This window comes from Poecilia mexicana, unplaced genomic scaffold (genome assembly GCF_051168715.1).
Source record: "Poecilia mexicana isolate PSO_F unplaced genomic scaffold, ASM5116871v1 scaffold_10, whole genome shotgun sequence".
Taxonomy (NCBI): domain Eukaryota; kingdom Metazoa; phylum Chordata; class Actinopteri; order Cyprinodontiformes; family Poeciliidae; genus Poecilia; species Poecilia mexicana.
Genome location: NW_028263379.1, coordinates 12,034,072 through 12,106,160, shown reverse-complemented (window position 1 = coordinate 12,106,160; position 72,089 = coordinate 12,034,072). Strand labels below are relative to the sequence as shown.

The 72,089-nt window shown below is 38.1% G+C and overlaps 1 protein-coding gene across 2 annotated transcripts; it reads left to right on the top strand.

The window, feature by feature from the left end:
* Positions 1-47,630: 47,630 nt before the first annotated feature.
* xpnpep2 (X-prolyl aminopeptidase (aminopeptidase P) 2, membrane-bound) lies at positions 47,631-69,701 on the top strand. Of its 2 annotated transcripts, XM_014982768.2 has the most exons (21): positions 47,631-47,749; positions 48,590-48,651; positions 48,861-48,971; positions 49,075-49,138; positions 52,836-52,940; positions 54,541-54,627; positions 54,792-54,935; positions 56,349-56,450; positions 56,546-56,627; positions 57,427-57,628; positions 57,708-57,797; positions 57,885-57,994; positions 59,242-59,319; positions 60,680-60,751; positions 60,833-60,893; positions 61,795-61,864; positions 62,027-62,131; positions 63,784-63,843; positions 64,802-64,878; positions 64,959-65,048; positions 69,187-69,701. In XM_014982768.2, exons 1-21 carry the CDS (start codon positions 47,701-47,703, stop codon positions 69,382-69,384), a joined length of 2,019 nt encoding a protein of 672 aa, XP_014838254.1. In that variant the 5' UTR covers positions 47,631-47,700; the 3' UTR covers positions 69,385-69,701. The 2 variants fall into 2 exon arrangements, with proteins under 2 accessions (XP_014838254.1, XP_014838255.1); XM_014982769.2 differs by lacking the exons at positions 47,631-47,749; positions 48,590-48,651; positions 48,861-48,971; positions 49,075-49,138 and adding an exon at positions 51,475-51,672.
* The last annotated feature ends 2,388 nt before the right edge of the window (positions 69,702-72,089 follow it).

Sequence of the window (72,089 nt, the reverse complement as noted above, 5' to 3'; positions counted from 1 at the left end):
ATCAACATTTCCTAATCAAGATTGAGTAAAAATGCAAATTTATACAGTAATTCTTATGAATATATTTTTTAACATGGTCTTCCCTCTCTCTTTATAAATGTACACAGTTTAATTGTTGGTTGCTTTGAAATGCAACTGCTTTTCTGCAACAAAACATTAAGTTATTTTTTATCAGTGTTGCCAGTGATTGTATTTGATTTCTCAAAATAAACTAAAGAAAATTCGTGTCATTCATTTTTTTAAGTTCTGAGCTGTTTGGTCATTTCTACAGTGAAAGCTCTTACTAGCCTCAAAAAGCTAATTTCTTAGATATATTCATATTAAATTAAATACAACAGAAGACAATGTTGCTTCTATGTGCAAAAAGTTAATAGTTTGGTATTTTTCAGTTTGCAGCAACTGGATCAGAGAAACAACAGCTGATAAAAGTTTCAGGGTCGATTTATTTATGATTTTATAATTTAGAGTAAATTTAAGCTAGACAACAGAAAATGGTTAATTTAACAGAAGTAGACTCACAGAGTCGATCTTTAGAGGCAGTGCCATTAACCTTCTTACTGCAGCTCCCGCTGCAGTTTCAGTGTTGGTTTTCCATTTGTCCTGCTGACAAAACGGACTAAAAATATACCTGCAGATAGAATATATAAATGCTAAGCAGGCTGAGCTAACCCGCAGAGACCAGAGGGTTTAAGAAACCTGAAAACTGGGCTTAGTTTTATTATCAGGTCGTCTCATGTTCTCAATCAACAAAAAAAATCAGTCTGATGACCCAAAGTAGTTTTCCATTTGACATGTAAGTCCTGGGTGCAGGGAAGGTCGGCCTTGGTGGTCTGGTGACCCGGTCCTGTTCTGAACCGAACCAAAAGATTCTGCATAACTGGAGTTAGGAGGACACATTTGCCTAGTAGTTTTTAAAAAACTCAAGTTTTTATATTTAAAAAGATTTTTGCGTTTTGGCAAAACTGCAATGGAAAAACAGTTCTACACATCACACCAGTAATGTGATTAACAACCAGATGTTTCTGCTTTTCTTATTCAAAAGAAACGCTGCAATTACAAAACTGTTTTTTTTTTCTAAATTAGTGGGATATCAATATAAAGTTTAGCATACATTTGTAATGGAAACGCACAGAGCAGACTGAGCAGGCAGAGATGATCAGCAGCTCCTTCAGTTGGTTGAACAGAGTCTGTGCTGCTGGTCGGTCAGGAAGCTGGTGACCCACTGACAGATAAAAGCTGCTAATGTTCTCCAATAAACCTCTGAAGCTTTCACAGAACTGCTGAATTTCTACTGAGTTGTTTAGCTCACTTGAACAAATGTTGCCATTTTGGTCTCCAATTGAACCTGGAAAAAAGGTGTGAAAAAAATTATAAAGGTGGATTCTGAAACAAATGCATGCCGCACGTTTCAGATTTTCAACTCATGTATAATTTGCCATTTCCCTAATCTTTATGCAGAAATTTGTGTTGATCTGTCAACTAAAACCTCCTTATGTTAAATTTAGGTCTTAGTTGTAAGGTGTGAATACTTCGGTAAGTCACTGTATGTAACGTTGTTGACAGATGAGCCAAAACTGTTTTCTTTTGCACAGAAATGAGTCAAATGTTAGTTTTCATCAGGCTGTTTTAGCAACTGCAGGAAGTGAGTTTAACATTTCACTCATTGACTACGTGCAGATCTGTTCGTGAAGCGCTGCTGGGCCAAGAGTGAGGAGACTCAGATAATACAAGTCCTCATCTGTTTGCAACATGCAGCCCAGGAGTCAACATGTCGAGGTGAAGCATTAAACTCCAGCTGCGAAAAAGAAATATTTACCGCCTCTTCAAACAACGAGCTGCTCACTGTAAACAAAGATCAGGAGACTAGCATCATTTTGCCACTGAGCACATGGAAGAAGTCCCAGATAGTTATTCACTTATTTCTATACCTGTGCTGTTTTTATTGTGTGACTTTGGGTTTTCCTGGACGGACGATGTCTGAGCAGATGGACGTTAAACATGGAGGGATCAGAGAGGCAGCGCTGTGCGCTTCACGAGACAGAAACAGCAGCTGGCTGAATCATCTGTGTTTCAAACGTTAAACCTCCAGAGACGGATTGTTTCTGATGTTAATGCAATATCAGGCTAAAACTGAGGAAATGTACCAAACTGTTACAGCATCATCATATCTTAAAGATGTAAATCGTTTCTCCAGGGATTTAAATTATTCATTGTATTCTATAACCCTCGCTTAATTTTGAAACAGTGTCACCTTATATATATATATATATATATATATATATATATATATATATATATATATATATATATATATATATATATATATATATATATATATACATATATAAGAAAGTCGTAATAAAATTAGTTTCCTGTCTGAATTTATCTTGTAAAGAAAACAAAAGTTACACGAAAATGATTCAAATTGATTTTATAAATCAAATTACTTTTTCAATATCCATCCATCCATCCATCCATCCATCCATCCATCCATCCATCCATCCATCCATCCATCCATCCATCCATCCATCCATCCATCCATCCATCCATTTTTTTTGTTAATTTTTAAGTTGAAAGGTCGCTTTAGATTTTTTTGTTTTTTTAGTGGGGTTCACTCTGCAGGTTCTGAACAGTCAGTATCTTACCTGCAGTCTTTAGCTCTGTTTTTCATAGTGAGGTTTTTAGCAAATGGCTCATATACTGAATCTGTAATGCATTTATTACAAAGTTAAAATTCAATTTAAATTTGTCTACCTGACTGGATTTAACTGACTATTCATTTCTGTTCATTACGTTGATCCGTTTGCATCATAAAGTGCCTTGAAACTTCCTGAGTCAAATGAATTGAATGGATCTGAATTACAGAAAATTGTTGAACATTTTGGTTGCACTGATTACAAAAGTGTGGTTGATGTTTCAGGAGATATTTGTAGGAAAAAATAAACTGAATTTTATCAAAAAGTTCAAAAGGTTTTGGATTTGATCCCATTTTCCTTTCACATTGATGCAAAAACACAAAATCTTACCAAGTATTTTTGGTCCAGTTTCTAGTGCAAATATTGTAAAACACTTGAAATAAGAAAAAACTAACTTACAAGAAACTTTTCAGAAAGATATAAGAGTAAATAATTTCCGTGCTAAAAAAGTTATTTGTTCTACAGGCACATTTACAAAAAGACATTCATGTATAATTTATTTAAAACAAGATCCGATATCTTGCTAAAAAGTTAATTGTATATTATTTATGTTTTATTTCAAGATTTGAATAGAAACTAGAACAAAAGTGGTTGATAAGATTTTGTGTTTTTGCAGTGCAGTGATTTTCCATTTAATTTAGTGTTTTTTTTTTGTTACCCTATTGAAGATTGAGAGCAAATTTAGTGGATGAATTCAGGTAAATACCTGTGAAACTTGAATTAAAACTTCGGTGTTGGATGTTCGGTCACTGATTTGAGGCTCAGGGTAACCGACCTGCTGATAGTCGCTCTCCGTCTGTTATCAGCTCCTCTCTCAGGGGTGAAAACATCCTTTCGGCTCATCACGCATGGCCAACTCCATCACAACAAGACCATCTCTGCAGACATTATTCTCCACCTCTGTGCATGTGTGAAAGATGGCGAGGCTGACAAGGAAGTGATGGACTAGAAGTGACACGTGACCCCTGAAGCAGCGGAGGATTAATTGCCTCAATAGGCAGACCCTCTCTGGGAGGATGTGGATAGGTAATAAGGACTTCCACCAGCCAGCGCCTCCATCTATCTGGCCTTGCAGATCTCCAGATGTGAGGGGAAAATGAGACTTTGCTTTCCCGCTGCAGATGTAGATATGATTCCTTCTGAAAAGTAGCTCTTGACTTGATGCTCCCCTGGTGATTTGTGTACAAGGAAAAACATCTTTTCTGGGGAAGGGCGCCTTTGGTGGTCCGAGTAGGCTGTGATTTTCAGGTGAGAGCAGCAGCGCTCGATGGCGTGACGGTTTACACGCGGGGTCTCCGGTCAAGCTCCAGAGGAAGAGTGGAGCATGGAGAATGTCACTGGGGTATTCTGACATTTTGCCCCACAGGTGATTCTGAAAAGGTTCAAACGGCAGCGGAGAAGTGAAAGCGGCAGCTGTGAAAGCGAGTGGAGACATGTCAACCTGCTTCTAGCTGCTCAGAGGTGTTAATATATACAGAGGCGAGTCCACAAACCGGAATGCTACTGAGGTGGTTCAACTTTCAGCAAATTCAAAGGATCTGCTGTTTGTTTAAACTTGTTAAGTGTCAAACACAAGGCTAGAAATGAATAGTTTACACTTTCATCATTTCACAGGTTGAGATCTGCACATGTTTGCATTATTTTTATTTTTGTTTTAAATGTGACCTATTGTGCTTTCTTGAACAGGTTTGGATAATTGTATGGGTTATGCAAAAGATCTTCCGTACATTTTTTACACTAATTCATTCTTAGATACTGAGATTTTAGTCTTCTCAGTTCTGTCTGGTTTGAGTTCCTTTCAGGTTAAGATGTTTTAGGGGCACTGTCACTTTAAATCCAAATGAGCAGCTTCTGGCCACGCCCCCCAATTCAATGTTTACACTCTAATGTCAAACATATGCACAATTATACATCTTTGAAAAGCAGAAGCAGAGCCTTCTGCACAATCAATAAGAATGCAGTAAGTGGTTTCTGGATGGTAAACCAACAACAAAACATTTATCTTTTCCAGCAGCCATTGCGCAGCACATACAGTGGTAAAACTATCTGACCCAACGTTCTGGAGCTCAGTTTGGGTTGCTAGGTTACGGGAAGAGCTCTGCTGGAGTTGCTTGGTAACAGGGAGTATCTGTTACCAAGCATAACAAAGTGACATAACAAAATGTCCTGAAACTCAGTTTGTGTTGCTAGGTGATGAGCTGGGCTCCACTGTGGTTGCTAGGTAACGGTGGAGCTTGACTCAACAATTGGGAGACTTTTGAAATGGCTCATTTTCTAGATACTAAACATTAACTTATTCCCCCCCAAAAACATCTGTTTTTTTTTAAGCACTTGGGTTGTTTCTAGAAAAAGTTGAGACTCAAATGAACTTATAAAAACACACAAAAATGAATTTTCTCAAGACAGTGCTGTGACAGTTTTCTGTATATTTTTGATGGTTGGCGGCTTGGCAGCGGGAAGTCAAAGATCTCATGTAACACATGCCGTCAAGACAGTCAGATTTAAAGTAAATTCAACACAAAAGGGAGAAACAAAGACAGATTAAAATCACCCAGATCTATCAACAGTTGAGGCTGCTACTGTAATGCTTTAAACTTAATTTACAAAATATTTGGTCAGAGTCGACCATGGAAAAGTAGCTGTCACAGTAAGCCACTCTGAAAACAGAAGACAGTCTGATAAGATGGATTTAAGATTCTAGTTAAAGTTTTCTGTCTCTTGTTTGTTTGACTGTTTACTTTGTGTGTCAGTCAAGTCCTCCTGTTGGATAAAAAGTAATATATATACTGTCTATTTGAATTTGAGTTAAAGTTTCAAGGATACAGCAGGAGAAACATTAGAAAAATAATTTGAAAGACTTGAAAATGAGCTAACAGTTCAGCACAGCGAAGCTTGAAGGCTCCCATTTCAGAGTCCTTTACTTTGGAAATATAATTAAAAACATAAATCTGTGCTCAGGAAGAGATGTGTTTTATTTGTCTCTCTTGTGCTTAAAGTGCTCTAAAGTCAAGTTAAAACTTTTCTTTGCCTATCAATACACTTACAGCAGACAAATGATACAAACTAGAGTTCCAAGCAGGGCAATAAATCAATAATAATTAACAGACATGTGATCAATATCAGTAGATAATATGTCAGTTTGTTGAATTAAAAAGATTTTAGTCGCTCAGCCTTTCAAGCAAAGCAGGGTTGGTAGAATGAACTAACTGTCTCACTCTTTGGTTGCCTAGCAACTCTCTCACTCCTTGGTTGCTTGGCAACAGCTTGTTGAGTAACTGGCACAGCAACAGTTTAAGTTTGTGCCTCTTAATTGCTTAAAAATAAAAACAGCAGCGTAGAGTGAAAAGACAAAATGAGTAGATTGAGAATAAACTGCGGGTAAAACAGGAAAAGTCACACCACCGGTTTGGCAGTATTTCAGATATTTAAAACAAAAAAATAATTATAAGTATCAATATCGACTATTATGAAATCTTTATATCGTCCAGCAACACTATAGTTCCAAGCACTTCATTTTAAATCTGTATTACTATTGACAAAATATGTATATGATTAAATTTATTTCTGAAATTTTGATCAAAAATCCAACAATAAGTGTAATAATGTACATGATGTGTTAACATATATTTATATATCAAATACCAACAGATGCATTTTTTTGTTTAAGTGTTTGTTGTGGTATTTACATGTAAAGAAAATGTACTATATATTGTGAAACAGCGGCAGCCTCTCTTATTCCAGCTCATGCCTGTTTATATTCAGTTAAATAAAACTTTTATTTGTCTCAAAGGAGCGGTTTATGGGTACAGCTCAAACACGACACATTAAAAACATTATATTTAGGGGACTCTGCAGGATTTATGTTGTAAACCTTCCCATATTGTCTAAACTTTGTCTAACAGCTTGATTTTAATCTTCATTTACAAATGTGATTCTCATGTTGGTGTAAGAAGGCTTATTTAATTTCCTGAGTGGGTTCCCTTTTCTAATCTCTAATCTACAGAAATTCAGTGCTCTCTAATCCTTGGACCTCTTAGCCAGTTAATTGTCTAATTGTTTGAGTCCAGATCCGATGCCCGTCTTCCTCTGAAGCGCTCACATGAGGGCTGGCTCTCCGGTCATTAGCCCCATTGTCCTGAACCCAAAACAGGCCCAGCAAACAGACCCGCCCGCACCGCTACGGCAGCCTCCAGCAGACACACTTATTGTAAAATGGGAGCTTATGTTTGGCTAATGGGGTTCAGCTGTCCGGTCAGTTTCACTCATGTGCATCTCCTAATCTGGAGACAGGTCTGAGGATGAGGGGGATTTCAGATAGCAGCGGACTAGCCCAGGATGTCAGCGTTCAGGATGGGTGACAGTGTTATTCTCTGCCATCTGTTTCCCAGGCGGCGGTCCAGGAGTGCTGTGTTGAACGCACAGCGCTCCAGGCTACTCGACTGGCACTGCAGCATCACATTTACATAACCAGGGGTCAGCCGCTGAGGACTGGATATGCATATACAAAAACGACTGAAGTAACAGGCAAAAATCTGGTTCTCATTGTTCATCTAAAAGATTTAAAAATCTTTCAGAACAAAAGCTGAAATCTTATCTTCCTGCATCAGTCCAAGGATTTATTTTCTTTGATATTAAAGGTGACCTGTTATGCAAAATTCACATTTTGCATGTTTTGGTTTTTCCATTTGGGTCTCAGCTGCATCTAAAGACAACCCAAGCACTAAAAAACGTCTGTCTTTGTTTGGCAGTATGGTAATAATTTTTGGTGTCCAGAAAATGAGCCGTTTCCGGTTGTTAAGTCGCATTACTATTACCTAGCAACCCCAGCAAAGTCCAACCTGTTGCCTAGCAACGTCAGCAGAACGCAAGTACTAGTCATAAAACATGTCATAAAACATATGACATGTCTCATTTAGCTCAATAAACTTTTACAAAACTTTTAAGGGGCCCTATAATGCAAAGTCACATTTTACTCATTTTTATGCTTCCATTTGGGTCTGAACTGCTTCTGATAACAGTTAAATTTTTTGTTAATGTTTTTTGATGTGTGGAAAATAAAACATTTCAAAAACCTCCAATTATTAAGTCACACTCCAAATAACCCAACCTAACAACTCAAGTGGAGCTCCAGTACATTTGGTCAGCTGGTTTTACCGTATGGCTGCTGGAAAAGTCTGGTTTTTATTGTTGACTTACTATTCAGGAACCATTTGAGGTATTCTTGTTGATTGTGCAGGAGGCTCTACTTCTGCTTTTCAAGAATGTACAGTTGTATAATTGTGCATCTGTTTGTACCCATTTTCACATGTAAATGTGAAACTGGGGGAGCGTGGCCAGAAGCAGATTATTTGGATTCAAAGTGACAAGATGCCCTAAAACATCTCATTCTGAACTGATCAGACTAAAATCTCATTATCTAAGGATGAGTTTGTGAAAAAAATATAAAAACATGTTTTGTTCAGCCGATAGACCTATTCTAACCTTCTCAAGAAAGCAACAGGTCACCTTTAAGCTGAAAGTTTAATAACCCTCTCGATGCTTGGTGTCTGTTTGGTGACACTGCAGTGGCGTGCATGCTGTATCATTTTCTGTTTTAGTTTGTTAACCAAACAGCAGAGGAATGTTATGAGAGCAGCCGGAGTCTCATCGCTCAGGTCTTCCATGAGAAGACCCCACAAAAGCTCAAATCTGTCTTCCTGCTGTCTCTGCCGCTGCCCTCAGGAAAAGTGAGGTTGCCGTAAATCACGCTGGCAGCGCCGTGTTTCAGAGCGCCACAGCAGCGTCATTTTATAGCTTGTTGTTTCACCCTGAGCTGAGGGAGAAGAAAGAAAAAATCTTCTGAAATCATCCAGCTTTAAGTGTTGATGTTTTCTCCAAAGCGAGGATGAACGCAGAGGCAGCGCGGTTCAGAGTTCACTGAGGAACCTCAAACCAACCTTTGTCCAAAATCTGAACTTTAATTACTTCAGTTTGGTCTTTTACTACGTAAAGCTGAGGCTTTGCTGCGTTGTTTAGGGACCTGAACCTGACAACATGAGCTGAATGGACAGTGAACTGGTTTGTGTGGCGGGCTACAAAGTTTTAATGAGTTTTGGTTAAAACTAGAGAGAAATTTCTTATGTTCAATGAAAGCATTGGTGGCCTTATTTTATTTTATTTTTTCCTATTTTATTTGATCAAATGTTGATTTAATTTCAATCAAGAGGGAATTAGACTAAGCCAGGATGTGAGATCACAACTTAGCTGCAATTTTAACAAATATGTAAAAATATAACATATTTCTTAATAAAAGTGACATTTAGCAGCTTTAATAAAAGAAACAATTTGAAAACTGGATTTTGCATTTACTCGACTTAATTTGCTTGACAATCTTAAACATTTAAATGTAACAGCAGAAAAACAGAACAAATTTGTCAGAGTTTGTGAGGTGGCAAAACGTGGAAACATTTCACGGCGTATGAATACTTTTGCAAGGCGCTGTAAACGCATGACAAATCCCAGAACAGTCTGCTGGTGAACTGTGGGGGGAGAGCGCTGGATTATTCCTCCATGATGCTCTTTGTTTGAAGAGAAGGTGTTGACTGACAGCCGAGCTGCGAGGCCCTGCTCAGCCAGGGTTCAGCGCGGATGCCTGGCTAATGAGGTCGACTACAGGGATTATAATCAGGCTGGGAATATTAGAGTTCTCATGTGTCAGTCAAGATGTGAGCTGCGCTGCGGTGCCAGAGCGGGATTTTCAGCTTCATATTTATCATGCGTGGATGACTACAGGATGAACAGAGGAAGGATTTACTCTAAAATGTGCAATTTATCTGCTGGTGGCCATTTTAATTATCATTTTGCAGAAAGTAGATCCAAATGCTTTCAGCTGACAGCGGCTTTTAGATGAAATGTGTTAATTAGCATCGCATTTGACCTCATCAAGCCACTACGACAGACTATCAGGGCCACACCAACACAAAGTTTAAGAAAAAAAATAAAATTACAAGAATAAACTTGTAGGAGAATAAAGTTATAATATTATGAGAATAAAATTATAATATTATGAGAGTAATGTTTTAATATTTTGAGAATAAAGTGTAATTTTTCAAGGATAAAGTTGGAATATTATGAGAATAAAGCCGTAATGTTATGATTATTTTTCATGATTATTCATGTTTTCAAACGTGAAAACCAGAATATTTCGTCTTTAGAACCTCGTCCTCTTTCAAACTCTCCACCTCCAACACATCATCACAACAATGTTCAGTCATTATGCCACTTACAGCATCGTACTGAGAAGTAATTCTTGTTATAACCTCAGCAGACATGCACGTCCACCATGGCTGCTGCCACTAGTCTGGAGGAGCTGTGATGGGGATGGCATCTCAGGTTGAGGCAATTAGCTGCTCTACTGCGCATGTCGCCTTCAAAAACACATTAACTATTTCAACTATTCACAATTAAACTAGTAAAATAATTTACAACTTGCAGCCAGCGCAGATCATCTCTTTTCGCCCGGCTCAACTCCCATCTCCCATGTTTTATTTTTAGCACTTTGTCTCGAGTTTCCTCCCATTCATTCCTCTGTATTTTTTATGGTTTAAAGCTTAATTTATCACCTGCCTGGATGGATGCAGCTGCATCTTCATTTTCCCTCTAATCGATGCTATTTTATTTGTCCATTGCACGTTAAATATAAATTCTGCTTTTTGTTTTTTTAAATAAAAAATCTTAGAAAAAACCCTATTCTGGTGTCCTTATTGTTTATGTTTGTCTTATTTAGAGGGACATATCTAATGATCTCACCATGAGCGTTTAAAGGTGCACTGAAGTGTTTACAAAGAAATAATGGACTCTGTTTTCTAATTGATTACTGAAGGCAAATATTTGTACTGGATTTTATTTATGGGTGACGTTGAAAAGTGAGTTACATGTACTTGAAAAAGCAAAATGTTTTCTTCAACCTCACAATTATGTGCTGCTTTTTATTGCCTTTCACATAAGATCAATGGTTTATTGATAGAAGTTATTACAGTCTCTCCTTCCTTTGCTGTGAAGCTGAAACCGTTTGTGGTCTGAAGCAGATGTTTGCTTCCTCTCCTCGCCGCAGAGGAACAGCTCTGTGGATTGATTCCTGCGTGATTCCTGTTTGAATTAGAGCGACACGTTTTTGGCAAACTGTAGTAAAACCAAACGAGGGGCATAATTGGAAAAGGAAATTGGTCTCTCATCCTAATTTACATGTTTGCGTTGTTGGATTGGCCTAGAGGAACGAGTTTAAAGTGTGTTATTGTAAGCCTGGGCGCTGAATGGAGAGGTAATTTGGAAGCCTCCTGACCACATTCTTTCAGGCTTCATATCCTGGTTCACTGGCAATGCAATTAGCAAACTGAATGATGTTTGCTCCCCTAAGTCGTGTTCTATTTTTCTTCTTCTTCTCTAAATGGCAACACATACATGCAGTCAATCAAGGAGTGATAAGAATTCACACGACTGGAAAGATTTTGGCAGATAATGTTTAAAGGGAACCTATTATCAGCTACTAAAAACAACCCGACTTTAAAAAGAAAGCACCCAGCGGGTTTTGGGCAACATGTTAATGCTTTTTTGGTGTCTGGAAAACGAGCCGTTTCAAAAATCTCCCAGTAGTTGAGCCACAATCAACGGGTGTGCATCATTACCTGTCCATTACCTTCTTGCTCAATTTTGCTTGATACAAATCTCTCCATTTGCGCTTTTTCCCATCGAAGTGGATTTCTTTGTTAAAATTTCAACCAATCAACAAACAGAAAGAACGTCAATTTTCTGCGCTGTTTTAGAATTGTAGTCATAGAACAAGTGGCTAGTTGTTACCAGGCTACCGTTACCTAGCAACCACAGCTGAACCCACCCCCTTTGGTCACCTAGTAACCAAAGCAGAGCTCCAGCATGTTTGGTCAACCGGTTTTACTGCTGTACGCGCTGTACAAGTGTTTTGTTGTTGACTTCCCATTCAGAAACCACTTTGCTGCATTCTTGTTGGTTGTGCAGGACGCTCTACTTCTGCTTTTCAAAGATGTTCTGTTGTATTTGTGCATCAGTTTGCAGCCATTTACATGTCTGAACATAAACCTTGAGTTGGGAGGCCATGGCAGGCAGCAGCATTTTTGGATTTAAAGTGATAAGTGGCTCTAAAACAGGAGCTCAATTAGCAGAACTGACCAGACTAAAATATAGTTATTTTAGATTGATTTATGTAAACCAGATACCTAAGCTAACCTGTTCAAGGAAGCACAACCAGTCGTCTTTCATAAAGTGTCATCATTTTGACATTTTCAGATGTTAACAAGCCCATCCTCCTCCTTCCTACACCTCACTCTCCGGCTCAGTAGAAGTTTCTTTGTTGGTGAAAAATTTATTGTGAGCTTTAAATTTTTTATCAGCCCATTTCAGAGGACCCCTGCCGGTTGGCGGAGTAGCTGAATCAATTCGAACACCCCCAAAGCATCTTCCTGGCCAACACACTGAATTCAGTTATCTATGAAGAGCAGCAATCTTTATCAAGATACAACAGATGAAGAAAACAAAGTAAATGCAGAATACGATGGTGTGTGGCAGCGCGGTCGGGTCTCTGGGGTCGGATCAGCTCCGCCCCGAGGCCACAGAGGTCACGACCCTTCAGGTTTAACACCCCACTGACACCTGGGATTTATTAGGACGCCGCAGCCAGTGGGTTTTACATGCCGGTGCTCATCCATCTTCAGGGAGAAACGACTGAGTTATTTGAATCTTGATGTAGTTCAGATAGAGTGTGATGGTTCTGTCTGGACCCGTCCAGATCTGATAAATTCACAGAAATAGATAAACTTCATGGAGCATTTTTCCACCAATAGGCAGCTGATAAACTTCATGGAGCATTTTTCCACCAATAGGCAGCTTAGGTGCAGCGCAAACAGAGACGCCAATTTTTATTTGTTTCCCGAAGATGCTGATGTTTTTTACATGAAAATATTTATTTTTACCTGTTGGTACCACTTTAATTTAATCAATAAAAGAGAGAAATGTTGTTTACTCTATTTCGACTTGACAACTTTTTTCCAAGGTGTAATCTTTTTTACTTGAAGTGTAAGCCTTCCTTTCACATATGGAGGTGGCAGAGAACAGATTGTTTCTCTGGGGAGAAAAGATCAGAACTGGACTGTCCAGACTGCCGTGAAAAAGTTGAATATGGGTCACATTTGAGGAGAGAAAGTTGGATACGAGTCAGAAAGTTGGATACGAGTCATATTTAAGGAAAATAAAGTCAGATATGGGTAGAAAAAGTCACATTTGCGTAGAAAAGTTGGATATGGGTCGCCGTTTGGCCAAAAGAAGTCGGATGTGGTTAGAGAAATAACCATAACCAGATCTTCTGGTTCTGGTCTGCTCTGCATCCCCAGAACCAGAACCAAACGAGGAGAAGCAGCATTCAGTTTCTATGCACCACGGATTTGGAACAAACTTCCAGAAAACTGTAAAACAGCTGAAACACTGGGTGCCTTTAAATCTCAACTTAAAACCCACCTGTTTACAGTTGCTTATGGCAATTGATGCCTTCTATGTATTTGCGAGTGACTGGGAGTCATTGCGCGTATATAAAACCCTGTAAATTCTAGACTAACAGGTAACCAATTAATGCACAAAATCCGCGTAGGACAGCGAAAGTCCTAGCGCAAAATTTTTGCGAAACAGGCGGACGGAGCCTGGTGCTGCAAGGCTGGAGGCCTTGTCCTGTTAGGCTGTGATTTTATTATCTTTTTATTACTTTCTTTTTCTTTCTCACTGTTTAACCCTGTAAATTCTAGACTAACAGGTAACCAATTAATGCACAAAATCCGCGTAGGACAGCGAAAGTCCTAGCGCAAAATTTTCGCGAAACAGGCGGACGGAGCCTGGTGCTGCAAGGCTGGAGGCCTTGTCCTGTTAGGCTGTGATTTTATCTTTTCTTTTTATCTTTTTATTACTTTCTTTTTCTTTCTCACTGTTTAAAATTATGTAAAGCACTTTGAAATGCCTTGCTGCTGAAATGTGCTATACAAATAAAATTTGATTGATTGATGATAACCGGATATGGGTCACATTTTCCTGGAGTGTGAACGCAGCCCGGGTCGTACCTCGATGGTTCAGTCGAACTGGCTGCTGCGGTCTGGTTCCTGAAGACGGAGCATCTCTCTCCGTCAGAGGATGTTGGACTGTTATCGCTGTCGCCAACGTGGCTTCCCTTATCTGCTGGATGCTCGCTCTAATCAAGCTCGTTCCCTGCTTACAGGAAGTTTTTCTCCTAGAGATATGTTTTGTTTAGTTGTTTTCCCGTCATATTAGTCTCCGTTAGTCCGTGTGGTGAAACAACATCCTCTGATAGGGAGCAGAGTCTGCTGGCTCAGGGAGCCGCTGGAGGTGACGCAGCACGCTGTGGTACAGTAATGGAGCCATCCATCAACAAGACCCATTAAAGCATCATGACAAGCCAGCTGGGGCCACTCCACAGTTTAAAGCCTGATGTTTGTTCCTACGGTGCAGCTATAAAAGAAATCTGCTAATTTGTTTAGTCTCTTTACTGTTTCATATTATTTTTAGACAGATTATACTGATCAGAGAATAAATGTCTTTTATCTTTTTGCTGTTTTCAGAAACTGTCGTGAAAAGTTGTTTTCAGTGTCTGTGTTGTAGGTCTCAGGTGGAGGGACAGACTAACAGATGCAAATAACCTGTTTTAACAGGAAAAGAACAAATGAGCCACAGGAGACGGTGTTGCTGTGCTGGTAGCTCTCATCCGAATTTATTCCAGATTATAACAATAAAGTCATCATACAACCCCGAAAATTGTGACTATACATTCACACTTCCACTAGTTCCTCTATAACACAACACCAGCTTATTACTATATCAGGAATTGTAAATAAATGCACATTACAGACGGCTATGTAAAACATACGCATTCTTCGCGTACCATCTGAGGAAATCCTCCGAGCAGCTAACCGAGAGCTTATTAGCAAACCGCATAATGACGACATAAAATAACACAAACCAAATACACAGGGGACCAATGTCACGACACTTAATAGAACGACCATGTTTATTACATAACAGTTTTCAGTTTAGACCCGAACCAACCTGTTTTAACAGGAAAAGAACAAATGAGCCACAGGAGACGGTGTTGCTGTGCTGGTAGCTCTCATCCGAATGGAAGGGAGCTTCCTCGACACCGCAATGTTGCACCGTCAGTCCCGCAAGAGCCCGCTTCTGCCATCTAGCGGTGCACCCGTGTTACTGCGTGACATTGCTCCAAAACCTCAAAACAACTAAAATCACAATTTAATCCAACAAATGTGGCCACACTTTGTGGGGGTCACATCTGATTTGGATTTAATTTGATTTGATAGACCAAACAAAAGAAAATATATCTGGTAAATAAATAGAGTCCACCTGTATTTCATTTAATTTCAGTGAAAATCCAGCCATTAAAGTTTTTTATATATTTGTTTAAACTGTCGTGTTTGTTTTGAGACAGATAATCTGTGAAAAGATTGATGTCCTCCACCTCATCGGTGGTTAGCATAGCCTCCTCATCGGTGGCTATGCTAACTAGCCTTAGCTTTCATGACTGGCTATGTTAGCTGCAGCAATGAGAGGAGGGAGAGGATGAGCAGCACCACACAGAGGATGATTGGCAGCGCTAAGACCCACCTCCTGGCTCTGACTGGTTATTTCTAGTTAGCATTAGAAGAAAGCAGAAGAGTTCATTTTTTTCACAGGTTTTCTGTCTCATAATAAACTGTCACCACATAGTTACAGTTTTAACAAATATGTAAAAATTGAAACAAGTAATGAACACTACAAAGTCATCAAGCAAATTTTCATCAAAATATTGGTCATAATAGTTATAATTAATCAAAGGCAGCTCTAAACATTTGGGTTTTTAGCTCAGTGTTCCTTTAAATCAAGGCTGAGGACTGTCAATATTTTTGAAACAAACTGTATAAAACAGATTCTGGTTGCAATAATTTTAAACAAACGGACACCATTTTTGTGTAATTTACCATAAAAAAGAATAAACTTTTCTGTATTTTTAGTTAGCAGTGTATGGTAACCATCGGTAGCACAACACATAGATTAAAATATGGTTTCCAGTTACTGTTTATAACGGCGCCCATTTGAATAGGAAAGAAAATCACATGGATCTCCAGACATGACAAAGAGGGTAATTTGGTATGTCTGTGTGTTTATTCTATGTATTTTCTGCATTAATTGTTAAAGGTAATAAGACAAAACTGCTGTTAGTATGAGAGAGAGTTAACAGGTTCAATGTTAAGCAGCTCTTGTGTCATTTCCCCCCATAACATCCCTTAACAATCCTTTGAAAATGAGAAAATAGTTCCCTCTGTTTACCAAAAGCACCACTTCCTGGTTAGCGATGGTTGAGGTTAAAATAATATTGAGGTTAAAGAACGAGGCTGTAAGTCACACATGGAGTCAAACAGAGCTGTAAAATCACTTAAGGAAGACATAAATTTACAGTAGTCAGCTGGAGGGCTCGTATCGTTTAGCACCGTTTTTCTGTTTCCAGGACGGAGTCAGTCGCCCAAGTGGAGCTGCTCAGGTTAAAAAGGAAGGATTGTATTCGGTGTTAAAATACTGCCGACTAGGAAGGGAGTCAGTCCCAGTTTTCCCACTGTAGCAGTTCCAGTAGGAAGCCAGGGTTGGTAATGGAGCCACTGGTCCTAGACCGCCATGTTGTTCCAGCTCCATAAACGCCTCTTCTGATAAAAAGTGGATCTTCTGTTGCTTTAGTTTTGTAGAGTTTTGCTTCACAGTTTAACCACAAAACCATGTTTTTGATTGTTTTTCATTTTTATTGTTTATAATGATAAATGGTGGAGGCATTGTTAGAACAACTCTATGAATCAATAAAGCTCCATAAAGCAAGAAACATTTTATATACACACTGCAAGTAATTTTAGTCTAGCTTCTGGTACAAATATCTTAGTGCACTTGAAGTAAAATAACTTTTTAGCAAGATATAACAGCTTGTTTAAGTAAATAATTCCTTAATATTGATAAAGAAAAAGTTCTAGTTCCGCTGGCAGATTATTTAACTTATAAAAAGACATGTTTACCATGTTATAAGTTAATTAATTTGCTAATGGAACAAATACTTTTTCATCAGTATTAAGTAATTATTGACTTAAAAAAGTCTATATATCTTGCTGAAAACTTACTTTAAAGCTGGTTTGTCTTATTTTAAGTGTAATAAGATATTTGCTCTGGAAACTAGATCAAATTACAGCAACATAAAAGTGGACAAAAATAAATATTTACTCTTATTGGAAGCTTTTAGATCAAAACTTCACAACTTTTTTCCCTTCCTTAAAATAAATATGTAACTTTTTATGTATTTATGTTCCTCCAAAAACATGCAAATTAACTAGTTTATGTTGGGACTGTAAATTTGGCTCAAAGTGGAGATAAATTTATAACCTGTGAATTCACAATTTACTGAATTGTGAATTCCCCAACAACATGGCTGCACAGTGCTTCTCCCCGAGTTTGGATCGATAAGACATTTTTATGAAGATTATAAATGTTCGTAAACATGGTATTATCTACTTTCCATTTTTCACAAAATGAAGTAACTATGTTAACTTCAGTTATAAAAATGCTATGTATATATAAAACGTGACTTAAATTAAATTCGACTGTCTCTTTAAAAGCTTTCTGAAACTCCGCCTTCAGGAAGTCATAACATGACTCCTCTATTAACCCTTCAGCAACGTTTTTACCAGCGTTGCTCTGAGAAGTAGCTCATTGCGAGCAGATGCACAGTTTCCCCAGGTGTTTGCTAATTGCTGCTGGCTAGTCTGAAGGAGCTGAAAGTCAGGGAGGGCTGCTCTGTGAGGCGGGAGCTCTGAGGAGGAGCTTCGTCTCGAAGGCGGAGCTAGGTCCAGCCAGCCGTTTTCCACAGCTGAATGGTTGCCATGGAGATTAAAAGGTTTCTCAAACATGCATAAAAGAATCAAAGAAACGCTCCAGGTTTGTTTTTAATGAAGTAATAACATTATAACATGAATGTAAAGCTCCAAAAAGTTGATTTTTCATAATGCCACCCCTTTAATGTTTTCTTAGGTTTGTTGTGCATTGACTTAATATTTTACGTCCTTGTTTGAAAACTGCTCAGTATTCATGTTCTTTTCAGAGTGACATTATTGACCTCCAGCAAAGCAAAATTTAGTTCAACTATTAATTATCCATTCTCATTAAAGCTTAATTTGTTAAATACATTTTTACTGATAATATTTTCTTCTGAATTGCACTTCATTGGTCTCTCTTTCAGAACATGTCAGCAGACAATCCTGTGTTAAGGCAGGGAAACAAAACCAGCAATCAGACGCTGAAACGTGTGTTGCTGGCAGAAACTGCCTCTTCATGTCCTTGTTGCTGTCGAAAAGGATTGTCGTTTGTTCGCTGCACTTTCAGTCCTCCAAAGATTCACTCATGCTGAGATGGAGCAATTATGTGCAATTTCAGCTCTCAAGCCCATCTCCAGCAATCACCATGGCGATATTTAAAATGTATTTGTGTCAGGCAACACAGAAGCCGTAGGTGGTATTATGTTTCTTTCCTGCTGGCTACTTTTTGTTCTGTCGTTGTTTAACCACTTTTCAAACAAATTCCTCCCTCCTCAAATCCATTTGATTTGTTTGAATTATTCCTTTCTATTGACTTCACAGAGGAATTGCTAAGAATTGGATTGTTTTCTGACAAACATGGAAACCTGTAACGAGGGATGCAAGTTATTGAGATAACCTCAGTTGATTGATCGTATCAATTAACCAGCCATTTTCTTAACAATCTGATTTCTCTTTTATCAAGAGGATCAAACGTCTCTCCTTAAGATAATGGACAAATTTTTTCATATGCGAAATTTTTAAAAATTAATTACATTTAAATGTTATTTTGTGTCCGCTGTACTACATACTAACAGGTTGTGGTTTTCTCATATTAGTATTTAAAATATAAAAAGCAGTAAACTGAACAGAAATATAAAATATGAAAGGAGTAAAATATGTGAAACATTAATGTTTCTTTGTTCCTCTTAAGGAATATTTAAACTGAATGCATTAACTTCAAAACGCATCGACTTTTTTCCATCATGTTACAGTTTTTCACCAATATCACATCCTCGGTTGATAAAGCTGACGTTGCTTTATTGTTGCAAACAAAATGATAATATTTTGTTAATCAGCTTTGTTTTCCTAAAAAAACTAATTAAAATCTGAATGTCTTTTCTTTCTGAAATCACGTGCTATTGTGAGAATTGTCTCCACAATATTGACATTCTCCCTAAGTGGACATTATTAATCTAATCAAACTAATTTTAATCTCATAACCATCATAAATCGATTAATTGTTTGCATCTCTGTCTGTAATCTTTTGACAGCCGCTACTCCTGCAGTCTGGAGTTTTGATTTTTATTCAGACCGGCTGAAAAAGCCCCATTTGGCCCCTGGAGTACGAACCGGTCTGACCCAGTGATCAGATCCTGCCGTATCGCCTCCATCTGCGGCGTGTCGGCAGGCATCCTCCTGCATTCCAGTCCTTTTGTTTGCTGAGCGGGGGAAGGACATGAATGAGTCCTCCGTTGACTAAACATCTTTGGAAAGTCCGCCTCGGCCTCACACCTGCTGGAATCTCAGCCCCATCTCTGCCGAGGATGTGCGGCTCGGAAAAAACCGCGAGCCGCTCATCGCCTGCGTCGAGGAAACGGTGAGGAATGTCGATGGGAGCATCACCTCTACATCCACATCGACGGCCAAGAATGCAGCTATTGTTTACTGAAAGTGGCTCTTCATCTCTGATATTGAGCACCTGTAGACTTAATATAATTTCAAGCTCCATTGTGTTGTTGTTGTTGTCCTCGTTTAGACGAGGATGTGGAGCCAAAGGTCAGACGGCTCTGGTATGAGAGCAGGTAAATGATTAATGATTTATTATTGTTTATTAGAACAATGAGAAAGAATGTGTTTTAAGAGTTTGCCAAGCTAAACATTGAAGCAACATCTGATACAAGTAATATCTGGAAAAATGTTTATAAATTTAAACTGACAGAAGGGAAAACAACCTGTAAACGAGAATAACCTCAACCCAACTGAACCTAAGGCCTAAAGTTTTAAATATTTAAAGTTTATGCTTAAAACAGTTCATACAATTTATAAAATGTATGGAGACAAATAACAAAGGAAAATTTCATATGCACCAAATGTTTATGCACTCATCATCAGTGTCATTATTTTGTTGTTTATTTGAACCATTTTTCACATTAAATATGAAACTTTTTCAGTGCTGTGGAAATTTTATTTTATTTATTTTATTTTTTTGTCATACGTAACTTTTTTTAGATCATAAAACTAATTTTAATATTAGGGAACGACAAAACAAATCAATAAAAACAGTTTGATTACACTTATTAAAGGAACAAAGTGTAAACCGAACAAGTCTGGCTCTGTGAAAAAATAACTGTGTCTCAGTCTAATCCGGGTGGAGGAATTTTGGTTTCACTATTTTTTGCGAGATGAACATATCATGTTGATAACGCTGAATTCCATGTTTTGACTAGGCCACTCCTAAACCCTAATTTCGGTTTAAATGTGCGCTTTGCCTCTGTAAAGAACATGTGCCTTGGAAATTTAACATGAATTAAACTTTTCACTGACTTTCGCTGACCTGCTGCCAACATGGTGGTTTCACTGCAGGGTCGACACCAAATGAGCTGAAAGGTGAGCTGTACGATCAGGAAGTTCTTCATGATCGTTCACAGAGAGTCTGCAGGGATTCAGGAGTTAATGTGTGTCATTTCTTTTTTTTCTCCATGACCCCCAGAACCAAAGTGGACCCTGCTGCAGCACATGACCTGTATGATCTCAGGCCTCTGACTGATTGATTAGTGCCAAACTTTTGTTTACTCAACATGTCCTGCTTATTTTTTCCTCATTTTTTTGAGACTGGATGGTTTAAGTATTGCCACATCAAAGTTTTATATGAACAGTTTTGCTTCTAATTCACATTTTGCACATTTTTATACTTTGGGTCTCTGCTGTTTCTAAAAACAGCTTTAAAAACATTTTTGGGAATAATTTTATGATTTTTGGTGTCTGAAAAATGAACGTTTTCTAAAATCTCCTGATTGTTAAGTCACATTCCAAAGGCACTGTGCTGTTACCTAGCAATGTCAGCTGAGCCCAGCCCATCACCTAGCAACCCAAATTGAGCTCCAGCACATTTGATCAGCTGGTTTTACCGTTGGCTGCGCTGTACAATGACTTCTGGAAAAGAGACACGTTTTGATGTTAACTTATCATCCAGAAAGCACTGCTGCATTCTTGTTAGTTATGCAGGAGGATCCACTTCTGCTTTTCAAAGATGTAAGGTTGTGTAATTGCACAAGTGTTTGCAGCCATTTTCATGAGCAAGTAAAGAGTTGTGTTGGGGGGCGTGGCCAGCAGCAGATTGTTTGGATTTAAAGTGACAGAGCCATAGAACAGCTCATTCTGAAAGAAGCTCATAAACAGACAGAACTGACCAAACTAAAATCTCATTATCTAAGAATAATTTTGTGCAGAAAAATGTTATAAACATGCTTTGCGTCGCCCATAAATATTTTCTAACTTGTTCCAGGAAACATAATAGGTCTAATACCTTTAAAATTTTGTTCATTTACTAGTTTGATTTTGTTAATTAATGATTATGAGAATAATCACAGTTTAAAAGTCTGGAAATAAAATTTGACCATAAAAACCCGTTGATCTTTATTAGATGTTTGCGATGCTTGCTTAGTGCTTGTGTTTTTGGTCTTAAACTACACTATAGGAGCCTTTGGTATCATTATGATCTCGAGTCTGTTTTGCTTTATTTAAGCTTAAAATAAACAATGAAGCTAATAAGAGTCACCATTAATAAAAAGCTGAATTCAGTTTGAGGCTGTGTTTATAAACACTCTTTATATCACCCACTGTTGTTTATAGGTCCTTCCAGAAACAGTGGGTGTACCTTCTGTTTAAAGCAACGTCTATAAATACATTTACTATTCAGAAATGCATGTGGGCACTGTAAAAAGCATTCCCAGGCACCAACTGCTGACTAAAATTACACTGGTGATATTAAGCAGGCCTGCAACGAGACATTATCCACCGTTTTTACACTTGTCTCAGTCACTAGTCGGCCTGAAACCAAACAAAAGCATAGAGTTAATCCTATTTCTGCGTTCACTAACAGAATAAAGGCTTCTTGCTCTCAAGCTGTATTTTATAAAAACTGAGGCTCATTGTAGAAATATCTCATTCAGCTTTGATCTGACTGAAAGAAAGAGAGTGCGGCTCCATTTTTATTAAATTGCAAGTAATTGAAGTAAGTTTATCCAACATAATTTATTTATGGTTATGTTTAATTTGACAAATAATAGACTTAATAAATTAACTTGAATAAACTTAATTCAAATAAATGTATTTAAGTTTTCTCAACGTATTTTTGATTTTGAGATGATCAATTGTTGTCCAGATTTATTAAATGAAAAGCAAAACTGCTATTTGAAAAGCTCAATGAAGAAATTATTATGTTAGATAAAGAAATCCTGAGTAAATGTTAGAATAAACAACTTTTTTCCAGTTGCAGCCAACGTATATGAATTCAAAGTGATAAACATAATTCATAATTTGGTAATATTACGACTTTATTATTTATTATATTATTACTTTATTCTCATAATATTACAACTTTATTCTTGAAATATTATGATTTTATTCCCATTATTTTATTCTTGTGTTATTGCAACTTTATACTCTTTATACTCTTTATTGTAATGACTTTTCTGGTAATACTCTGACTATTCTCAAAATATGAAGACTTTAATAAAGTCATATTACTATGAATTTATTCTTGTATTATTTCAACTTTTTCTTACTACGGCTCTATTACTCCGTCGTACTTTTAGACTTTCAGTCACTGTTTCTTTCACCCTCAGACGTCCAGGTTGTGCATCATCAATAAAAGAATGTATTGCAGATATTCGGAGCAATGCGTACCTTATCAGACCCTCGGGGGCTGACATTTCTAAAGGCTAGTATAACATTTCCTCACAGTGAGAGAGAGCTCTGAAATGTGGGCCAGCTTATTAACTTTAAAATATTAGATAAGGCTACAGTGGAAGGTAATACCACAGCTATAAATAGCATTTGCCAGTAGAGCTGGGTGAAGAAGGTGTTTGAACAAACAGGCGCTTTGCATGATATGTAGACCGAGGTCAGACAGTGCGTGCCGACAACAGCAGCTCCATTTTTCCACTGGTCACTGCTCATCCTTTAAAAGAGCTCTTATAGAGCAGCAACATATTTTTACTCAAGTAAAAGTAAAAATATGTACTTTTTGGCTTTTAGCTTTTGGCTAAAACCATGGCCTTTTTAGCCAAATATTTGGTGAAAGAAACATTTAAAATTTTGCACATTTTGTACTTCCATTTGGTTCTTAGCAATTTCTAAAAACAGCTCCAGTGCTTAAAAAATCCACCCAGCTGGTTTAGTTAAGTTAATGTTTTTCTTTGTCTGTAAAATGAGCCATTTCAAAAACATCCCGACAGTTAAGTCACATTCCACAGGCACTGCGTCGTTTCCTAGCAACCACAGCCCAGCCAGTCCGTTACCTAGCAACCCAATCAGAGTTCCAGTACATTTGGTCAGCTGATTTTACCGCTACATGCACCGAATAGAGGAGGGTAGAAGAGCCAAAAGCTGTACTCAAGTAAGAGTAGCACTACTTCAACATGTTTTTATTCAAGTAAAAGTAAAAATTACCTTTCCCAGAAATTACTCAAGTAAGAGTAAAAAAGTATTTGGTAAAAAGACTCAAGAACTGAGCAAATGATAATAAAATCTGATTTAATGTTTTAGAATGATGTAATCAAAAATTCAAAATATAAAGTTAAGCAAATTCTGGTATTTTAAAGACTAAAATAAAATGGAAAATATACAAATACATTAAAAATAACACTGGCAGAATAAACATGTTTTCAAAGTAATTTAATATTTTTCAATATTAAACTTCACCTAAAATGAATACTTACAATAGATAATGTGTACATTTTTAACAGGGTAATGCAAAGAGTCAATAAGTAGTGCTGTAATTGTTCATAATTATATTAAGTTAAAAGTACAGTGCAGTAAAACTATTCCTAGAAGACATATTTTTCCCCCCAAAAAAGTTAAGTAAATAGCTATGATCCATCTCTGGTCCCATCGAACATTTGCTTTTTATTTTCCCTCCTAAAGAGACTTTAAACCAAGGGCGTAGGTTTGGTCTGAGTTTTGGTGGGGACCTTGACACCCCCCCCCCCCCCCCCCCGCAGCACAGTGAAATGCCCAAGAGCACCGAACATTTTTGAGAAGGGGGGGGAAACCACATTGGCTTAATAACCCCCTCCCCCCAACCATAACCATATCATACATCTTGTGTATACAACCAGATACAGTCATACTCAGCAGATCAGTTCAAGAACACTTTACTTTTTCCTTTACAAAATTCAGCAAAAGTTACAAGTAAGATCAAAAGAAATATCCTCTGGATACTCCCTGGTCACTGGCACTCACACTGACTGCCTCCTATAGAGCAAACAAAGCGTAACCTGGTTTGTATTCACACTAGCTTAACTTAATTTAAGACTAACACTTCAAATGCCATATTTACTGAGATAATTTCACAGTATATTTCATATCTGAGAACTAACACCTCACCTGGAGCCCTGAAGCTCCAGCCACCTCTCCATCGTTCTGCTCTGCCCCTTGCTCTGCTGTCTGAGCATCCTATGTGAAAAAATATTACATAATTAACAGACCTATTCTACCTCACATTCAGTGCTGACCTTACTAAACACCGGACTTTACAACAAATGCGTTGCGTGATAGATATCTAACTTATGGGTCCACTCACTGTACTTACAGCCGACGTAGCGAAATAACTTCTAATGTCTGTCCTTTTCTTTTTTGGTGGCGACATGGTCTCAGAGACTCAGAAGGAGACGCGTGTGCCCAGCTAGCCGCCGCCTTTTGCAGCTAATCAAAGAACGTCCGACGATTCAACTGACTCCCCCTCCCCCCACCCCCCCGACAGCACCGTTCCGACACGGTCTCGGAGGCTCATAATAAATGTCAAACTAAGAAGCTTCCGTTCCGCGCACCGCCTGTTGCTGCTAATCAAAGATCGTAGATCCACGTTCTTTGAGCCAATTTGGCAAAAATTGGTCGGGACTTTTTCATATCCCGTGAATATTGGTCGGGACATGTCCCTACCGTCCCTACCCAAACCTACGCCCATGCTTTAAACAATATGCATTCAGTTTTACATGAACTTCACATAACATTTCAGACTGACAAGGGAAGCCAAATAAATGCTCAACCTGAGTAAAGTTTCTGTATATGTCAAGGCTTCATATCAGATTCACGCTTTAGGGCTTTAGAGGTATATAAAATATCAAAAATACACATTATTGGCTGCTTTTGGTTATTCTGAAATAAATAAACAGTTTCCAAGAAAAGTGATTCATGAGTTAGATTTTATTCATACTTTTTTGGCACCTTTTCCAACTCCCACTGGTGCACATTATATTTTTAAAACAGCAGCCTGCAGTGTCGTAATGACATTTTTGCATTTTATCATACAAGCACAAAGTTAGATTATTCTATTCTTTGTGAAGTTTTATCCTCTTTCCTGAATAAAATAAAAACAGCTAATAGGCTTAAATCCTCTTGTGACTGCAGTTTTCTTTCAAAGTTTGCCAGAACCAAACCGCCCAACCAGTCCAAATATCGGTCCAGTTTGACTGGCTGACATGCAGACGTAGCTTTCCACTGGGGGTCAGAGTCGGCCATGGAGGGAAGGTTTACAAGAGTCACAGGGAAATTTGTGAAGATGAGGGGAAAACTGAGAGGTGCGAACCTTTTCCCAGCTGCTGCCCAGATCCTCAGAGGGTTATAATAGCTTTGAGTGTTTCGTTATGGTTTAGTTTTGTTTCTTTGTAGCTTTTTGTTGGTCTAGTTCAGTTAGTTTTAGTTAGTTTTTAGTGTGTTTGCTAGTTTTTATTAGTTATTACTAGTTAAGTGTTGTATAGTTGTTGGTTGTTTTAGTTTTTTTCATACTTTTTAGGTACAGAATTCAAAAAGGTCAGAGTATTATAGTACGATCTTTACATTGATTGGGTAATGATCAACAGAAGATAACATTTTTCAAAAAAATGTTTTCAATTATTTGAACAACCAGCTAACTCTGGCGTTTTTTCTCACCTTTTGCTGTCGCTATTTTACGACGCAGCGTAAGCGCCGCCATAATTTGCCGACAGCTGACATAAGCTGCTTGTCTGTGGGAACAAATTTTTCACATCAATTCAAAAGCCTAAGATTCATAAACTCAAAAACGAAGGACATTATATTTATAATTTCAATATATTTTAGTTAGTTTTATAAACGCATACATAATTCCAGTTAGTTATAGTTTTTTCACATTAATTACCGTTTTTATTTATTTGAGTTCATGAAAATGTTTACTCAGTTTCAGTTTTTGTTATTTAGTTTTTTAGCTAATTGTAATAACCTTGGTTTCAGGTGGACCAAGCCATAATCTGATGGGTCTACTGGTCAAGTTAGGATTAATCCTGTCAGAAGCCATTTATAAACTCCTGGATGTGTGAACAAGAGCTGGGCAATGCTTCACCTCGTTGCTCCTGTTTAACCTTTTGCAGACACCTTGTAAGCTTAAAGTGCATTTAGGTCTCAGTTTCCTTATTCTTGGGTTCAGGATGTCAACATAGACATTTGTGATCCTCAAAAGAGGATTTTTTCGGTGTGGCTTTTCCTTTTAGAGAATTTTACTCCAAAAATATGTCAAGATTTCTGAAGATCCTGCTTTTTCTTACAGCACCTGACGCGGTTCTTTACTTTTATAATTACACAACATGAATAAATGTAGAGGAAATCAGCTGCAGATGGTTTTGTTCTCCTCAGATTGACTTGTTATAATTCAGAACGGTCTTTGGGAAAATAAGCTGTCATTTTTCTCATTCTTTATAAACCAGAAACACTTGAAAAGTAAGTGAAAACATCTGCTATCTGTAAACTTTGAAATTTAAAGAACAGCATCAGCGTGTATTATTTCTTGACAAGAGGGGCATTACTCCACTCCAGCACTGAATAGATGGAGAAATGACTTGAAGTCTTTTACGGAAGAGAAATCCTACAACCACTAAAATCTGATCCATTTTTGTTTACATTTTGCAGAAAATGACGTCTTGCTCAGTGTCTTCTGAGGTTTTTGTGTTTCCTTCAGTACTTCATGGTGCAGCGCCACCTCAGGCGAGGAGGGGAACAGGTTTTTCCAAATGTTTGGTTAGTTTTACTGGGAACCAAAATTGCAACATTTGTTACATTTTCAGCTGCTGCGGTTGGCACTGCACTGTGTCAAACAAACCAAACCAAACACTTTGAAAAACGTGTTCCCCTCTTCGCCTGTAGGGGCGCTGCACCAAGAACCACCGAAGGAAACAACAAAAGCACCTCCATGGAAGACAATGAGTGAAACCTCTTTCTTCACAAAATATAAACAAAAATGGAGTCAGATTTGAGCAGTTGTAGTCTGAAGTCTGCTCATGGTCTCTTTGGTCCTAGACCATGAGCCATTTCATGCATTTGTTCTGGTTGTATTTACCCAGAATGCCCTGCATTACTGTCCACTTCCTGCTTTTGGAATGGTCTCCGGTACGCTTGGCATTCACAAATGCATTTGAACCACATTAGTGTTCACCTCAACAGAATGGAGACCAAGGATTTTAGGCGGACCACAGTTCGCTTTTTAGTCCTCATCAGAGTTCTATTGTGCGTTCACACCTCTCCTGAAGAACCGGACTTTCAAGACAAACAAACTAGAGATCGATTAAAGCGGTCCAGACAGGCTGGAGTCACATTCAGGTGGACTTTAATTATGTGATTTTTCAAAAGAAACTCTTTAAACAAGACTTTATTTAGAGATATCAGACAACATAATGCTCCAGGGTTGATTTAATGGATTGGTATTCATGCAATGATAATACCTCCCTGCCAGTGAGAGCTAAAAAATTAACAAAGCCTCAAAGTTAAAAAAAAAAAAAAATCAACAGATTTATTGAAACAAGTTAACCTACACATTACACTTTGCAATTTCATCCTCTGTTATTACAAAAATACTGATTGGTCCAGACTTTTACTAATTAGGCTGGACACCGAATGCTTCCTCTGGTTTCTTATTATTCTTTTCCTTCTCTTCTTCCAGCCTGTTTTCTTTCATTCACTTGAAACTTTTACATGACTGTCTGCATGGAAAGCATCCAGCTCTAATCAAGCTGCAACATCTGAGCTGCGTGGTGTCTGTTTGGGTGTTTCAGCGTGATCACTCAACCGTCCGTACCGATTAAAACAATAGCATTCCTGCACACACAGTAACATCCTATGCAATCAGTAAAGAACGCATTCCAGAGTGAAATTAATGACACCCGCGATATGAATGCTAAACAAACAAAGTGACACAACGACACTCACAAACATACACTCACACACACAGGATGTCCAAATGTAAAGACGCTGTGTGTCAATAGGAAACAACAGAGCACGAGCTGGAGTGTGTCGTCGTCCCTCAAGGCTCTGCGCTCAAACCAGGTGCTTTCCTCTGAGGATTTTCCTGTTTACCGACTTGTTTGTTTGGGTGCTTTCTTCTGGTCCCTGAAGTCAATATCTTCCTGTGGACTGGGTACCTCCCGCCTGACTTCACCGGTCTTTTCTGGCTCTCCGGACGTCATTAAAAACGCCCAAAATATCAGCCGAGGGAAGTCCGATTGAGTCGGAGCAGCGATGCATTGTTTGGAAACCACGCTGGTTTGAGCTTCTGTTATTTCTAGAGCGGCCTCCTGCACATTAGCAGTGCTCAGCCGTTAGAAGTCCTTATGGTCTGCTAATGCCTTCAATGCCAAATATAACAATGACTTTTCCAAGGACTTCCTTTAAGAATGTTAATTTCCTCCCAGTGGGGTGACAAGTTTATTTTTTCATCCAAACTGTGGCGTTTTGATTTTGTGTGGCCTTGTGTGACCAGAATTTCATGAAAGTATCATTTTGATGCAGAATAACTACTGATTATTTATGCACAAATAATGATTTAATTCATAAATTGCAAAAAAAAAAAACTATTTCCTTAAAAAGGAAATAGACTTTAAATCATTAGTTTTTTAGTGCTTAAAATGTTCTTCAGGCGATAGAAGGCTGACTTTGTAACTGTCTCTATATGAACTCTGAAGGTTCAGGTCTGGATCCAACACTTCTTCCAGATTTCGGGCCCGATCTCTGATTTCTAGCTGTAATAACTGAAGCTGACCTTTTCGGACTCTTTCTGTATCATCTCTTCTCTTCAGACTCCATCAGACCTTCATCTTGTAAAACCTGCCACTGCAGCTCATCTGCTGATTGCTCCCCGGCGTGTTTTCTCTCTCGCCTGCATCTAGTCGGGTTTTTCCCTCAGGGCTTTGGAATCTGACACTCGACCAGACAAACGGAGGTGTAACAAGTCTCCCTGCTGAGTGACCAGTACTGCAGCGAGAAGCTGTCGCCTCACACCAACTGCAGGCTCTTATCATCCTGCAGCTCTTCGCCAACACACCTCCACAGCCGCACTGACGATGACAGCAATCTGAAAACACAACAGCTTCCTCTGCAAAATATTCAAGACAGCGAAACTTCCTAAACTAGAACAGCTAGAGGATTTCATTGTTTTTATTTATTTGTCTTGTAAAAGTGCTCGATTCGGTTTATCACATTTTTAATACCATAATGAAAACTGTAGTGTGGTTGCTTCTAATAACAGCCCAAGTGCTTAAAAAATCCACTGAGAGGATTTGATTTAGGCAACAAGTTCATAAGCCATTTCAAAAACTTTCTGATTCCCAAGTCACATTTGAGGGGCACTGCACTGTTACCTAGCAAAACAAGCAGAGCTCCAAGCACGTTTTGTCATCTGGTTTTACTGCTGTATGCGCTGTACAATGGCTGCTGGAAAAGACAAGTGTTTTGTTGTTGACTTACCATCCAGAAACCATTCGCTGCATTCTTGTTGGTTGTGCAGGAGGCTCCACTTCTTGCTTTTCAAAGATGTATGTTTGTGTAATTACGCATCTGTTTGCAGTCATTTTCACGATGAGCTGGGGGCGTGGCCATCAGCAGATAATCTGGATTTAAAGTGACAGGGATCCTAAAGCAGCTCATTCTGAGCTGATCAGACAAAAATCTCATTATTCAAGATTGATTTTGTGTAAAAAGTGTAATGAACATGTTTTGTATAGCCCACGTAAATATGCTAACCTGTTCAAGGAAGCACAGGTCACCTTTAAAATATCTGGAAAGAGTCATTCTTCAGATGCTTTATGAAGCCACTGCGCCTGATCTAGGCAGAGCGTTATTCACACATAAGGTATTCATGAAGGTCCATGTAAAGAACCACTTTCCATATGGAAAAACTTGTTATGCACATAAGTCAACCGTGCAACAAAGTTCTGCAAGCTGCCTTTACCATACCCCAAACTTAAAAGTCGATTACATTATTGAAGACAGACTTGATGAATTGCAGCCTCTCACCATTTATCCCCCAGAGCGCCACATGCTGCTGTACTGTAAAATCTGATACCTCTTCATTAATCCTGCTGATTGGAGCACAGCCCAGTAGGACGTGTGCAGTTTGCAAGCTGACTGCACCGCTGAACTGTGTATGTGTGTCTGCGTGTGTGTGTATCTATGCATGTGTACATCTGTTTGGTTGCGAGGACATGTGTGAGTTTGCATCTAAACACGTGTGTGCCTGTGGATGGTGAGTGAAACATTTGCCCCGTGGGACTCGAACTCCTCCACCTCCGACTGTGGCGGTGTGTGATCTGAGCCGGCAGTGGAGAAGTCTTGCATCCATCTCACCTGACAGCTCCCGACCTTCCAGTAATCCCAGCATTGCTCGCTATCTCACTCCCTGCTGGCTCACACATGGACGGAAAGCATGCCACCCTCTGCAGCATCAAAGTTAGCCTTGATCATGCAGTCACACTCAGGACTCCTGACATCAGCTACTGACCGCGGTCTGCAGTCATTCATGCTGCATTCCTACTTTAATCTGCAGAGTCGCGCCGTATCTTCTCATCCAGCCTGATTCGGAGGAGTTGTCGTTTGTCTTGAGTCGGCAGTGAAAGGAGCGACTCCGTCGTGATTGTTGTGGGGTCAGATTTCTGCAGGGATTTCCTTTCCCTGAGCGAAAGGCTGCAGCTCTCCTCTGGAGATTTTTCTCTCTTACTGTCAGCAGGTTCATCACCTTGTTACAAATGGACTAACAGGTGAAACCAGATGTTTACAAAAAAACGATCATAAACTTTTATTCCCACTTAACTCAAACTATGCTTTATTCTTTTGGTTTTGTTTGGATTAATATAATTATTTCTAGTCCCAAAAATTCAGAGGCATTCCCAGAGAATGTTTTAATTACTTTTTAGAAGTAAATTTCACATACATTTCCCTAATATTTACGTAAACACAGGTTGAGATCAGTGAAACTTTGATTTGTGGAAACAACAAAAGTTCATTCTATGCAGATGATATTTAGTTTCCTCAAAAATGCTGTAAAATCTGTGTATCATCTCATATTTTTGTTATAAAGTTCTGCTGAAGCCTGGTAATGAAACAGAGAACGATTCGATTTAAAATTGATTTTCAATTTAAAAGGATTATTCGTAATGATTTTTCCTTCAATCTATAAGTGTGAGAAGATTCTCATGATCTTCCCAAGTCTATTCAGCAGAATAACAAAGGGAGACAAAGTGTCATTTTCATATTTATTAGGTTTTAAACATTAATTCATCACATTTTGGTGCCAATTTGGTCGTTTTGTTGAAGACCATGGTGGCATTTCTCTTTGGTGTTTTCCCATCTGATAATCCGATAGATTCGGTTTGATTGGAGACCAAAATTGCAACATTTGTTACATTTTTATTTGTACGATTCGCTTTCAAACGGCAGTGTGTCTGATGATCCAAACTCATTGAAAAACCTGTTCCCCTCCTCGCCTGTGGTGGCGCTGCAACAAGAACGACTGAAGGAAACGACACAAAAATCTCAGAGGAAGACGGTGAGCACAACTTCCTTCTTCAAGAAATGTAAACAAAATTGGAGTAACATCAGATTTTAGCGGCTGTAGGATTTCTCTTTTGACATTGGTAAAAGACCAGTAGCCATTTCTCTCTCTGGCGTAAAACTCTTGCATTTGTTTTAGTCGTATTTACCCAGAATGCCCTGCACTATTGACTACTTCCTGCTTTGGAGCAGTCTCCGGTCCAGTTGACATCCACATATGCATTCAAACTGCACCAGAGTTAATTTCAACCGAACTGAGACCTGGGTTTGTAGTCGACCAGAGTTCGATCAGCATTCACATGCTGGTGAATTCTGTGAAACCTAAATCTAACGAGGGACAGTAATAATTTGGGGTCTAAGTGTTATTTTGTGTTAATCAAAGCATGACACTGTTGAATATGATGGTCTCTCTGTTTGCTGGTACAGCTCTGTGGTGTCTGGCAGTGGGCAGGAGGTCGAAGGTCGGCTCTCTAGTCATGCTTCTGGCTCTCCTCTATTTGCCTGATGTTGGTCAGTTTTTCTTTCAGGTTTGGGGAAAAGAGAAATCAGCACCCTGATCTCCCATTTCATATCCACACTCCATGTTTACATGGGAGAGTGGCGTTGTGAGATTGATTCTTCTAAAATATCTTATTACCGCCTTTGTTTTTGTTATTTTCAGTGCTTGAATATTTACTAAAATCCACTGTGACAGTCTTTGTTCCTTTTCTGCATGCTGACTCATCCTCCCCAAGATCAGCCCAGGGATGATTGTGTCTTCTCAAATTTAATGATGGTGTTATGAGTTGGTGAGCAGGCGTAGGTGTGCAGACCGCGACGTGGGAAGCTGGAGCTGAGAGTAAGAAATAAGAGATGAGGGGCTGAGGTTTAACTCTCTGTGTGCCAGGATGATTTCCTGGAACCAGTGGCAAACATCTGGTTTAGATCCAGAACTTTTTTCATTTTAAAATAACTGGAATAATTACAAAAAATGTAAATGAAGAAGAACCTCATGCAGCTCTTTTGATTTTCATTGGCTCTGCTGATATTAGGACTGAAACAGTTCATCAGATCAATTATGAATAATCAAATTTAGTAATCAGTTAATTGTTAATCTGAAACATACTATTTGCTTAGAAAACAACATATTCAAGCACAAAGAAAAGATAAATATATCAAAATAATCATGAATTTGTCCTTTAAGTTCATCTCTGCCTTTCACAGCAGAACTGTATTTTGATTTAAGGAAGTTTTTTGGTCTCTCATGAGGAAACTTGCAGATGTGCATGATGATTATGACATTTTCATGCTGAGAATTTCATGTAAGATCCTCCACATTTTTCTGATTAAACTTAATCAATTCAGTGCTTATAGATTATTAATTTCAACCTGCTTTGACAGACGTGTTTCTGTATTTTAGACAAGCTTCTAAACGTTGGAACCAGACACTTCAGGGATGGAAACCGCCTAGAATAACAACCGCCTGAGTTAGCATGAAATTTAATCCAGACATTCATGTCGGTTTTAGGACAAATTGTTATGATTTCAGTGATCTGTTGTTATTTCTTCCTCTATTAGTAAAAAAAAATCATTTTATTCAGAACCAGTTTGCTGCCAAACACCAAGAAAGCAAATAAAACTTTAATTATCCCCTTTATTTAGTCTTCATGAGTAACACAGAAACATCTCAGCCTCTAAGCCCAACGGCTATTTATTTAAATTACCACCTAAAACAACCTTAAATTCAGCCGGTAGCAGCTGCTTCACTCCGAGACCCAAAATGAACAAACAGGACTGAGCTGTCCAGATAAGAGTCACTCTGGAGAGTTTTACAGTAAAACAAGTCATCTTATGTTTGGCTGCAGGCCAGAGCAAGGCATTAAAATCTCCCCAAAATGTGACGTTTTTATTTTTCGTCTAATAAAAACTGCAGATCAAGCGATAAATAACAGAATTTCAGCATGAGTCACAGCCAATCGCATATATTTAATGAAACAGAAATGATGTGCAACAAAATCCTTAAAGTTTTCAGCCGGTGGAAGGAAGCTGTGTTTTCATCAGCTTTGGCCTTGTCACAGCAAAGAACGTCCAGAGAGGAAGAAAGACTGGAAAATAGTTTATAACAGAGACTGAGAACTTAAAAAGCTGTTTATTGAAGAAGATTGGGTTTAAAATGAAGACCAACTGTGTGTTTAATTCTGATTAATAAAACTAACATGGTAAACTGTGTAAAGTGGTAAACTTATTGCCTGTGACAATAAGCAATTAATCAATTAATCACATGATAAATTAAAACAATGTCAATAATTTTCAAATGCATGATTTATTGGTTTTCTCTTCTCTCTCTTTCTACCAAAACTTGGAAGACAAAAGTTTTCTGTTTTCTTTTATTATTTTGTTCAGGAAGACTTCATAATTCATTTCATTTGTTGTTTCTGTTGTTTTCTTTACTTATTTTGGATATTTAAAATGTCTTCTAGCTCCAGTGTTAAAATTCATTAGAAGTTAAAGTTTATTATTTGAGAATATTTTCTTGCATTATTATGCCATTTCTAAACTTGGAAATGGTCCAAAATAACAATATTATCGTTCATTGCAATAATTTATCGTCCAGCAAAATTTGTTATCATGATACGCTTAATAAAGACAAATAAAAACTATTTGTTGGCTTCTTAAGAATAAATTTAAATGAGTCTGATAGCATTTAAACTGGTGATCTTGTTGTCATTTGAATTTAGAAGCTGCAGCAGCTTACATTAACACACTGCAGCATGGAGTGACCCAATTCCGTTTTTTTGTCAAGGTGACCCGCATGCGCAGTAGAGGGCGCAATAACGTCACAAAGAGCCTGCTCAGTGTTTGTGGAAGTAAACATGGATGCTAACGGTGGAGCATAGCTTACGAATTTGAAGTTGTTGTCCGACCGCAGCCAGCACTTTAACAACTTCATCCTCATTATATCCGCCATGATTGTTGTTTTTCTTACCGCTTGCTCGTGTCAAGACGCAGATTGGTGACGTTTGTCGAGTATCGGTGACGTCCAGGTTCGATGAATTCGACCTGGCCGTTCAGTTTCAGGTCGCATTTGAAAATATCTGACCTGTATTGTCCAGACTGTAATGAAAAGATCAAATACTGGTCGCATTAAGGCAAAAAAAAAAAAAAAATCAGATTTGGGTCACTTCATAGCTTACACTGTGAACGAAGCATGAAAGACCTGCTGTGTTTCTAAAATGCAGAAATTTGTCTCTGCAGCATCTGATTTGGCGCCCTTTAGCCTCTATCTCTGCGGGCAATCTGGTTTCACTTGGACTCCAGGCTCTGTTTAAGAGCGCTTCGTCAACACAATGAGAGGAGGAGATTTTCTTCCTGGCCAAACAAACTGAAATTATGCATTGTGTTGTGAAGAAAAGGAGGCAGAGATGTTATGTATGGCTGGTGCTGAAACGTCCTAATGTCTTCAAGATGTTGGGATGTTTATGATGCAGATGAAAAGAAGTTACAGTTTTCCAACTATAGCATGCTCTGTTTGCAATTATTGCTCATCTCCAGTAAAACATGTTTTTGTTGGACAGCTGTTGAACTCGCTATAGAATTATTATTAATATTATAATGGAAACAGATTTGAACTATACCTACATGTTTGACTTGAAGTTTCTGCAATGGAAACAACATTAATATGTTTGCCTCCATTACAGAGCTCTGCTTTTTGTTTCAAATATTAGTTACACATCATCAAATAAAAATTGAGCTACATGAATTAGATGCACAGTAGAGCTGTTGCCTTGCATCAAGAAGGTTCTGGGTTCAATTCCTGGCCCCGGTCTTTCTGCATGGAGTTTGCATGTTCTCCCTGTGCATGCGTGGGTTTTCTCCAGGTACTCCGGTTTCCTCCCACAGTCCAAAAACATGACTATCAGGTTTATTGGCCTCTCCAAATTGCACCTAGGTGTGAGTGTGTATGCATGGTTGTTTGTCTCTGTGTTGCCCTGCAACAGACTGGCAACCTGTCCAGGGTGAACCCAGCCTCTCGCCTGGAACGTTAGCTGGAGAGGCACCAGCACCTCTCCTGACCTCACTAAGGGACAAGGGTGTAAAAGAAAATGGATGGATGAATTAAAAAATAAATATCTTATTTATTGCATAAATGAATCAAATAAAAAATAAATATAAATTATAACATAATGACGACGGAGATGCAAGGTGTTTATTTTTAAACACTTTATTTAATAATAAACTATTATTATAAAATATTATTATTTATTATTTATTTATTTATCTTGATTATTTCGCTTAAAATATGAGGGAAATGTCTTGTAAGTGAATTACAACAAGGCAGAACTATTTTTTATATATATAATATGAATGAATCGTTCCTGTTTCTTACTGACAAGTTACTTGAAAGTTAGTTTGTCTTATTTCAAGTGTACTAAGGTATTTGCAATAGAATCTATACTAAAAATACTTAGTAATACTTTTTATTTTTGCACAGTAGAAGTGTAAATAAGCTGCTGAAGTTCACAGAAAACCTGTTGAAAACCTTCAAAAAGGCTTGAAGAATAACAAGATAAACCACTAACATGAATGATATAAATTATGCCTTATGAGTGGTTTAAAACTGTTCTGTATGTTTGTCTTTTTTGCTTAACAAGTTATGGCTTTAAATTATAAATGTAAATAAAACCACTAATTGGATTTTACATTTTAAAAGCCTTGGTTTTTAATTGTTACCAGCCTTCATGCAAAGCAGAAAACATTTTGCTGTTATCTTGGGGAAGTGCAGCAGTTTGTAATCAGCTTCCTGGGGTCTGTGCAGCGGCACAGCAAACAAAGGCCGCTCAAAGATTGGAAGTGAGTGACCCCAACTTGGTGGGTTGATGTTTACTTTTTACTGGGACCAACGTCGGCATACAGAACTACAACGTGTAAACGTGACCAAAGTCAGAAACCCTTCATGCAACTGCATAACAGGGCAGAACAGCTGCTCATTATTTTACTTTACCACAAAATTTTATTGCAAAAGTATCTATGGATGCAAGTTATTGGTAAAAGATTAATCGATTGTCGATTAATAATTAATTGAACCATTTTCTTAAAAACAAGAGTTTTCTCATGTTTTCTATAACTTTAGGACTTTTTTTTTAATCAGTAAATTTTAACACTATTTCCTGTCGTGTATTAAATACTGACTGAATAAACAGAAAATTGTGTTTTTCTTGGACATATTTTTAAAATATAAAACAGAAACCTCTTAAGTTTCTGAGAAGAAAAATAAAATAAAGTACAGTCTGTGGTTACTCCATAAAGTACATAAAACTCACACAGACCTCATAATTAACCGTTATTATTGGCATCATGTTTTATTTGTTTGTTTGTTTGTTTGTTTGTTTGTTTTATTATGCCTGTTCTATGATCACTTCCGTCTTCGTAGCACATCAGTAATCTTTGGGTTGGTAAAGTTGACGTTGCTCCATCATGTCGCTCGGCTGAATGAGCGGTGAAACTTAATGAGGTTGTCGAGTGTTTATATTTCAAAATACAACTGCAAAAAGAGCATTTTTTCAACGTTATGACAACGGACCGTTTCTCTTTCCACCGTTGGAATCCCTCCGCCATCTTTGATTTTGTCTCAATGGCTCCGTTCAAGCGGCGCCCTCTGCTGGTACTGTTGGAGCTATTTATCCTTTATTTTTATTACCTTTAAATTTGTTAAATGTATTCTTAGTTTACTTGATATTCTTCGGTTGTTTAAACGTTTATTTGTATGCTAATAATTGGTTATTTTATGTATTTTTGTTTCTGTGTTTTTTATTTTCTTTCCTTAGTTAGACAGGAAGATCAGTGGGTCTATTTTCTGTAGGGACTGGTATAAGACCAGCAGGCACTGGGATGAGCCTGTGGGGTTTTTGTTTGTTTGTTTGTTTTTTTGTTTTTGTTTTTTACCAGAGCAGGAGAGGCAACAGGAGAGAATTCACAGTTTGGTTTTTATTATTTGCTTGTCAAACCGGAAAAATAAACTGTAAAAAGCAACCTTTACGGTTTTTGGACATTGGACTTCTTTTGTCTGCCTATGAAGCATCACCACAGTGCAGCAGTAGCTTGTTCATTGAACTTTTAATTGGCTGTTTTGTTTGACAAGCAATCACCACTACAGGAATATTAATCTATTAAACCATTAATCAATAATTAATTGCTCGTTTCCCTCCTATTATCCATCTGCAGGTCATCTAGGCTCTCGGTGTTGGTACATTTAATCAGATTAATGTCCAGTTTGAAGCAAAAAGACGCCAGCAGCCATTGTGGAAGCTTCAAAAATAACATCCACCCTTCAGAGATCTGGAAGAATCAAAACCACAGCAACAATCCCAGAGCTGCAGCAGCAGGAACACCCATGCTGTTCCTCCCTCTTTGTTTACTGCATTTTAATCCTTTGTGATGTTGAAACCATTCAAACAGTGCTGCACTTGTCATCTACTGGATCTGCTGTGGTTTACAGTGGAGCGAAAACAAAACAGACCCCTGGATGTGAGAAGGGCTCCTCTGCCGATTTAGCCTGCAACTCTTGTTCGGCACAGATGTGACTCTTGGTGGCAGCCAGACGTCACCGTTCGGCCACAGCGCCCTGCCTGAGCCGCTCTGACTCACACGTTCAACACTGTTGCCAGGGCTACCGTTTATTAACCCCGGCCCTCAACTTTGAGCCGCATGTTCAGGCTGCGGCGTGGTCTGACGGCTGACACCGGCAATGAATCGCTCTGACACGAACCATGAGCAGAGAAGATGAGTCTGAGTCTGACTGATGGAGACTGTGACAGGGGGCAACAATGATGGAGCAAGATTTCTGAAGAACAGGATGTTCACTGGGCCTGGAGACAGGAGTGCCATACATAAGACACTTCTGCCCCCTGGTGGACAGGTCGCTTCTTAACCACAAACTGTGCTGAAGGAACCATTGAGCGTTTCGTTAGAATATGTTTTTGTCTTTCATTGAAGAGGAAGATGTTTTCTTTGGTTCTGGTTTGTTGCTTTATATGTCTTTTATAAGTGACCTATATGCTTTCTTACATTTTTTACAATACATTTTTTGCACAAAATCATTTTTAGATAATGATATTTTAGTCTGCTCAGTTCATAATGAGCTGTTTTTAGGGCGTCTCGTCACTTTAAATCCAGATAAGCTGCTGCTGGCCACGCCCCCAACTCAACGTTTACACTCACACATGAAAATGGCTGCAAACAGATATACAGTTATACAACAGGACATCTTTGAAAAGCAAAAATGGAGCCTCCTGCACAACCAACAAGAATACAACAAGTGGTTTCTGGATGATAATTCAACAAGCACTCTGACAGACTCTGACCGAAACAAACAAAAGGTGCTTCTACAAAGTTTCCTTTAAATGGATGCACAGTTATAAATGTTTTATATTATTATTATTATTATTATTATTATTATTATTATTATTATTATTATTATTATTATTATTATTATTATTATTATTATTTAGCATGTTTAAGGGGGTTGTGTGTTTTAGTTTAAATGAACAAAGTGAATCAACAATTGCATTTGCAATTGCCATGGTGTAGTTTTTATATATATTCTGGTGTTTACACTTTTGGAACCATTACTTTCATTAAAGTGTTTATTATTTCTTTGTGTTCTTGTTTTTCTTTTTGTAAGTTGCTGTTATGCTCAAATGACAGAGTGAATTTCTGTAGAAATATTTCCCACTCAGCCTTAAATTGTGATAGTTGCTTCAGGGAAGTGAAGAAAGCTGGGAAATGCTTTTACTGGAAGAAAAACTAATAAAGTACTTGTGGCGCACTGCCGCCCTCCAGTGGCCATTTAGGTTTACTGCCAATTTATGAGGTAAATATAAAAGCGTAAATAAAAGTTTTCTCTTTTATTTCCATGTATCACCTTAACAATAAGCATGTTCATCGACTGTTTGATCATATTTTCTTTAGTTTTTATATTTAATTATAAGCAATGCTGAGTTGTTGTCTACTCAACATATTTATCCCCTTTTTGCTAAACTAAATTTTAAATTTGTTAACTTTTTCATTCATTTCTGGTTTTTCACCTTCAAGCCAAATAGGATATAAAAACATTTAGTCCTCAAGAAGGCCTCTATTGCTGTTCCATGTATTCATGTAGTTAATTCAAACCAACAAAATAACTCATCTGGTGTTAATTTGGACAATTTTCTCTGTTTTTACTCATAAAATGTGTCCAGCAAGGAACATACTGGCTGCTTGTGTTGACGCTTTTTGCTGTCAGTAATTTGCATCACAAATTCTGCACAGAAATAAGATATAATATCAGCAACATGCAGAATATGTTATTTCAGGAAGCGAAGCTGCTATTAAAGTCAGAAGGTTGAAAGTAGGTTATAATTAACCTGCAGAAACCGTGACAATCTGTAACTATAATTAATGTTTGTACAGGACCTATATTAGTTTATTAAAATATTAGGGGTAAAAAAGGAAATGTTTTAGTTTCTGTGTTGAACAAGCAGCTCAAGTTTTCTGTCAGAGCTAATAAATATTAAATATCATATTATATATTCTCAATCACTTAATAACACAAAACTTCATTTGTCTTGTTCTGCCAACAACATCTGACTTTTTCTTCATGTTTTTTTCCATTCTAATATTGCAATCTTTTTATTTTTTATTCCTTGAGATTCAAAAGTAGCTTTCATACCTTTATGAAAGGTATGAAATCCATTTTGTTCCCACAGTTCTGACCACCTTACGGTTTTTCAAGGTGAATTGTTTCCCATTACTTTCAGCTAAAAACACAAATGTTAAACAGGCCAAAATACATGATTACACTATTTCTGAATGACTAACTTTTACTATTTTTATTTTACTGTTTTCTTTCATTATTGTTTAAATTTAAAATCGTTTAGCTCAAACACGGCTTCTTCCCTCAACTAAAGCTGATGACACAACTACAGATCATCGTTGCTCCAAATTTTTTGGAAACAAGTTAATTCTGCCATCACTCTTCGACAAAAAACATAAATTTATTCATCAAAATGTAGAAAATCTTTTTTTTAATGTACCAACAGTCACAGATTGTAAAATCCAAATCATTATAGAAAATACATTGAGATGCCGTAACTCGAAAAACAGAAAATTTCAAGTATTTTTTACAGTTCTGAGCTGTTAAAGTGATGGCTGCCAAAAAGTAAAAATATATATAAATATGTAAAAAATGTTACATCACGTCCATTTTTACTATAGCAAAACTCTGTTAACCAAAGTTGCTCAGTATTTGAACATAAATTACACAATTTATCTTTTTTTATTTGATCTTTTTTTACAGTGTAGCTCTCTCCTGCAGCATAAACATATAAAACAAAAACGTTTGTGCCAATAATAAAACGTATCTGCTGCTTTTCTTATAAAAAGCTAACAAACATTAAAGGGAAAGTTGTTTTTTACTGTTTTTTTCCAGGCTGACTTTGTGTCAGTTTGGTAAAATCTGATTTTCTGAATGGAGTTTCTAACAGACTTAATGCACAGTAAATGCCAAACCTACTGTGAGTTTATAACATTAGCAGTAATCATCTCTACTCAGCTAAAATGTCCTTCATATCTAGACCTGCAAAGCAAAAGAGGAGTTGTGTTAAACTTTATTTTCAAAGATGCACAGCTTTGTAACTCATGGTAGAGTTTTATCAGATATCATAAACAATCGAATCTTCACGATCAGAGACTTTAAACCTTTGTGTTTAGATTATGTAATCTCTTTTACTGCTTCTCTTTATCTTCCATATTCTTGTGTTATCGGTGAATTGTGTAACTTTATTGGCTCACTCGGTTTTCTCTGTACAGGGACAGATTTGGACAAATATTAACTTCTGCGTTGCTTGTTGCTGTCGTTCAAAGTCTGAGCTTTTGTGATACTTACAAAAGAAAACGACGATGCAGCAGAGAAAGCAGGAGACACATTTGTCTATTAGCACAAAGCGATAATCTCTAATCCCCGTTAACACCAGACGTCCACTAAAACAAAAATAAAAACACATATCAGGTTTTTATTATTGTTCTGATGACAGTGTTATGTTTTTAGTCTCTGATACAAAGAAAAATCTTATCAACTATTTCTTTGGTCTACTTTCTAGAGTAAACATCTTAAACACTTGAAATAAAACAAAACTAACTAACAAGTAACTTCTCAGCAAGAAATATGAGCTGGTTTTTATTAAATACTTCCTCCCTTATTATAAGTTAGAATATGAGAAAAGTGTCTTATTTATAACTTTTAATCAATATTAAGGAAATATTTACTCCAAGCAACAAGACATTTCTCTCATGTCAGTTAAAAAATCTGCCATTGAAAGTAATATTTTAAAATCAATACTAAGGAAATATTGATTTAAAACAAACTCCTATATCTTGCTGATAAGTCAATTCTAAGTTAGTTTTGTCTTATTGCTGGTGTATTAAGATACTTATTCTACAAACTAGACAAAAATACTTGGTAAGATTTTGTGATTTTCTGTTTGTTCAGTGTATGACCCAGTGTTTAACTACATTTCAGATTAATTTGCATATTTTCAATTCATTCAATCTAAACAGTCAAAATACAGATAATATCTCAACAAATGTACCATTAATCGCTGTGTCCACACATAATAAAGTATTTTCTGTACGTACTATTAGTTCTATCCGCAAATAATACTAAATCAAACAAATCTGTCTTTGAGTTTTGGTCTATCGCTTTTTCCTTTTAAATTTTGTTTCATGGTTAAACATTTTTGTGGACAAATCCAAATTTAAGTTTTGATAGTTTTGCTTAGTCTAAACCTTGGTGAAATGTGCAATATTAAATAATGTACGCATAATTTTTACTCATTCAGGATAATAGTTTGATATTTATTTATTTTTTTATTTTTTTATTTATATTTGGCCTTTCTGTCTCATTGACATCAAAGATCTCATTTACCAGAGAGATGTGTTTTGATAAAATAAACAAAAAATTACAAAAGCAGCAACAAAGCAAATAACAAAACTGGTGAAATATGAGCAAAAAAATAAGAGAAAGTTTCATAAGAAGATTTCTTTTTTTCTCTTAAAAAAATTTAATTATCCTAGATGAATCAAAACTTCAGACAATAAAAATACAAACTGTTAAAGAAATAACAGATCAAATAAATAAGTTAATTATTGTTGTTAATTATAAACCTCCGAGCAGAGCTGAATGCTTCTCTTGATCAGTGAGTCTGAGCTGAAATACCAAATAAATTATTGTAAATACCAACAAATGCAGTTTGGTCAACGTGAAACACAACATATTTACATCAGTTTCCATCTTTTTGTAATGATTAAAAAATAATGTCTTAAACATCAAACATTCATCTGAATGCTTGTTTTGTAGTTTAACCCCATTTATCAATATCTGAATTTAAATGAATCTGAAAAGTGAGACTCAAAGTCTCATTGGTTGAAAAAGATTTACCTCCAAGTAACAAGTGAGTTTATTTACCATCCTCATTTTGTTTGTTGGAAAACTGTCTGGTTAAATTCGTATTTATTTACATTTATAATTCCCCCATCATTAGTTCTGGTTTTCCTGTTGCTAATCTGTGTTTCATCTCAATTATTTCATCAATTAAAAATCTCCAGTTGCTTTTACTGTCAGTGTTTTCTTTGAAGATGAAGAGGACTCTTCATCAGTTTTCCTGGAGGTCTTCCTGCAGCAGGAAGTGCCCGAGAGCTGCAGTTCACCGCTGCGTTGATGATGAATGTCTGAGCACAACGACACTAAGAGGCTTTTTGAAAGGATTATTTACAGTACTGCAGCCGAGCAGCGATACAAGCAGAATACAGATTATTTCACTGTGAATGATCAAGGCTGCTCCTCAACATTTGTCACCATCTCTAATATTTACATATTTTTAAACAATATTCTGCTCTGTTTTTGCAGAAAACAACCCCAGTAAATATATTCAGTGCCTTAAAAAGTATTTATTCTTCTCCCTTTTGCAGCATTTTGTCATGTCTATAAAATTATATTTTATTACAGGATCTATCTAAAACATTGAGTTAATGTCAAAGTGACATTAAACCTGCAAGAATTGGTTTTCTAATCCTCTATTAACGAAAATAACAGATGTTTTCTGTTTAAACATGTGCAGGATGTGGAAATGCATCTGGTTAATTTCCCCTCCAGCAAGAGCAGAAAAAAGAAAGAAAGAAAGAAAGAAAGAAAGAAAGAAAGAAAGAAAGAAAGAAAGAAAGAAAGAAAGAAAGAAAGAAAGAAAGAAAGAAAGAAAGAAAGAAAGAAAGAAAGAAAGAAAGAAAGAAAGAAAGAAAGAAAGAAAGAAAGAAAGAAAGAAAGAAAGAAAGAAAGAAAGAAAGAAAGAAAAGGATTTGCCTCCTCTGTGGTTTTTTTCCTGTGGGTTTTGCAGCCTGGAGATTCTGCAGCTCCAGCCTGGATGTGGATGAGGAACCGTCAGCAGCAGCTTCTGGGTCAGGTTGGTATCAGGTGAACACGACCGATCCTCCTTCAAATTCTCTGATCGCCAAACCATGCAGACTCAAACAGAATTCAATAAACTTTCTGCAAATGAATCATGTGGAAAAACTGACTCGACGGTGAGTCTTAACTTGTTTTTGCTTCAGGATGAAGGACAACGATCTTCAGCTCAGACTCCAGTTTTGTTATTGAATGCCTCACTGAGCAGCGGTTTGATTTGGACTTTATTGTCCCGCCTGGTTCGGTCCAGACATGCAGAGACTCGTAACATGCCATGTTCTGTCTCAGCCGCTGTAATCAGCGAATGTCAGCAGTTATTCTCATTAATCTTCTCCTTTTTGAACAAATACGGTAGATAAAACGATTCTTATGATGAAAAACATTGTTTAAATAATTTAAATGTTTCTTTGTATTTTTGTTTTGTTGTTGATTTGTTTGATATAAAGAAAGAATTTAAAAAAATCTCCATCTCACTTAAATGTAGTATCTCCATTTTCTGTACTATGGACGACTGAACACAAACTGTCTGATGTTCTTTGTTCGACGCCCCCTAGTGGCCTGGAGCACTTCTGTTTTGTGGAGCCAGTTAACGGTTAGTTTTACTATTTGAAGCATTTCCCCGTTTTGCTCCTTTTCCCTGTCATTGCAGCATTTTTATGGGATCATAGCATTTGTTCTGTTGCTTGAAGGTTTGCAGGATTTTTTTCTGTTACACACTTGGCCACGCCCCTCAGTCTCTCTTGGCTCCTCCCACCTTCTCATTTTCTGTCTTTGTATTTGCCAGGGGCGTAGTTATGCTTTCATAGGTGGGGTAGTTACGCTTTAAACACAAACAACCTAAAACAACAGAGTGGATGCGCATCAGGGTCACATTTTGCTGGAGCTAAAAGCTGAGTTTGTTGACACTAATGGACCGCCATCGCTCCTTTTTAAAGGTTCTGCCTGAAAGCTTTAGGCCCGGCTCCATCCGGTCGCTCTCTAACTCCGCTTGCCCTTTTATTCTCTTAATTCTCTGACTCTTGTTGTTCCTTTGGGGGTTTAAAACAGGTCCAAACTGAGCTGCATCTGATTAGATGAAGCCTTACAAACGTAGAGTTGTGTGGCATGCATGCTGATTATAATCAGATGTTCTGGACTCTTTCCACATAATAAGATGTCCAACTTTGGTGTCTGGGTCTCATGACGTCTGAAAATAGCTCTGTGAGAAGAAACAAGAAGGTGCTTTGAGTCAAACCTGGAGGTTTTTCTCATTTTTTAAATTAGATTTCCTCATTTCTAACAGAGAAAACAGCCAGGAAGACAACAGCCTGCTGGTCTGCAGCTCTGCCAGGTTTTGAAGAAATCTTCAAAGCTGGTGAGTCTCAGAGCATCACAGAGTTGCCACCTAGTAAAAAAACAACATCGGGTCGATTCAGTCACTTGTGGGACAGCAGGAGCGTAAACCTGGAGCTCCACATTAATAAACCAGCAACAGCAGCCTGCAGCTAATTGGATCTCTGATTTTATTTGCTTTATGTCACTTTTGTCAAGAATAATTAACATTTAAATCATCAGTCAACAAAATGCGTCTTGAAGAGAGAAAAATGTATGAAAACTATGAAAAAAGGGCGAGAAAATACAGTAAATCAAATGTACAGCTTTCACAGCTGCACCATTGATTTATCATATTTTACCAGATTGCTTAAAAGCAGAGTAAATGTATGTAAACTTCTTAATTTAAAAAAATTTAATAAAATCTATCTCTTATTATTCAGACAGTTAGCCAAAAATATATAACTTCATTTCTCCTAATTAGTTACATTTACTTTAGTAACATTTTGGGAAAAGTTCATCTTTAGGTATTTTTACTGTAGTTTAAAGTTCCTGGATCCTTTTACCAACTGTGTGTTTTTTTTACTGAAAGGAGCTGTCTAGAAGAACTGTCTGGAGGAACTGTCTGGAGGAACTACCTGGAGGAACTGTCTGGAGGAACTGTCTGGAGGAACTACCTGGAGGAACTGTCTGGAGGAACTGTCTGGAGGAACTACCTGGAGGAACGGTCTGGAGGAACTGTCTGGAGGAACTGTCTGGAGGAACTGCCTGGAGGAACTGCCTGGAGGAACTACCTGGAAGAACTGCCTGGAGGAACTGCCTGGAAGAACTGCCTGGAGGAACTGCCTGGAGGAACTGCCTGGAGGAACTGTTTGGAGGAACTGCCTGGAGGAACTGCCTGGAGGAACTACCTGGAGGAACTGTCTGGAGGAACTGCCTGGAAGAACTGCCTGGAGGAACTGCCTGGAGGAACTGTTTGGAGGAACTGCCTGGAGGAACTGCCTGGAGGAACTGCCTGGAGGAACTGCCTGGAAGAACTGCCTGGAGGAACTGCCTGGAAGAACTGCCTGGAGGAACTGCCTGGAGGAACTGCCTGGAGGAACTGTTTGGAGGAACTGCCTGGAGGAACTGCCTGGAGGAACTGCCTGGAGACCATCAGAGACTAAACGCTTAGTCTCAGACGGTTGCCATAGAGATAAAATTATTTTTCAAACATGGATGAAATGATCAGAGCAAAGCTCCAGGTATGTTTTGATGAGAGAATAACATTATTATTCTGTTACAGAAAAACCCTTTGTCTGTTTTCATCGATAGTCGTGCTAACTAACCTTAGCATTCATGACTGGAGAGTAGTGATTGACAGCACTAAGCCCCGCCTCCTGGCTCTGATTGATTGTTTCTAATTAGCACTGGGAGAATTCATGGAAGCTCCATTTTTATAGGGATTATCTGTCTCTTATTTTACTGTCATAACATAAAGAGATTCAACAAATAATAAAAATATATTTTTTATTAAAGTTACGAGCTGCAGCTTTAAAGAGCATTGTAATTTATGAAAACACAACAAATGTACGTAAACGTCTTTTTTGAAGAAATTTAAAAATTCTCTCTCGTTATTTAGACAATTAACATAAAAAATATAATTTTGGTTCTCCTGTCTGACCAAAAGGAAAACGTGTATTTTCATACATGTAAGCATGTAAAGGGAAAACATTTGGGAAACATTTGAACAACAAGATGATCGGTCGCAGTGACACAGCACAGTTATTCTTACAATCCGCTCTCTGCTTATGATTCCTACCAGGAAGGGCCACAGGCAGAGCAGATAGTGAGTGGTGGTGAGGAAGAGGAGGAGCAGGATGAGGGAGAGAGAGGGCGGCTCTACACGCACACACACACACGCACACACACAGTTGCTCACAACATCGCCCGGCGCTCCTCGTCACATAACCTGCATGCACATCAGGTCGGCCGGCAGTCTGAGAGCGGCGTGCAGCTGAAGATGCCTTCCTCTGCGTGGCTGTGGGCGGCTTCTGCGGTGGCACTGACCGGTAAAGAGTTTGTCTTCTTTCCTGCTGCTGCAACGTTAGAGCGTCTAAAACAGGTTCACAGTTTTAGAAAAATGTTGAGTTGTCTTGCAGAATTGCAGTTTGATTTCTCTTGATCTGACTTTTTGGGCTCATGAATCTTCAGCTTTGACTCGCTGCCTGCACAGATGAAAACCTCTACGCACCGCAAATCTGGAACGAACTTCCAGAAAACTGCAGAGTAGCTGAAACATTGAGCTCCCGTAAATCAACGCTAAGAATACTTTTGTTGAGAGCTGCTTTTGAGCCACAATCAGTGGAGTATTTACTGATGTATTTGATGTGTATTGAAGATTTTGATGATGAAATTCAACTAAATGTAATGTTTGTTTCTGGTTTCTCAATTGCCGGCTTTTTATTTTGTGTTTTTATGATGTAAAGCACTCATTGTTGCTGAAATCTGCTTGCTTGATTGAGATGTTTAAAAGACACAATTCAGCAGAGTAAGTTACAATATTTGTAACTTTTTCTGTCTTTTTTCTCCGTCTTCATGTTCTTGCAGTTCATCTTTTCGAGCTGCTGCATCTGAACAAATAGATAACAGAAAAATAGTTTGTTGTTTTGCAGAATTGTACTTTGATTTCCATTTATTCTGACTTTTTGTGCCTGTAAATTTTCAGCTTTGACTCATTGTCTGCACAGAAACAAACCTCTCTGCACTACAAATCTGGAACAAACTTCCAGAAAACTGTAAAACAGCTGAAACACTGACTTCCTTTAAGTCGATGCTGATCTAGTTGTGTGGAGCTGCTTTTGAGTCAGGATCTGTAATTGTCTCTTTGCTCTGTTTGCATGTACTTTCAGGCCATCTTTTCTGTGCCGCTGCGTATGAACGAACCGAGAGGAACTGCTCTCTGACTCCACCGGTGAGACTCAGCAATAAACAACAAACTACAGTTTTCCATAAAACCATCAGCAGTTACAACTTTGCCCTCAGTGGATTCACCCAGCGTTAATGATTACAGAGGATGATAGAGAAGGAGATAATTCAGCAGCTTGCTGGGTTTAATGAAATGTGGAGGTTTCCTCCTTGCTTTGTGAGCGCCTCATCGTTCTTCCTGTCGGTTTGTTGCAGTATCTCCCCAGCACAGCAGTAAATACTTCTATCCAGCTGTGGGAGCTGCGAGCCCAAATGCTGCCCCTGAATGTCTCTGCCTACATCATTCCTGGCACTGATGCTCACCTGGTACATCTGCCGGCTGTCATAATTAATCCATCTGGATTTAAAATCCTTGTTTGCATTTGTGTGGTTGTAATTTGCAGCTTGTTTTTTTTGTTTTTTCTGCCAGAGTGAATACATTGCCCCACGTGACGCCAGGATGGCCTTTATGACTGGTTTTACAGGCTCTGCAGGTACAATCCTCCTCCTCCTCCTCTTCATCCTCCTCCACATCTGCTCTGCTTTCATCCCACATCCTCACCAACTCGTCGTTCATTTTGTTTTCAGCACTTTCACCCGCTGTTTAATTACGTCCTCTCATTCATGGTGACTGTCCTCGCAGAGCAACCTGACTGCTGATTTATCAGGCCCATAAGAGCAGCTGGTCATAGAAGAGACTTTTACTAATTTGATTTATATGGAAAGAAATGACAGTAAACCAGGACTGCAAGTAACGACTATTTTAGTAATCAATTAATCGATTATTCTGACGATTAATTGATTAATCAAATTAAAAAATTGGCAAATTCTGCATATTTTTCCTACACGTGCAAATAAATAACTAATTTGATTACTTTTTAAATAAGAAAATAAACATTTTATTGCCTAAAATACAATAACAGCTTTGCTTTAGTGAATGCTTGATCATTTGTAGCAAAGGTTGCATCACAATCAACAACTTTCTGCTTCACATCAATACAGTGAAGGGCTGATCTGGTGATTGATTTTCATTTGAACTGATTAATAATTGGATAACAACAGATGCTTATTAAGATTTTTGAACCAGGTGAAGCTAAACCTGCCACTTCAGGTCTTTTGGGTAGAAGATATTTACAGACAGAGATGTTATTTTTTAACCTAAATGTAAAATGGAGATATTTTTGTACAGTTTTGGCTTAATTACTCCTCTGAATGTATGTTGTTAATTCAGTAAATTGCCTTTTTTGAGTCTGTATAGTTACGTTAACCATTAATCAATTACTAAATCAGTTAGCCATTATTTAAATAATTGATTAATCGTGATTAATTCAATTAATCGTATCAGGCCTACAGTAAATTGAGGTTTAAACCTGAACATGCCGCTGCAAAGCTGTAAAAAAATGTGGGGAAATGAGTCTATTTCAGCTGCTGGTACCGAATTAAATATGATCTCACCACTTTATTTGGTACATCTGTTCTGTTGCTTTTTATCACAAATTGCAGCCCGGTTGTTGGTGCCAGATGGGCTTGTTTGAATATGTCACAATCTGCTGATATAATACCAGGGTAATTTAAAGCACAACCATCCCTCAGACGTACAGAAAAATGCCTGAAACAAAGAAAATATCCGGTGAGAGGCGGTTATTTGGACAAAAATGCCTTGTTGACATTCAATGTCAAAGGAGAATGAGCTGAAAGTTAGTTAGAAAGGAAACATGAGGCTCGTTGGAACTGCAGCTTGTAAAAACGTTGCCTGTTTTAATGGGCTTTGATTTTTGTTGCAGCAGTCAGATGGCAGAGTCAAAATTTGGCATAAACAACAAGCGTGTTTTTATCTCTCCATGTGTCAATAAATCAGAATCAGGGTTTTTGTAATGTTCTGGGGCTTCAAGTTCAATTGTGGATCAAAATTACAACCTGTGTTACATTTTCAGCTGGTGTTGTTCGCAGAGTTGGGTGGTAACTACTTACATTTAATCAATTACTTCTGGGAGTATTTTCACTGCCCTGAGCTTTTTACTTTTACTTGAGGAGTTTTATTATGAAGTATTTCTACTCTTACCTGAGTAAAATTTCTGGAATCTCCACTGAAAGAAAAACAAACATGTTTTAACCAAAATCTCACCAGACACAGACAAACACCTGCAGTTTTTGTCAAAGTTTCATAAGTTTTTTACCAAAAGAAACTGGGAAAAAAATATCTTGCCTGATTTTGTTATTTTTGTTATTACTCATTTGAGTTATTTTTATTTTGGTTCTTAAAATATCTAAAATGTCCACATAATTTTAAATGGTTGATGTTTTGATCAAATACTTTTTTAGTCTTACTTGAGTAATTTATTGGACAGACTTTTCACTTTTACTTGAGTAAAATAATGTTTAAGTAATGCTACTCTTACTTGAGTACCATTTTTGGGTTCTCTACCCATCTCTTGTGCTGTTTTCACACAGCACCGTCAAACAACTTAAACCCTTTGAAAAACCTGTTCCCCGCCTCACCTGTGGTGGCGCTGCACCAAGAACGACTAAAGAAGCAACACAAAACCTCAGAAGAAGGCATTAGCCGCAACTTCCTTTTTCACGAAATATAAACTAAAAGTAGCGTCAGAATTTAGCAGTTGTAGGATTTCTATTTTGTCTTTGGTAGGAGACCAGAAGCTGTTTCTCCTTCTAGCGCGTTTGTTTTGGTTGTATTTACCCAGAATGCCCTGCGATGTAGTCCACTTCCCGCTTCTGAGGAATATACCATAGACATAATATAAGTATAATAATATAAACATAAACATAAACATAATAAACATAATATAATATAATAATATATATGTCTATGGAATATACGGTCCGCTTGGCGTTTCACACAAGTTCAGAGTTCAGCTGGTGGTGAAACAGGGGATTTGGGTTGTGGATTTACGATAATCAATTCTGCAACAACTTAGTGAAGCTGTCATGTCAACTTGGATAAATGTTTCCAACATTTTCTAAAAGATTTAATGCAGTGAAGGTAAACTGAGGATCCAACCTGGTACTAGTAAGTTCTACTTCATAAAGTTGGAAAATGAAAACCATACTTCCTTTCTATTTTTTTCAGGCACATTTTTAAAAATCATATTTTGTTTAGTTTTTCTATGAGCTTTGACTGTTTTTTTTTTCCAGCCATTTCCAATTAGTTTCTTTCCTAAGCCGTGTAACATTCATCAATACGGCATAAAAAAGTAATTTAACCACTGTCATCTCTGCACATCAATTTAGACTTGCCGCCTGTTACAAAAACAGTTTCCCATTTCTTTTGCTAATCCCTTGCGAAATCCCAAAGATGGCACAGTTTAAAGCAAACTTATTATGTAAAATTCATATTTTACAAAACAGCTCAAGGGCTTAAAAACACCACCCAGCTGTTTTTGGCAGTAAGTTAATGTTTTTTTGGTATCTAGAAAACAAGCTGTTTCAAAAGCCTCCCCATTGTTGAATCATAATCAGTGGGCACTGCATTGTTACCTAGCAACAGCAGCCCAGCCTAGACCGTCACCTAGCAACCCAAGCTGAGTTCCAGCACATTTGGTCAGCTGGTTTTACCGCTGTATACGCTGTACAATGGCTGCAGGAAAAAACAAGAGTTTTGTTGTTGACTTACCATTCAGAAACCGCTTGCTACATTATTGTTGGTTGTGCAGGAGGCTTTACTGATGCTTTTCAAAGATATATGGTTGTATAATTGCACATCTGTTTGCAGGTATATTCATATGCGAGTGTAAAAGTTTAATTAGGGGCGTGGCCAGCCGCTGCTAATTTGGATTTAAAGTGACAGAGATGCTAAAACTGCTCAAAATAGTCAGAACTGACCAAACTAAAATCTCATTATTTAGGAATAATTTTGTCCAAAAAATGTGATGCGTTGTGATGCCCATAGGCCTATCATAACCCGTTCAAGGAGGCATCATATCACCTCTAAAGGCCAGAAAATTGCAGGCAGAACAGTTCAAGTATCTTGATGTCGTGTTTGACACAAAAGTGAACCGTCTTGAAGAATTTTGGATGAATGGAGGGATAATTAATACCACTTCAAGAAGATCTGGGACCTGTTAACTTACATTGAAAGAGCTTAACGATGGCTTTGCACGTCTGATATTTATAGTTTTAGGTAATCAAACACCTACCACCTCATAGTGCAGCTGTTGCCCCTCTTTTTTCCAGGCACTGCCGTTGTCACTCAGACCAAGGCGGCTCTGTGGACAGACAGCCGCTACTGGGTCCAAGCTGAGAGACAGATGGACTGCAACTGGGAGCTGCAGAAAGACGGTATGGGTGACTGTACCACGCCTCGCTGTCATGGCAGCGCTGCACGCATGCATTCCTTTTAAATTGTTGTGGTGCGTTTTTTATTTATCTTTTCAAAAATAGCCTTTTAAAGACTCAACATGTCATTACGGGGGTTTTATAATGAAAAACCTCCCATAAACAAAGCTTGTTTTCTCATGCAACATTGCTTTTTCCACATTTTATGGTGTTTTTCAAAAAAAATTATCCAAGAGGAAATATTTAATCATTGTTTCTTAGTTGTTGTTTTTCAAGAGGATAAGGCCCATGAAATTCACAGCTTTTTATATTTAAATAAACAAGTTATGATTAAAGCAATAATGGAAACATGAATCACCAATTTTCCATTATCTGTGCCACAATTAATGGTCGCCGTAGTCAGACATCCATCAACCTAAAATTGAAATAAAACTAAAAGTCCTAGATAAATGTTATTAAACATTTGCTGGAAACTTAAATTTGACAATTAGACAACTCATGAACAACATATTCCAGAGCTGGGAGATAGAAACAAAGCCACTGAAGACTTATATTTTGTGTGAAAAAGAAAATTATTATTTTTCACGTTTTTAAAAACTAACCAGAAAGTCTCAGTAAACTGAATTTGTAGAAAGTGGTGAAATTGTAATGCAGGAATTATTAGCATTACTAATTAGCACAACTAATAGCTTATTAGTAGCCTGTTAGCATTGCTAATTGTTTTTTAATCTTGTTACTAGCATTACTAATGACTAATTGCTGTATGCTAGAACATAACTAGCATTATCTACAAGCTAGTCCTCATTTGTGGTATTCATTAGCATTTATGCTAATGAGTAGCATTAGCATAAAGCAGTTGTAACTATTAATAGTTATTAATAGTCATGCTAATGCACAAATAGCTGTACTAATATGCACCAATTTTGCTAACAACTAGCACATTGCTCATTGAAATAAAAATTACATAATGATGGTGAAAAAACTTAATTCACACAGAATATTTGACACACTTACAGAAATGTATTGGATACTTTGTGAAAAAGTTTTTTTTTTAGCAAAGAAACTTCCAGACAACCACTCTAACACTCCTTCGACTCGTGTATGGAACACCAAGAAGGCCAAAAACGTCTTACATTTACAAACTTAAAGAGTTTATAAATTAACCATTCAGCCAATCACAGACAGATTTTACTCCTCCAAATTGAGTATTTCTTGAATGAAAAACAACTAATAAATACTAGTAGATCAATATAGTGTATCAATGTGGCAGAAATTCAAAACAAAATGATAGAATTAAAGAAAAACGCAAGAGAACATAATAAATTATTACAGTGTGAGAATGTGCCGTTATGCTTACAAATATGCTTACTTTGTGCTGTCCAGTTAATATTTCTACATTTAGTTTCTACATATTAGTTATACATATATGTACATTGAAGAAAGAAGTTAAATTTTTTAGTCCTTATCAAGCTGAAAGTGGTGATTTGATTTACTTTAAGACTAATCTGCAGAATTTCATTTAATGATGACTCTGCCTTATTCTGCATTAGTTTTTGTCCATATTTTGTGATGGCAGTGATAAATGTTTGCTTGGTTGTTTCAGTTTCCGTCATCAGTGTGGCGGAGTGGCTCATCTCAGAGGTACCAGCAGGAGGCAACATCGGTTTTGACCCCTTCCTCTTCTCCCTCAGTGAGTTTTCACCCTATTTACCTCAGCTGTTAGTCCGTTTTAACAGCAATAAAGCACCAAGTAGATGGAAAATATTGAAAGGGACCCCAGACCCGACGCCATCCGCCATTACTTGAGATTGATTCTGTTTAATGGCCGTATTTTCCTGCAATTTGCTCCATTAGAGACACAGGAGAACTACGCCATGAGTCTGGAGTCCAGCAATCGAATCCTAAAGTCCATTCCTGTCAACCTGGTCGACCAGGTGTGGAAAGACAGACCTCAAGCCCCAGCAGACAGCCTCACCCGTCTGCCTGATAGAGTCATACGTAAGTCTTCAAGCAGCCATAAAGTCTGTGTTTGTGTTTTCTACGGTTGGCTGGCAGATCGAACACTAACTCAGAAGGACTGGAGAAGCCAGGAAGTTGTCTCAGTGTTGGTCTTATTAGGCTTTATGGCTGCAGATTAGAAAAATGGACCAAATGGAGGGCACCATAAACCTAATGGTCTGTACATTTAACTGGAACAATCATTCTTTGCATGGCTTTAAGAGCATGCACAGAATGATGCATGCTCTTTCTTATCCTGACAGTCGGGATAAGAAAGGTGGCTCTTATATTCTTGGCAGACTGGATGGAGTCCATTAAGTAATGAAGAACAAGAAGATGACTTGAATGTCAAACAAGCAGGGAGGAACAAAAACGCACAAATGTGTTTTTATTCTCAGAAGATAAACTACATTTACAGGAAAATATATTTAGATTGATTCAATTAAAAACCGTTGACCCAACTGAGCCAGTTTTCTTCATCGTTAGCAGTGTTTTCTTTTTCCAAAACTTTATTTAGTTTTTAACAAATGGTAAAATCATGAAACTATTATAATATTATACCGATAAAAGAAACCTTCTTTATAACAAAAGCATGAATTCAAAAAGCAGAAAAGCAGCCTCCACTAACAGTAAGGTAACATAAAGAGCAAAACAACCCACCAATTTTCAAATAAAATTATATTTAAACATTTCTGACAGCAACAGAAAAAAGGGAGGGGGTAAGGGAGGGCGAGTTGTCAGTTACTGGTTGCTATGGTAACCACCAACTGTCAAGAGCAACCTGGCAAAACGTAATACACAAATTCACTTCAGAAAAGAGAAAAATATTAGTAAGCAAGTAAGTAATAATAATAATAATAATTGCAGCTAAGTTGTTATAGAGTGAATGTTAGTTGTAGTGTTTAACACAAGTGTGTGTAAATTACTCAAAGGAGACGTGAAGTGATGTCCTGATTTTCTCAAGTTTCAGAAAGTAAGGAATCCCTGAGCAGATTGGGGTTGAGATTATTTTAGTTATCATTTGACACAGAATGAATCAGACTGCTTCAGGGTTTTCACATTTTCAATATATTTCAGTGGGATTACCTGAAAATATCACCTGAAAACAAAAGTATGGCATGAATATGCAGTTACAGCATTATGTTGGATTTGTCTACCAGCTGTAGAGAGTTTCACTTTGCAAAACTCAATAAAAGTCTTTTTTTCGTTCATTAATTTTAAGTATTACCAAAGATTCTTGGTTTGATTTAGGTTTAGACTTTGACTGGTCCAATTTCAAGGTGTTAAGTTACAAAGTCAAATTTCTTTTAAGTTATGTAACAACTGAAGATAACATAGTAACTTGATTATGGTATAAAATGGCTGAAAAACACGTATTACTGCCCCTTTAATGTAAAATGTTTGGTCTCTCAGAAAGGACTTGGCAGGATAAGGTGGAGCAGATACGGAGTCTGATGAGGACCAATCCATACCAACCCACAGCTCTTCTGCTCTCAGCTCTGGATGAAACAGCATGTGAGCAAAAACTGGTGCTTTTTTAAACTAATAAATCATAATAACAGTTTGGAAAGAAATTAAAGTCAGTGATGATGTTCGTTTTTGTTTTTCAGGGCTTTTTAATTTACGTGGAAACGACATTCCCTACAATCCTTTCTTCTACTCCTACACACTTCTAACTTTAGATGAGATCTGGTCAGTCACTCACTGTTTATATCTATTTATTGAACAACTAACTATTTATAGACACGTTGCAGCGTGATGTCACGAGATCCCCAGCTTTCTGCTTTAGGCCATGACTAGCATTGGTTTCAGCTGTCAAGTTATCAACATAACACACTAAATCTTCAATATACAGCTGATACATAAAAATAAAAGGGACGCAGTGCTTTGCTGCTAGTTGTCGACACTGTCACAGCTAAATAAAGCTTTAATTAAAAATAGCAAGGGAGAAGGAAGTAGTTCAGTTATGCTAACATGTAGATGTGCTGCAGGATTCATTGTTTTGGTTAAAAAAATCAAAAAAGGCGACTTAAACACCAACTCTGACATCATTAGATTGAGTTTAAAGTAGCTAATCAGTCACAGCTGTGTTATGTTAGCTATAGCAGCGGTAGCTAATCTGCCACAGCGATCACTTATCAATAATCACAAAATACACATCAAGACTAAAAACACAAAACTGTAACGGACTGAATGTTCTGTTCTTTATGTAGGAAATGTTTGACTGTTTTTTGGTGTTGAATCCTGACACATTAGCGGCGTTGTTAGTTAAATAATACCAACATCTCTAGGTTTCATTTAGTTAACTGAGTTGTTTTACTGCAGCATCGCGGCTTCGGATGGGATAGAATCACCTTTTTACCCTTCAGCGTTGTGCACATGCGTGAAATTTCTGCATTTAAACAATAACATGCATATTTTTCAAGCAATTCCACCACTGACCCAACAAAATGCCCTGCATATGAGCATGTTGCTGTTTGTCCTCCTGCAGGCTGTTTGTCCACACAAACAGAGTGACTGAGGAGCTGAAGGCGTACCTGAGCGCGTCCTGTAACGGATCCCTCTGCGTGCAGCTGAAAAGCTACGACTCTGTTCGTCAGAATCTGATGACCTATGTCGCTCAGTCTGACGTTAAAGTGTGGATTGGTACAGAATACACAAACTACGCTCTTTATGAGCTCATAACACCTCAGGTATGCAGATCATTTCAAAAGGTTCCGCTCATTTGAAGGAAATGTTTTATATTAATGACTGTTTGTTTGTCTAATATAGGAGAAACTAATTACATCCTCCTACTCTCCTGTGTTGACAACTAAAGCTGTGAAAGACGAGACTGAGGAACGAATACTGAGGGAAGCTCATGTACGTCCCAAACGCAGACAGATTCATATTTACCACCTGAAAAAAACAAACCCAAACTTTTACCTTTTTCCTTTTACTTTTGTTCAGGTGAGGGATGCGGTTGCTGTCATCCAGCTGCTGATGTGGCTGGAAAAGGTCGTCCCAGCGGGGAACGTGACCGAGCTGAGAGCTGCAGAATATGTAAACCACTGTCGCAGGTGAGTCAGCAAACTGACTTACAATCAAATGTTTACAGAAGAAGAGTCTTAGCTTAAACCAACGTAAACTTTTCAATTACGTTCAGTTTATTATATAGCTCCAATCCACAGCAAATGTTATCTTTATTCTCTTAATACAAAGATGTTTCAATTTAAAGAAGAACTATTATGGAAAATTTGCATTTAGCTCATTTGTGTACTTCCATTTGAGTCTGAACTGCTTCTCAAAACAGCCCAACAGCTTCAGACATCAGTTAATGTTTTTTGGTATCTGGAAAATGAGTTGTTAGATAGTTAAGTCACATTTCATGCAACCACAGTGAAGCTCCAGTATGTTTGATCAGCTGGTTTTACGCGCTGTACAATGGCTGCTGGGGGAAAAAAGTGTTTTGTTTCCGACTTACCATCCAGAAACCAATTACTCCATTGTTGTTGGTTGTGCAGGAGGCTCTACTTCTGCTCTTCAAAGATGTATGGCTGTATAATTGCGCATCTGTTTGCAGCCATTTTCACCTGAGTGTAAACGTTAAGTTGGCCAGCAGCTGATTATTTAAATTTAAAGTAACAAGAAGCCCTAAAACATCTTTCTGAAAGAAAATCAACAGAACAGACGAAAATCTCATTATCTAAGAATGATTTTGTGCAAATATGTAATGAACATGTTTTGCATCGCCCATAGATTTATCCTAACGTCTTCAAGGAAACATAATAGGTCTCCTTTTAATCACACAGACATCCACATTAATCCTATCATTAGTACTTTCTATCTTCACAAAAGCATCACAGCCAAACTGAATGCCAGATTATATGTAGTTTATATGGAGATGAAAATAATAATTGGATAAAACATAAAACTAACAGTTGAAATAACAGCAAATAATACAAGCTGGAGAGTAGTAGGAGAAGAAAGGAAGTGAGTAAAAGTAGTCAGTTTGTCTTTTAGCTCACAGAATGAGGCCTGAAGGAGGTTTAATCAGGATTTCCATAATTATTTCCTTTTGCTAAATAACAAGATATTGTATATGAAAAGCTTTCTCATTATTCTGATTTAACACGCTGAAATAAAATGTTTTTAACCAAAACAGAAAAGTTCAGTCTGATTTAATGTCAAACAGAAAAGAAGGAAGTATTCTTACATGTTTGTATATATAAACGCCTTGTTTGAACTGTGAATTCACAACTTTACTCTGCAGTATTAATAAAGTATTTATAAAACTTTGGAGTCACAGCTGATATAAACGTTGCAGCAAACAGAAGGACAACCGAGGCCCGAGCTTTGAGACGATCTCTGCAAGCGGACCGAACGCTGCTCTGGCCCACTACAGGTGAGACGAACTCACGTCTTCTTCTTTTTTAACGAGGCCTTTCTTCTTAAAATGCTCAAAGTTTTTATGACGAGACAGTTTTGGATGTCAAAAAACAATTTATTTTTTAAATAGGGAGAAAACATTAAAAACTCGCAGTGGAGCTTTATTTTCTGATACGTAGCAATATCACCCTCAAAACACTTAAATATAAGTCAAGGAATAGTTGATTAATCAGAGAAAAAACATTCAGCATATTTTTCATTTAGCCTCTTTTAGCAGCCATTAGCATCTACAACAACTATTTGAAGAGTTTTAATTGATATGAGTAACAACATATATTGAATACAATATTAGAAATACACTAAAAGATGCAAATAAATTTTCAATTCCCTTTTAAATAAGAAAAAAAAAATTCAGTTAGTAAAATTCAATAAAATAGTATTGTTTAAGTGAATGCTTGATCATTTGTAGCAAATGATGCGTCTGCAATAATTCATATAAGTAACAAAAAATAACAAAATCAGGCAAAATAAAATTTTCCCTAATCAGTTTCTTTTAATATAAAATTATAAAACTTAGACTAAAACTGCAGGTCTGTGTCTCTGTGTCTGGTGAATTTCTGGTTAAAACATGTTTTTTTTTTCTTCAGTGGGTAGAAAATCCAGAAATTTTACTCAATTAAGAGTAGAAATACTTCATAATAAAGTTACTCAAGTAAAAATAAAAGTACAACGCAGTAAAAATACTCCTAAAAGTATTTTTGTTTTTCAAAAACATTACTCAAGTAAATGTAACTAATTTCTACTCAGCTCTGTTAATGCTGCTCTGACTGTGTTGTTTCACCAAATAGGATGTTTTTTTTTCTGTAAATATGTAAATCCTTTTACTTCAACTTCACAAATATGGACTACTATCACATAAATACTACTAAAATATATTTCCAGTTTGTGGTTACAATGTGACAAAAAGGGGAAAGTATGCAGCTGGTCTTATGAGAACCTCTTACAGTTTTTAGTTGACGACTGATTTTACACTTTACGTTGTTTGAGTAACTTCACCATGTACAGCTTGTCTCAGTAATAGTCAAACATTTCGTCTCGCAGCTAAATTTACCTTTTCTGTTAAACCACCTGAAAGTATAACGGACAAACAACCAACTGCTCTGATGTCAGAAAACAATTAAAAAGAAAACTTCTTAGTTTAAACGTTTTTAGAACTCAATGCATGTGTGAACGAGTAGGAGTTTCTAGAGAAAACAACCATCCCTGATGCATTTTCCTTTCTTACTAAAAGCCGTTTTTAAAAACATTTCTATAGTATTTTAACAGTAAACACAGTCGTATATTTCAGCGGTATCAGTTCCTGTTTTGTTTTTCAGCCCGTCAGAAGGAACCAGCAGGAGGCTGACGGTTGAGGAGATGTTCTTGGTTGACTCCGGCGGTCAGTATCTGTGAGTAAATCCGCTCTCCTCCAGTTTCACTTCACGTCTCGTGAGCAGAAAATGAGTCACGGCGTTTCTCACTACTCTCAGAGACGGGACCACTGACATCACCCGTACGGTTCACTGGGGGACGCCCACAGACATGCAGAAGGTGACATTTACATTAAATAGCCTCTTATTGCACTAAAAAAAATGAAACATTGACTTAACATATTTTTTCTTTTCAATGAGTTCCATGTTATTCTACAAAATGAAGATTAGATACTCTTTTCATTTGCATAACTGACTTAATTTAATTATGTACACTGCAAAAACACAAAGTCTACCAAGTATTTTTGACTAGATTCAAGTGCACTTGCAAAAATACAAAAGTAACTTATAAGTAAGTTTTCAGCAAGATATAGGAGCTTATTTAAGTAAATAAATATTTAATATTGATGAAAAAGTACTATTTCCACTAGCAGATTATTTCACTTATAACAAGACATTCTTCCATTTTTATAAGTGAAACAATCCGACAATAGAACTAGTACTTTTAAACCAATATTAAAGAGTTATGGACTTAAAATATGCTCCTATAACTTGCTAAAAAGTTACTTATAAGTTATACTTGTCTTCAAGTTCACTAAGCTGTTTGCATTAGAAACTGGACAAAAATTTCTTGGTAAGATTTTGTGTTTTTGCAGTGCACATAATTGTATTTTGTTAGTTGAAAGCAAAAATGATCATCTGAGTTTATGACATTATGTTTAACTAAAATAAAATTAATGAATTAACTTCAGATTGAGAAAAAAGCTAAAAGAGAAGCTAACTGAACTAGCGGTACTTTTTGTCAGCTTGCTGTAGTATGCGTACATTCAGTGAACTTATTTAGCATTTTTTCACTCATAATGTACAAATTATGTCACTCTGACAACTAAAAATTTTAATTCAACTCATTTTTCTCTAATTAACTAAATTCAAATTTGTCAACAGTTTCCACTCAAATGAATAAAGTAGGCCAAGTGTAATTTTTTTGTCTTTGTCTTTGAAACGTGTTCTTCCTCTGACAGGAGGCGTTCACTCGAGTTCTCATGGGAAATATTGAAATATCTCAAACTGTTTTTCCATCAGGCACAAGCGGTGAGTGGGAAACTCTGGATTTGCCGTCCCTGAAATGTGTTTTTGTGTTGCCACTAGAGAGCTCTCTTCCTCCATCCACATCATGTTGAGGAGATTGTGGTCCTGCTTCTGCAGCAGGATGTTTGCTTTCTGCTCTGTAAGAGGCCTCTTGTGTCTCGACAGGGGTGCGCATAGAGATGCTGGGCCGCCGGGCTCTGTGGGAGGTGGGCCTGAACTACGGCCACGGCACCGGTCATGGAGTGGGGAACTACTTTGGAGTTCATGAGTGTAAGGTTTTCATTAGGATTTTTAAAGGTGACCTATTATGATTCCTTGAACAGGTTTGGTCTAAAGTCAATACAAAACACTTTCATAAATTTTTTGCATAAAATCATCCTTATAAATCATTCTTATAAATCATTCTGATAATGAGGTTTTAGTTTTTTCAGTTCTGCTTATTTTGATCTCCTTTCATAATGAGCTGCGTTTGGGCATCCTGTCGCTTTAAATCCAAACAAGCTGCTGGTTGCCACGGCCCCCGACTCAATGTTTGTGAAAATGACTTCAAACAGATGTGCTGTTATACAGCCGTACATCTTTGAAAAACAGAAGTGGAGCCTCCTGTACAACCAACTGTAATACAGACCACTACAAGAGATCTTTCCTGCCAACAGCCATCACTGCCCACACTGTTTGAAGACTTTGAATTAATGAGCTACAACATTTATTTTCCCTTTTCAATCAATAAAGTGTTTTTTAAATTTTATTTGAATTGAACAAGAATTCAAAAAGTGGTTTCTGGATGTAAGCCAACAATAATACTCTTGTTTTCTTGTTGACTTACATTAGACAGTGCGTACAGTGATAGAACCAGCTGAAACATGCTGGGGTTCAGCTTGGGTTGCTAGGTAACCGGGCTGGGCTGGGCTGTGGTTGCTAGGTAACGGTGCAGTGCCCGTGGAATACCACTAGACATTCGGAAGGTTTTTGAAATAGCTCGTTTTCCAAACACCGAAAAACATTAACTTACTGCCTCAAAAAGGCAATAAGTTAATAAGTTTTCTTTTTTTTAATCCCCTGGCCTGTTTTTAGAAGCAGTAGAAACCCAAATGGAAGCACAAAAACATCTGAATAGGTTCCTTTTAAATACTTGTTGCCACAGAGAAACAGAAACACTAATATATATTTAAATAAATCTAATTTGATTACCAAATCTCAGAGAGTTTGCATTAAGTTGAGTAGCTGGGGGTTTAGTTGAGCATTACAAAACTTGGCAAACAACGCGCATGTGAGCAAACATTTCATTTTGCAATTCAACCACTTGTGATGTGGTTTACATCACTCGATGCCCACATCAGCTGAAGCAAATACGCCACAGTGTGACGGTAACAAAGGAGAGTATAAAAGTGCTGTGACAAAGTATTTACCTCCCCTGCCCCAGAAATTTCCTCTGCTTTTGCTTCATTTGTTCCTGGTAAATATTTTAGATAATTAAATAAATTATATTATAATACAAAGATAACCAGAGTAAATAAAAATGTAGAAGTCTTTGGTGAAAAAAGCTATTTAACCCAACTTGGTCCTATGTGGAAAAAATGCATAAAATGTAGTGATGATTATTCTGTCACAGACAGAGTGGAGAAAGACTAAGCAGCTGTCCTGTTTGTTTCTCTAACTAAAATAAGAAAACCCTAAAACTGCTCCAAGCAGAGCCTTTTCAGAAGGAGTGATCTTTTTTCTGTCTTATTTCAGTCACTGCTTAGAGAAACAATTTATTCAGACTGCAGGAAAATATACCAGGATGTTTAAAAAAGTCTTATTCAGGTTCTGTTAAGGAAACAGAATGACAGTGTTGTCATACCAGATGTGTTTGTAGGTTTGCTTTCGCTGTTTTTCCTGCTTTCTGTAATATTTTATGTTTTATTCTGACGTGTTTCCAGGGCCGGTTGGATTTCAGAGCAACAACATTCCCTTCAAAGCTGGCATGTTCACGTCTATTGGTGAGCTCTTTGTAAATTCATCAACCTCTCAGGATGAATCAGTTTGTTTGTGGACTCCAGTGAACTTAACTAAAATCACTTCATAAAGTATAAACATGTCTGAAAATAGGGAGGTTCAAGGAACATTTTATTACCAAAGATAATCTGATTATGTGCAAAACTAGACGGCTGATAAATGAACGAATTAGCACGTACACTGCAAAAACACAAAATCTTGCCAAGTATGTCTGTCTGGTTTTTATTGCAAATATGTTTATACACTTGAAATAAAACAAACCCAACATAAGTAACTTTTCAGCAAGAAATTACAGCTTATTTTTAGTCAATAATTTCTTAACATTCATGAAAATAGTATTGGCGTCGTTGGCAGATTATTTATCTTACAACATGGGAACATTTATTGTTATAAGTGAAATAATCTGCTAATCAAAATAGTACTTTTTAATAAATATTAAGGAGTTATTTACTTAAGAAAAGTTACTACACAGTAAAAACACAAAATCTTACCAACTAAATTTGTTCTAATTTCTAGTTCAAATATCTTAGTGTACGTAAGATAAGACAAACCTAATCTAACAGAGACTTTTTAGCAAGTTTTTAAGTAAATAATTCCTTAATATTTATTTAAAAAGCACTATTCCACCAGAAGATTAATATACTTAGTAACAAGATATTTTTTTGAAGTTGCAAGTTAAATAATCTGCCAGTGGAAGTAGTGCTTTTTCATGAATATTAAGGAATTAATGACATAAAATAATCTCCTGTTTCTTGCTGAAAAGTTATTTGGACTGATTTCAAGTGTTGTAAGATATTTGCACTAGAAACTAAACAAAAATTAGTTGGTAATATTTTGTGCTTTTGCAATGTGGCTAAAATGCAAAGCCAGAAAATACCTCTAAGTGATTAAACACTTTTTTATATGTATATAAATCTATTTCTGTTTCCATTTTGGTTGCAGAACCTGGATATTACAAGGAAAATGACTTTGGCATTCGGATTGAAGACATCGCTGTGACCGTTCCAGTTCATACGAAGGTAGAGAGCAAACAGAAAGCATCATCGGTAAAATGTTTCTCACAGTAACTTTATCACTAATGCACCTTTCTGTCTCTCAGTTTGGGCACAACTTCCTGACATTTGACACTGTGTCTCTGGTCCCATACGACAGAAAACTCATCGACACTTCACTCCTCAGTGCAAAACAGGTGAGGAATCTTTTGCAGAAGCGATCTCTCAATTACAAAACACCAGGCAGATGCAGATTCATGAACTATAACGCGCTGCCATCAGCTTCCTGTTTTAATTTGTAAATACCTCTGGGATGTTCGATAGTGTGACACAGACCCTGTCTTCCCCCTTCCTGCAACATTGGTTCTTGCTTCCTCCTAAAATCCCCTCTTACTCTTGTGGTTGAAGCGTTTCTGCAGCTCTGAGATCAAAACAACGCAAAAGAAAACAAAACCACGTGTGAAGCAAACTTCTATGTTTTTGTTTCTTTTTTTAAAGATATTTTAACGTATTGTTTTAACTGATTTATGTTTTTACAGAAATATCAGATATCTTAAATCCCATCTTTTAGTTTTTCTTAAATGTATTTTAAAACTTTAAAAAAATTTTATCACAAGTACTAATAAATAAATCATAACGGCCAATTAGTGCCTTTAAATATTTCAGCATACCCAATGAAAAGTTCACTTTTTAACTTCACTCTGCATTCAGTGCCACAATTAGATCAAACGTGTCAAATTTTTAACTCAAATAGAGAGAGAGAAGTCTTCAATCAGGGTTGTGATGAGTAGTGAAGAGTCGTGAGTATCTTACCTGCAGTATGACCGTAGTTTGAGTGCCAGTTTTAGGAATCTCTAAAACTAGTTCGGGGGTGTCCAAAGTGTGGGCCTCTTTCATTGAACTCTAGTTTGTTTTCTTAGAAAGTATGGTTCATTAGGGGAGATGTGAATGTGCCTTCAAACTCCAATTCGGACCAAAAAAGCGAATCCAGCTCTTCCTACAAATCCAGGTCTCGGTTTGTTTAACGGGGCAGTTGTCATAAAGTGTGTTGGATGGTGGTGAGGAGAGACGCCGAGACCCAGGTTATGGTGAAGATGATGTTTAATGATGAAAATAAAGCTCAGTCCAAAACAGGCAGCACGGCAGAGAGACAGGCACACAGCCAAATACCGGTAGCAACTGAATGACAGGACTTCGTGCGAGCGAACACAAACCAGGACTTAGCAGTACAACTGGCGCGAGTAGGCAAACGACAATAGACAAGGACCCGACGAGGAACACAGACAACAGGTGGGTAAAAATACACACGGGGTAATTAAGGGAATGAGACACACCTGGGGAGCAATCAACGGGGAGGACAGGACAGAGACTCACAGGGAAACGGGACTGAACACAGAAAACTCAAATATAAACACACAAAAACACGGATCTTGACAGTACCCCCCCCTCAAGGGCGGATACCAGACGCCCACAAAAACAGAAAAGTCCAAAAACACAAAACAACCCAACAGGGTGGGTGGAGGGGCGACGGAAGGAGGGCAAGAGTCCATAGAAAAAACAGTCCAACAAAAAACAACCCAACGGGGTGGGCGGAGGGGCGACGGAAGGGGCCAGAGTCCAGAAACTGTCCAAAACAAAAAACAACCCAACAGGTGGGCGGAGGAGCGAATCCGGCGGGCGTCGCCGGCGCAGAAACCGGAATCCCGGAGGCGGGTCCGGCGGGCGTCGCCGGCGCAGGAACCAGAGACGTGGAGGCGGGTCCGGCGGGCGGCGTCTCCGGCGCAGGAACCAGAGACGTGGAGGCGGGTCCGGCGGTCTCTTCCGCCGGCGCAGAAAGCAGAGACGTGGAGGCGGATCCGGCGGGCGGCGTCTCCGGCGCAGGAACCAGAGACGTGGAGGCGGGTCCGGCGGTCTCTTCCGCCGGCGCAGAAAGCAGAGACGTGGAGGCGGATCCGGCGGGCGGCGTCTCCGGCGCAGAAGGCCGAGACGTGGAGGCGGGTCCGCCGGGCCGGCAGGAAGGCCGGCTGGAAACTCGGGCGGAGCAGACTCAGGAAACTCGGGCGGAGCAGACTCAGGAAACTCGGGCGGAGCAGACTCAGGAAACTCGGGCGGAGCAGACTCAGGAAACTCGGGCGGAGCAGACTCAGGAAACTCGGGCGGAGCAGACTCAGGAAACTCGGGCGGAGCAGACTCAGGAAACTCGGGCGGAGCAGACTCAGGAAACTCGGGCGGAGCAGACTCAGGAAACTCGGGGAGCTCTGGCTCGGGGGAAGGCTGCGCTCCGGCAGCAGGCTCGGGGAGCTCGGGCTCGGGGGAAGGCTGCGCTCCGGCAGCAGGCTCGGGGAGCTCGGGCGGCTGCGCTCCGGCAGCAGACTCGGGGAGCTCGGGCGGCTGCGCTCCGGCAGCAGACTCGGGGAGCTCGGGCGGCTGCGCTCCGGCAGCAGACTCGGGGAGCTCGGGCGGCTGCGCTCCGGCAGCAGACTCGGGGAGCTCGGGCGGCTGCGCTCCGGCAGCAGACTCGGGGAGCTCGGGCGGCTGCGCTCCGGCAGCAGACTCGGGGAGCTCGGGCGGCTGCGCTCCGGCAGCAGACTCGGGGAGCTCGGGTGCGGGCCACGCCACTAGCCGTGCCGCCTGACGTCCCGGGGACAGCCTGGCTCCTTGAAACCCCAGCACCACGGGGACTGTAGCGACTGGAGACGGGCAGACGGAGGTGGCGGCTGGAGACGGGCAGACGGAGGTGGCTGGAGCGGATGCTGGAACTGGCGGAGGAGGCTTGAACGGTGGGGGTGACAGAACTCTGACGGGTGTGGTGAATACCTGCTTGTGCAGAAATTCTTCATAAAGTTCTTGAACAAGGTCCAGCATGAACGGGTCGGCGTGAAACATGTTAGACAGGGTACTGAAGTCCTCCTCGAACTGGATGTTGTAGATGTCCGGAGATCTGAGGAACGGGTAAACGGGTGGAGCTGTGGCGGTGGTTGCTGGGTCCATGTTGGCGTTCCTCACCGATCTGGTCGGGTCCTTCTGTCATAAAGTGTGTTGGATGGTGGTGAGGAGAGACGCCGAGACCCAGGTTATGGTGAAGATGATGTTTAATGATGAAAATAAAGCTCAGTCCAAAACAGGCAGCACGGCAGAGAGACAGGCACACAGCCAAATACCGGTAGCAACTGAATGACAGGACTTCGTGCGAGCGAACACAAACCAGGACTTAGCAGTACAACTGGCGCGAGTAGGCAAACGACAATAGACAAGGACCCGACGAGGAACACAGACAACAGGTGGGTAAAAATACACACGGGGTAATTAAGGGAATGAGACACACCTGGGGAGCAATCAACGGGGAGGACAGGACAGAGACTCACAGGGAAACGGGACTGAACACAGAAAACTCAAATATAAACACACAAAAACACGGATCTTGACAGCAGTGTTATGTAAAACCAACTTTTTTAAGCTTCATATCATGTTATAATGTTATTCCCTCATCAAAAATATACCTAGAGTCTTGCTTTTATTCTTTTATGAATGTTTGGGAAATCATTCAATCTATATGTCAACCATTCAGCTCAGCAAAAAGCCTGGTTGGACTAAGATCCGCCTTCAAAACACAGCTCCTTCTCAGAGCTACAGTTTTCAAGGGTCTGAGCTTTCGTCTCACAGAGGAGCCCTCCCCCCTCAGCTCCTTCAGACTAGCCAGCAGCAATTAGCAAATATCTGATGGAACTGCACATCTGCTGAGCGACTTCTCGGTGAAATGCTGGTAAAAATGTGATGACTTCCTGAAGGCAGATTTTCAGAAAGAGCAGGAGTTTTTAAAGAGACAGAGGCCCAATTTCAGAGGCTTCATTGTGCTATAATGGCACCATGTGCCTGAGAAATTAAAAAGTGAACTCTTGTGCAGCTTGAATGCATATGTAAATGCCAACTGGACCAGAGCAGAGCAGTGCATTCTGGGTAAATACAACCAAAACAAACTCAAGAGTCTAGTGCTAGCAGGAGAAATGTCTCTTGGTCTTTTACTAAAGATAAGAGAAACCCTAAAACCGCTAAAATCCGACGCCGTTCCATTTTTGTTTACATTTTGTGAAGAAGGAGGTTTCCATCAGTGTCTTCTTCAGAGACTGTCATGTTGTTTCCTTCAGTAGTTTTTGGTGCAGCGCCACAACAGGTAAGGTGGGGAACAGGTTTTTCAAAAGATTTGGTGCAGTGCAGTGTGAAAGCAAACTGCACCAGCTGAAAATGTAACAGTTTTGGTTCCAATCGAACCGAGTCCACCGGACTATCTGGAGTGGAAACACCTTTAATAATATATGTGTGTATTTCCATCTCCAGCTGCAGTGGCTGAATAATTACTATGAGATGATTCGTCGGCTGGTGGGCCCTGAGCTGGACAAGCAGGGGCTGCAGGAGGAGAAGGACTGGATGCTGAGAAACACCCAGCCTTTCACCGAGGCTGGATCCTCCGCCTCCGTCTGTTCCTCCTCCCTGACGCTCATCGCTCTGGTTTTCGCCCTGCTCCACATCATCTGAGCGTCTCCTCCCACCGCACTCCTCAGCAGACTTGCACTCAAAAGTTATCCCTATGCAGTCTCTACCAAGCAGCTACACCAGGTTGACAGATGCACAGAAATTTATAATTTTTTTTTAAATTTGAAATTGTAAGATATATTTAATAATTTAAAATATGTGAGCAAATATATTATCTTTTGTGTTTTTTAATATTTAAAATTATATTTTGTGATTTTTTTTTTTCTTTTTTGATGTTATAGTTTGAGGTTTTAAACTGGGCATTTGTATGACCAGCTAATATAATGTATATTTTAATAAAGTGTCACACTTTGAAACGACGACGACTGATAAAGTTGTTCCTGATTGTTTAACCGGTACATAGTTATCATGTAACATTACATTTCCATGAACTTTGAAACTGACAGCCATCTTAGCAGGCAGTTGCTATGGAGTTGCTATGACAACAAAGCCAAGTTTAGAACTACATCTAGCTTTGTTTCTATCTAACTTATAAATAATATAAGTACATCACAATTATTAATCAATTACAATTTTTGAGTACTCTACCCACCTCTTTGTAATATTAAGATAAATGTCAGTGATATTTACAGTAGTACTTACTGCCAAACTAGCAAAATTAGCTTACCTAATGTAGCTTTTATCTGCTAGCAAAGACGGGCATGTAGCCTACATGTTTGTTGCTGCATGTACTCACTCTGCCAGTCACCAGAACCTTGTTATTCACACAAAGAGTTCGTACATCCTTTACAAATCCCTTTAAAAATTGATTTTATTGATGGTTGAATCTTGTGGAGTAAACTCGCTGCTGTTCTATTGGTAAAAATGGGTGCATCAAATTTGAATGGTACTAGTACATTTTGGATGATTAGACTGGGATTTTGATATTTTATATTTGGATATCAGCCCCAGATCTTTGAGGTTGGAAGCCCTCTTTGCCATTTGCCTAATCTTTAATATCCACCATTTTGATTTTTGCTGCTGTTCTTTTGTATCAGATTCTAGATGGGGTAAATAGTACTTCAGAAGGAACATGCCGACTAAATCAAAGCTTAGGTTTGAACCTAAATTCTCAAGAAACAACAATCATTTGTCTGGAAAGTTAACAATTAGATTTTTGGTAAATGTTTAGTATGAGATTATGCTTAGTCATAATTAAATTACCTTCAAAAGATTGTTATAGTGTCTAATCTTTCTGCCACTTTTTTAAAACAAATGTCATATTAAAATGATTTAAATGTAATCATAAGTGTTATTAGGTTTTATCAGAATGTGCTTGATAACACTGTAAGTTACCATACCCTGACGATAAGAAAAGTAAATAAGTTCCTTTCACCAAGCTTTTTCATTTCCTCTCAATGCCACAAAATCCTCTTTTTCAGCTGACCACATTGTACACAGCTTATGTTTCAATATGTTTCACCCAACAGAAATTACGTTTTGCTTTCAGTTTTTTATTTATTTATTCCTGACGTCAATGAATTGATTTTTGGTTCACAGTATATTTCTTCAAATTTAATAATTATGCCTTTAGCTTGCGAAGCTCTAATCGGCTCATTTCCTGGAACTCGTCCTGCATCTTAATGTAAATGTGCAACACCTCCCACCCTGCCTTAACACACTAAGCGTGAGTATAAAAACCTTTAAAACTGCCGTGGGCAGCTCTTAAAAGAGGTTGCCTATGCATTTTCTATTTTTTCCATTATTTGTAAAGGAGGAAAAAAGGAACTACTAGCATGAGATGATTCTTTTCTATAAATAAAAGATTATTCTGATCATGCACTTGTCTTGTGTCCATTTACCATGTGTAAAAGTTAAGATAACATTTTTAACTTTTAAAAATGTTATCTCACATTTTGGTATGCCTGTATTTAAAAAATATCTAAATACACCTTTATGCTAAAAGAAAATTGATAGAAGGAGATTAAAACCTGTCAAGGTTGAATTTCTAAATGAACCAAACTGCTTTCTATTTAGTGCCGTCTGTAAAGCTACAGTCGAAAATTAACAGCAATAATTTAGGGTACTTAGCCTCTCATTAAAAAAAATAGGAGTTCGTTTTTCTAAGTCACATTTTCACCATGATATTCATTTATTAATATGTCACAGTTTCAAGCCCAGTTTTTAATTAGTAAAACTTAGAGTACAAACCTAGCGATATCTAGCTCAGAACTAAATATTTAGCTAATATGCTAACTTGCCGATAACAGGAAGTGGACAACTAAAATAAGAGCTGGGTCTTTTTTTCTGACGTGACTGATTCACTTCCGTTGTTACTTATGCCACTTTAGTAATGTAGCAAAGTATCTGTTCCTCTCAATATGTACAACATTTCAGCTTAACCTGAGATGACCCATTTTAATGGAAATACAAATGAAACAGCAAGAGTAACTGTACCGACCCAGCTATCATTTTTGAAAGTCCACTTCCGGTTATCGCATGTTAGCTAAATATTTAGCTCTGAGCTAAATATTTTACTGTAAGCTAAAAAAATTGCCTGGTAAAATAACCAGCTGGCTAAATAACCGAAATAACCTGCAGTTAATTTTTGACTGTAACTTTACAAACTTAAATCCACATCTTTTATGTATTTAATGACTAAGTTAACACCTGTTTACCCCTGTGTTTATGGGCCACACTAAATGAGGCTTAGAGGGCCTTTCCCCCCTAAATCTTATCTGTGTGATTTTTAATATTGGGAAGCCAGA

What these genes read in the sequence shown, in the direction of transcription:
- xpnpep2 (XM_014982768.2), top strand. Translation starts at nt 47,701, where the DNA reads ATGCCTTCCTCTGCGTGGCTGTGGGCGGCTTCTGCGGTGGCACTGACC. An exon ending in CTGGCACTGATGCTCACCTG is followed by an intron (nt 48,972 to 49,074) that starts GTACATCTGCCG and finishes TTTTTCTGCCAG; the next exon opens with AGTGAATACATTGCCCCACG. An exon ending in GAATACTGAGGGAAGCTCAT is followed by an intron (nt 57,798 to 57,884) that starts GTACGTCCCAAA and finishes ACTTTTGTTCAG; the next exon opens with GTGAGGGATGCGGTTGCTGT.